This window comes from Acipenser ruthenus, chromosome 51, assembly GCF_902713425.1.
Source record: "Acipenser ruthenus chromosome 51, fAciRut3.2 maternal haplotype, whole genome shotgun sequence".
In the NCBI taxonomy this organism is placed as follows: Eukaryota; Metazoa; Chordata; class Actinopteri; order Acipenseriformes; family Acipenseridae; genus Acipenser; species Acipenser ruthenus.
The window spans coordinates 8,302,914-8,375,002 of NC_081239.1; the positions used below are offsets into that span (position 1 = coordinate 8,302,914).

The following is a 72,089-nucleotide window of genomic DNA, read 5'->3' on the forward strand; positions in this document are numbered from 1 at the left end:
TTCCAGCACTCCTATCTGAACCTGCTCATAACTGGAACTGGATATCTGCAGTAGTATTTTGTATAGCGGCTGCTCCTCTACTGCACTTCCAGCTCTCCTACCTGATCCTGCTCATAACTGGAACTGGATATCTGCAGTAGTATTTTGTATAGCTCTTTAATCAACAGATTTGGGGTCTGTGTGGAATGCAGGTCTCCTGTAGATTTAAACACTTTTAATGACGTACCTCTTCCCTCAGGCAGCACTGCGGGTTCATTGCCAGCTTCTCTTTTGCCTCTAAAATAATCTGCTATATTATAGCTCGGTAGCTTATTCGGAGCTACAAAAAAAAACGTCTCCACAGCTGAAACAAAGCAAGAAAACTTGTCAGCACTGTTCTGGAGAGTTCGACAACACATTCCTACAGGTCACACTCACACTAGTCACAAAAGTACAAATCAAAGGCCTTTTGGAGAAGAGAAACAGCAATACTAAACTACTATAGTGCTAAAACTATAGGTAAAGATATCATATTAACTGTAGTTTTTATACAGTAAACACTATAATGGAAACCACATTGAAATAGTACTACCATAGTAAAAGAAATAGGAACATGATGGTACAGTGTTGGATTACATTATAGATACCACGGTTGTGAAACTACTTTTAGAAATCAAATAAAGTCCCGTAGGATTCCCATGGTGGTGCTACAGTAGGCTGTTGCATTATAGTACCATTAATAGCGCATGATGGTACTGGAGCAATCTAGGTAAAGTCCCTGCTTGCTTGCTTGCTCAAGGGTACAGCAGCAGCAGAGCTACCCTGCAGAAACATCTTGGATCAATGTGCAATTCTTTGAAAGAATATAGAAAGAGATGGTAGGATTGTACTCACAGCTGCAGAGGAAAGCCAGGGCAGAAATTAGCACCAGAGTCTTCATCTTGTCTGCTGGTCTCGGGCTGTTCAAGTCGGTGAAGTCAGAGCAGAGAAGCAACCGTATTTATACAGGAATGGGGCTCTGAAGCGAACTCTGTTATCATAATTGTTTGCAAGAATTTGCATAAAAGACAAAATATCTGCAACATTGCATCAATGAGACAGGTGACCTCACCAGCATATCTCATCATGTAAATACTGTATACGAAGCGGGCTGATGTTTGTCATAGAATTGCCTGGGGTCTGACTTCATGTGACTTTATATTTGAATGTAGTTTATAATGTATACCAGCGAGAAGATGCCATTCGCTCAATATAATCTCTATTTCAATGCATTTTATAATTTACTCTTATTATTATTATTATTATTACTCATTTAATTGGCTTACTGGAAAAGAATTCCGTTGAGGGTTTCTGTGATGTCATAAACTACAAGTCCGTTTGCTTGAGTCGCTTAAAACAGTGTTTCTCAACCCTGGTCATGGGGACCCCACTGTCTGTCTGTCTGGGTCTCTGCTGGTTTTTGTACCAACTAAGGAACTGCTTTCAATGACTTAATTGAAGCATTAATTGAAAATAATTTGCATAATCAGAGCTTTTTAATAACTTTTTATTCAGCAAAATTATTTTAAAAATGTAAGCAAATTGTTTAGTCAAATGGAGTGTTTTTCAATGAAGTAATTGAGAACAGCTCCTCAGCTGGAACAAAAACCAGCAGAAACACAGACAGGCAGACAGGGGGGTTCCCACGACCAGGGTCAGGAAAATACTGCTTCTATACGTTATAAAATGCACTTCTCATAAGAGAATTCATTCATTCAGTGTTCAGACTCCTCACTGTTTAACTCTTTTCTCATTTCTTTCAACTGTTTTACTCATACCTGCACTGTAAAAATAGCACTAGGAAACAAATATTTTGTTAAAATAAGCCATACTTGTAAATTGTATAAAATCGAATACATTAGTAGTCTTTTTGATTTTTTCACTATGGCAAAAATAAATCTGTTAAGGGAAAGGTTTCATCTGGGTTCTTAAATACCTAGATTGGAAGGTAAAGTTTGGAGAACTTTCATTTAGAATTCTGTAAAGAACCAAAAAAGTCCTGTGTAGGGGACAAGCCAAAGAACTATAAAAAGTTCTGAGAGGAACTGATTGTTCTTAGAGTGACATTTGAAGTACATAGTAGTCATACAGTGTAGTAGCCCATTTATTATTATTATTATTATTTATTTCTTAGCAGACGCCCTTATCAACGGCGACTTACAATCGCATGCAAATACAAATACATTCAAGTGTTACAATATAAGTCATACAATAAGAACAAGAAATACAATAATTCTCAAGTGTGACAAACCACAATTCAATAATACAGCAGATAATAGTGAAAGTTACATCAGGATATGATTAAATAGTGATAGTTACATCAGGATATGATTAAGTACAAAATACTACAGATTAAACACTTGGCAGATTAAAATATTCTGAGGTACAGGATTAAATGCAGTAAAATAGGGGGCAGATAAGAGCAAAATAAAGCATATTTAAATGAAGGGTGATAGTGTCCCAGGATACAACAGAGGAGTTCTACAGGTGCTGTTTGAAGAGGTGAGTCTTAAGGAGGCGCCGGAATGTGGTCAGGGACTGGGCAGTCCTGACATCTGTAGGATTTATTAAACAGCTGCAATGCTTGTCAGTGTCGGGGCATTACAGCACTCTTTTGTTTAACTTTTGTCAACTTTTCAAATACGACCGGTTTCAAATCATCAGTGCTGCTATTTATTCTTAATAATGCCGTGGAACTCTCACAATGCTGTATTTAAATTAGTAGTATTGCGGCTCTCTTCATCAACATTTATTTTTTATACTTTGTGAATTGTTGTAATGAGAAAGCAGACTGCGCTTTCTTTGCACTGCGACTAAGCCAGTTTAGTACATCTACCCCTTAGAGCAATTTAGTTTTTGCATCTCTGCCTCAGGTCTGTTCAACTTTGGCAACCAAATGAGTCCTTCAGTGAGTCTGTGCTGCTGTCTGAGCAAATTAAGGGAGGCCACGTGAACCGGTCAGAGAAAAAATATCAATCCATGAGATGTGAGATAGTTTTATTAATTTATTTTAAATGAAGTAATAATTAGAATGTGGTGTGTTCCTAAGACAATATTGTGCTGGTGCTTTGTACGTTATCGCCTCTTTTTTTCCTGCAGTGTGAGACAGTTTATCTGATTGTCCAGCTGTAGAAAAGCTAGCTCTTCTATTAGTTCCAAGTAGATTCAGCCATTGAGCTCAAGCGATGAGAATGTGTGTTTTTTTAATTGCAGTTCCAGTACCTGAATAACACGACCTAGAAATGGCTGCAAAGCTCCCGGACAAGGCAAAGTCGTATGAAACTGAAAGGCAACTGTAAATCTACTTTTTATTTTTTTAATTGACGCTACTCAAGACTACTTGGTTCATTAAATGCAAACAGAAAATGAAGTTTTTAAACGCATTCCGAGACAGATTCCCTGGCGAGAATAAAACGCTGAGATAATTATAAAAAATATATAATGGTAAAAAATAAACTAGTTATGTTTGATTTATTATTGTTAATCAAAATAAATATATACTGTAAATTTAATTTCAGTGAAAGTGGTGCAGGTGCTTTTGCGCTGCTGTTAGCCATTGTGAGGACTCCAGGAGGTTAGAGGAGGATAAATACAGCTGTATCATTTACTAAAATGTTTCACAAAATAAGTATATAATAGAAGTAAACCAAAGAAAATATACCCTTAGTATGTTACTTATATTTGCTTCAAAATAATTTGTGGGATGGGGTCACCTTTTAAAATACCTTTTAATATAACTCGAAGAGTGTAACAACCAACAAGTTGCTTATGCACTGTATTTATTTGTGTTTTGTGCTAGGACAAAGAAAAAAAAAAACTTCTGAACTGCTAATTGTTCCTCTGCCCCCAACTAATCAACCGGTGCTACATCAAACAAAACTATCAAGGGAGGGGGGAGGGTGTGAAGAGGTCATTGCATTTTAGTAAATTAAATGGCTTCATCTACTTGGAACTAATAGAAGAGCTAGCTTTTCTACAGCTGGACAATCAGATAAACTATCTCACTCTGCAGGAAAAAAAGAGGCGATAACGTACAAAGCACCAGCACAATATTGCAATAAAACTATCTGACATCTCATGGATTGATATTTTTTCTCTGACCGGTTCACGTGGCCTCCCTTAATTTGCTCAGACAGCAGCAGAGACTCGCTGAAGGACTCATTTGGTTGCCAAAGTTGAACAGACCTGAGGCAGAGATGCAAAAACTCAATTGCTCTAAGGGGTAGATGTACTAAACTGGCTTAGTCGCTGTGCAAAGAAAGCACAGTCTGCTTTCTCATTACAACAATTCACAAAGTATAAAAAATAAATGTTGATGAAGAGAGCCGCAATACTACTAATTTAAATACAGCATTGTGAGAGTTCCACGGCATTATTAAGAATAAATAGCAGCACTGATGATTTGAAACCGGTCGTATTTGAAAAGTTGACAAAAATTAAACAAAAGAGTGCTGTAATGCCCCGACACTGACAAGCATTGCAGCTGTTTAATAAATCCTACAGATGTCAGGACTGCCCAGTGCCTGACCACATTCCGGCGCCTCCTTAAGACTCACCTCTTCAAACAGCACCTGTAGAACTCCTCTGTTGTATCCTGGGACACTATCACCCTTCATTTAAATATGCTTTATTTTGCTCTTATCTGCCCCCTATTTTATTGCATTTAATCCTGTACCTCAGAATATTTTAATCTGCCAAGTGTTTAATCTGTAGTATTTTGTACTTAATCATATCCTGATGTAACTATCACTATTTAATCATATCCTGATGTAACTTTCACTATTATCTGCTGTATTATTGAATTGTGGTTTGTCACACTTGAGAATTATTGTATTTCTTGTTCTTATTGTATGACTTATATTGTAACACTTGAATGTATTTGTATTTGCTTGCGATTGTAAGTCGCCCTGGATAAGGGCGTCTGCTAAGAAATAAATAATAATAATAATAATAATAATAAATGGGCTACTACACTGTATGACTACTATGTACTTCAAATGTCACTCTAAGAACAATCAGTTCCTCTCAGAACTTTTTATAGTTCTTTGGCTTGTCCCCTACACAGGACTTTTTTGGTTCTTTACAGAATTCTAAATGAAAGTTCTCCAAACTTTACCTTCCAATCGAGGTATTTAAGAACCCAGATGAAACCTCTCCCTTAACATATTTATTTTTGCCATAGGGAAAAAATCAAAAAGACTACTAATGTATTCGATTTTATACAATTTACAAGTATGGCTTATTTTAACAAAATATTTGTTTCCTAGTGCTATTTTTACAGTGCAGGTATGAGTAAAACAGTTGAAAGAAATGAGAAAAGAGTTAAACAGTGAGGAGTCTGAACACTGAATGAATGAATTCTCTGATGAGAAGTGCATTTTATAACGTATAGAAGCAGTATTTTCCTGACCCTGGTCGTGGGAACCCCCCTGTCTGCCTGTCTGTGTTTCTGCTGGTTTTTGTTCCAGCTGAGGAGCTGTTCTCAATTACTTCATTGAAAAACACTCCATTTGACTAAACGGTTTGCTTACATTTTTAAAATAATTTTTCTGAATAAAAAGTTATTAAAAAGCTCTGATTATGCAAATTGTTTTCAATTAATGCTTCGATAAGTCATTGAAAGCAGTTCCTTAGTTGGTACAAAAACCAGCAGAGACACAGACAGACAGACAGTGGGGTCCCCATGACCAGGGTTGAGAAACACTGTTTTAAGCTACTCAAGCAAACTGACTTGTAGTTTATGACATCACAGAAACCCTCAAAGGAATTATTTTCCAGTAAGCCAATTAAATGAGTAATAATAAGAATAAGAGTAAATTATAAAATGCATTGAAATAGAGATTATATTGAGCGAATGGCATCTTCTCGCTGGTATACATTATAAACTACATTCAAATATAAAGTCACATGAAGTCAGACCCCAGGCAATTCTATGACAAACATCAGCCCGCTTCGTCTACAGTATTTACATGATGAGATATGCTGGTGAGGTCACCTGTCTCATTGATGCAATGTTGCAGATATTTTGTCTTTTATGCAAATTCTTGCAAACAATTATGATAACAGAGTTCGCTTCAGAGCCCCATTCCTGTATAAATACGGTTGCTTCTCTGCTCTGACTTCACCGACTTGAACAGCCCGAGACCAGCAGACAAGATGAAGACTCTGGTGCTAATTTCCGCCCTGGCTTTCCTCTGCAGCTGTGAGTACAATCCTACCATCTCTTTCTATATTCTTTCAAAGAATTGCACATTGATCCAAGATGTTTCTGCAGGGTAGCTCTGCTGCTGCTGTACCCTTGAGCAAGCAAGCAAGCTGGGACTTTACCTAGATTGCTCCAGTACCATCATGCGCTATTAATGGTACTATAATGCAACAGCCTACTGTAGCACCACCATGGGAATCCTACGGGACTTTATTTGATTTCTAAAAGTAGTTTCACAACCGTGGTATCTATAATGTAATCCAACACTGTACCATCATGTTCCTATTTCTTTTACTATGGTAGTACTATTTCAATGCGGTTTCCATTATAGTGTTTACTGTATAAAAACTACAGTTAATATGATATCTTTACCTATAGTTTTAGCACTATAGTAGTTTAGTATTGCTGTTTCTCTTCTCCAAAAGGCCTTTGATTTGTACTTTTGTGACTTGTGAGTGTGACCTGTAGGAATGTGTTGTCGAACTCTCCAGAACAGTGCTGACAAGTTTTCTTGCTTTGTTTCAGCTGTGGAGACGTTTTTTTTTGTAGCTCCGAATAAGCTACCGAGCTATAATATAGCAGATTATTTTAGAGGCAAAAGAGAAGCTGGCAATGAACCCGCAGTGCTGCCTGAGGGAAGAGGTACGTCATTTAAAGTGTTTAAATCTACAGGAGACCTGCATTCCACACAGACCCCAAATCTGTTGATTAAAGAGCTATACAAAATACTACTGCAGATATCCAGTTCCAGTTATGAGCAGGATCAGATAGGAGTGCTGGAAGTGCAGTAGAGGAGCAGCCGCTATACAAAATACTACTGCAGATATCCAGTTCCAGTTATGAGCAGGATCAGATAGGAGTGCTGGAAGTGCAGTAGAGGAGCAGCCGCTATACAAAATACTACTGCAGATATCCAGTTCCAGTTATGAGCAGGATCAGATAGGAGTGCTGGAAGTGCAGTAGAGGAGCAGCCGCTATACAAAATACTACTGCAGATATCCAGTTCCAGTGCAGTTGAATTCAAATACAGGATTTATATTCAGATCTAACTAGGAGCAATAGCAGGGAGCAGCAAGGCAGGAGGCAGATAAGTGGGAGTTAATGAACATGCGAGTTTGGGTGTCATGTAGTCCAGAGAGGTAGAGCTGTGAGGTTTTACAGGTGCTGTCTGAACAGGTGTATAATTTAAACTTTATTTTTTACATATTCAAAGTGTTTAGTTTTTAAACACTTAATAGTGTTTAAATTGTGCCGTGTTTAGAAAATAAGCATCAAGATGTTTTTATTGACTGTTATTACTGTGTGTGTGTGTGTCTGTGTGTGTCTGTCTGTCTGTGTGTGTGTGTGTCTCTGTGTGTGTGGGTGTGTGTCTGTGTCTCTGTGTCTGTGTGTGTGTCTGTCTGTCTGTGTGTGTGTGTGTCTGTGTTTGTGTCTGTGTGTGTCTGTGTTTGTGTCTGTGTGTTTGTGTCTGTGTGTGTGTGTGTGTGTCTGTGTGTGTGTCTGTGTGTGTCTCTGTCTGTGTGTGTGTGTCTCTGTGTGTGTGTGTGTGTCTGTGTGTGTGTGTGTCTCTGTGTGTCTGTGTCTGTGTGTGTGTGTGTGTGTGTGTGTGTGTCTGTGTGTGTGTCTGTGTGTGTGTGTGTGTGTGTGTCTCTGTGTGTGTGTGTGTGTGTCTGTGTGTCTGTGTGTGTCTGTGTGTGTCTGTGTGTGTGTGTGTGTCTGTCTGGCAAATTAACAAATAAGGCAAGAACATTTGAAATAAATAAACTTTTAAGAATTTTTGTTTTGTTTGTTTAAGACTATCTTCGTTTGGTGGATTTTCCATTTTGAAAACACGAAAATAATTATAAAAAATATGCATATGAATTTGTAGTCCAGTTTTTCTCCACATAGCCCTCACAGCTCTTTGTATTTCTTTTGATCTGCATCAAAAGGTCCCTTTATCCTGATTCTTCCTCCATTCGCACAGGGTGAAGGTACGTCTTTTAAAGTGTCCGGGTTTTTGTTCTTTTTTTTAAATGCAGTTCTCAGTCCCCACATGTTACTCCAACTGTTTCAGTGACATCATCCCTGCAACTGTAACATTCTTCATTGTGAACATTTTGACAAACAGCAGCAACGTGGCTTCAGCGAGGCAGGCGACTCCATCAGTAGAAATGTAAATATTTTCTAGGAAGCGGGCAGATCCTTGTAACAGACTTGCCTGGGGTCTGACTTCATGTGACTTTGTATTTGAATGTAGTTTATAATGTATACGTTTATGCGTCTGCTAAGAAATAAATAATAATAATAATACCAGCCAGAAGAGGCCATTCGCTCCATATAATCTCCTCTACTTAAATGCATTTTATAATGTATCAGTGTTATTCTTCTATTTCAAGCTTGTGGTGTTTTTTTTTTTTCAGGAGAAGGCGTGCAGTAGATGAGGAGAATCGCTCGCCTGTTTAAAAGCAGAGGCTTCTTGTTGGAACTGCAATTCCTCTAATGTAGTCTAGAAACAAATAAAATAGGAAACATCTTCCCTCTCTGTGTCTCTGCTTCTTATTCTGTAGAATTCAGCAGGGCTGGGGGCGGGGCCTGTTCCATTGGTTATGCACACAGACACACAGCACAGACACACTGACACACATACAGTACAGACACACAGCACAGACACACTGACACACATACAGCACAGACACACAGCACAGACACACTGACACACATACAGTACAGACACACAGCACAGAAACACTGACACACATACAGTGCAGACACACAGCACAGACACACTGACACACACACAGTACAGACACACAGCACAGACACACTGACACACACACAGTACAGACACACAGCACAGACACACTGACACACATACAGTACAGACACACAGCACAGACACACTGACACACACACAGCACAGACACACAGCACAGACACACTGACACACATACAGTACAGATACACAGCACAGACACACTGACACACATACAGTACAGACACACAGCACAGACACACTGATGCACACACAGCACAGACACACAGCACAGACACACTGACGCACATACAGTACAGACACACAGCACAGACACACTGACACACATACAGTACAGACACACAGCACAGACACACTGACACACATACAGTACAGATACACAGAACAGACACACTGACACACATACAGTACAGACACACAGCACAGACACACTGACACACATACAGTGCAGACACACAGCACAGACACACTGACACACATACAGTACAGATACACAGCACAGACACACTGACACACACACAGCACAGATACAGCACAGACACACTGACACACATAGAGCACAGACACACAGCACAGACACACTGACACACATACAGCACAGACACACAGCACAGACACACTGACACACATACAGTACAGACGCACAGCACAGATACACAGCACAGACACACTGACACACATAGAGCACAGACACACAGCACAGACACACTGACACACATACAGTACAGATACACAGCACAGACACACTGACACACATACAGTACAGACACACAGCACAGACACACTGACACACATAGAGCACAGACACACAGCACAGACACACTGACACACTTACAGCACAGACACACTGACACACATACAGTACAGACACACAGCACAGACACACTGACACACATACAGTACAGACACACAGCACAGACACACTGACACACATACAGTACAGACACACAGCACAGACACACTGACACACATACAGTACAGATACACAGCACAGACACACTGACACACATACCGTACAGATACACAGCACTGACACACATACAGTACAGACACACAGCACAGACACACTGACACACATACAGTACAGACACACAGCACAGACACACTGACACACATACAGTACAGACACACAGCACAGACACACTGACACACATACAGTACAGACACACAGCACAGACACACTGACACACATACAGCACAGACACACAGCACAGACACACTGACACACATACCGTACAGATACACAGCACTGACACACATACAGTACAGACAGACAGCACAGACACACTGACACACATACAGTACAGACACACAGCACAGACACACTGACACACATACAGTACAGACACACAGCACAGACACACTGACACACATACAGTACAGACACACAGCACAGACACACTGACACACATACAGTACAGACACACAGCACAGACACACTGACACACATACAGTACAGACACACAGCACAGACACATGAATTAGCTTCTCAGCATCAGGCAATGATAAAAAGACCTAATCTTGGCAATGTTACATAAATAATAAAAGGACACTTTAGTGGTATTGTGAATATGACCCTCAAATCATAAATCAGAATCAATTACAAATCCCAGGTTTCTGGCTTTGGAATTTATATTTGAATTATATTTACCTAAATTAGTTTTTATAGAATTTACCAACTCCAATTTCTGCTCCAACTACAGTTACCTGAATTTAACTGCAAAAAATGTTGGGACATCCAGCTTTCCACCTCCAACAGACATGCAATTAGGGTGGAGACAACTGATATATCCCCAGGTTTCACAGAGATGTAAAGTTGTGTGTCGTCAGCATCACAGTGAAGATGTACATGGTGTTTATGGATAATCATGCCCAATGGTAGCATGTATAAGGAGAATAGTAAGGGGCCAAGAATGTAGCCCTGGGGTCACCACAGGAGATAGTGGATAATTGTGATACAGAGTCTGCTATTGAAACAAAATTCTGCCTGTCCATAAGATATGACCAGTCTAAAACAGTTCCTGAAAGCCCTATCCAACTTTCAAGGCGATCAGTTAAACTAGCATGATCAATAGTATCCGGGTTTCTGCTGACATTGGTAAAGTGAAGAAGAAACGCTTTTAATGTTTAATGTTCACTTTTAATATGCTTTGTCTCACACCATGGATCATGCTAGGGAAATGAGACCAAATTTGGGCAAGGAAATTACATAAGCTAGCTGTATATCTGTGCTGTATGAAGTCATTTATTTGCTTAGAAACTAACATCTCTGTGCCATGCCAGCTCAAAAAAAAACAAGATCTCCGATGCCATGAAAGCTCAGCTCAGCTCAGAAAATAATATCTACACTGATGCCAGCTCAGAACACCAACAGCTGAGACCTGTGTGTGAGATCACTGATGTGTGTGAGATCACTGATGTGTGTGAGGTCACTGATGTGTGTGAGATCACTGATGTGTGTGAGGTCACTGAGGTGTGTGAGGTCACTGAGGTGTGTGAGATCACTGAGGTGTGTGAGATCACTGAGGTGTGTGAGATCACGGAGGTGTGTGAGATCACTGAGGTGTGTGAGATCACGGAGGTGTGTGAGATCACGGAGGTGTGTGAGATCACTGAGGTGTGTGAGATCACTGAGGTGTGTGAGATCACGGAGGTGTGTGAGATCACGGAGGTGTGTGAGATCATTGAGGTGTGTGAGGTCACTGAGGTGTGTGAGGTCACTGAGGTGTGTGAGATCACCGATGTGTGTGAGATCACGGAGGTGTGTGAAGTCACTGATAGCTAAATATTTAAATAAATCTTAAATCTCTCTTAAGTAGATTTAACATTTAGCTAAATATTTAAATACATCTTAAATCTCTTAACTAGATTTAACATTTAGCTAAATATTTAAATACATAACATTTAGTTAAATATTTAACTTGCCTCTAACATAACATAATTGTACCTGTGTGTGTGTGTCTCAGTTTGTTTGTCTCAGTGTGTGTTTGTGTCTCAGTGTGTATTTTGTGTATCAGCCTCCACACAAAGCCGAGCGCAGTGCGGTATACTGTAATGATGCTCCAGTCAGTCTGACCGGACTGCACCTGAACCATCTTAAAAACACGAAGCCTCCAATAAGCTCATTTGTAAAAGTTAGTAAAGAATGGCGCTATATAATCTAAGGAAGCTGAATGTGAACTCCTAGCTGGAGCAACGAGAGAGGGAGAGAGGGGGCGGGGCAGAGAAGGAGGCGGAGACGCTGCTAGGCAACCGGCTCCTGAACATTCCACTCCGCTGAGCAGAGACCGTTAGGATTTAAAAATGCCAAAGTTCCGAGCGGCGTCAGGCGCTTCGTTTAATTAACACACCGTTGCTGATATTTTAATTTGGAAGAGAACCATATTTTAAATACTCAAATAGCACTGTATTAAAAAATACTTGCTTTGACCAACTAAAAGCTATGACCAGCAATTATAAGCGAGATTAAATATAAGTGCTTGACGCGCACTGACATTTAGGGACACACACACAAATAATAATAATAAACATGTTTTGCTTAAATGTATTGTTGAATGTCTACAGATCTTTTTGTTACTTCTTTCTTACATAACACGTGTGCAGTTTAATTCTTTTGCATCAACACAATTAAAATGGTTAACGTTTTATTTATTTATTTATTTATTTTAGCTGCCTGCTCGCATGTTCCTCAGAAGGCGCTGAGCTGCCTCTCCGCACACTGCGTGTCGTTTTGAAGCGCTGTGTTTAAGATATTTTCATGTTTGAACTCCTGGCTCCCTGTTAAAATGCAGTCTATCCTGCCATCAGTTCCCCTGCATCCTGATAAAACGGGCACAACATGGATTTTTTTAAAACATTGTCAAACTTAAACCAGGGGAAATCTTTTAGCCACGGTTGGTTGAACTTGTATTTTACAAAACTGTGAACACGCTGCAACTATGCTTTTGAAGCACTTGAGTTCAAGACTCACTTCATATCAAGGACAGAGGCTCATGGGAGTTGTAGTCTAATCCGTTGGCCAATGTGTTCAGCTTCGGGAGTTTAGAATGAAGACTACAGAGCGCGTCAGCGTCCACGAGAAGCGCCGCGCACAGCAGTGCGAATCTGGAAGAGAGACTTCAGCGTTAGTCTAGACGGGTCCGTGTAACGAGCGCGCTGCAGGGTATGCGCTAATCGTGTGAGGGGAAAGGAACAATTAAAATTAACCCTTTAAGGTACAGGTTACTACTACTACCCACCCCCCCAAACAGAATTATACCAAATCATTATTACAACGAAGTGCACCAATTCAAACGTACGGACAGGTTGGATGCGGGCGTTTAAGTTTGTCAGTTTTTCTCCTCTTGAGTCACTCTCCAATATTAATTGGATACCATTTGAACAACAAACAGCGAAGAAAAAAAAGTTAACTATTAGTTTGGTTAAGAAAGATATTAATAGGTTTTTAAAAGACATTATTTATTTCTTAGCAGACGCCCTTATCCAGGGCAACTTACAATCGCAAGCAAATACATTTCAAGTGTTACAATACAAGTAATACAATAAAAGCAAGAAATACAATAACTTTTGTTCAAGTGTGACAAACCACAATTCAATACAGCAGATAATAGTGAAAGTTACATCAGGATATGATTAAATAGTGATAGTTACATCAGGATGTGATTAAGTACAAAATACTACAGGTTAAACACTTGGCAGATTACAGTATTCTGAAGTACAGGATTAAATACAGTAAAATAGGGGGCAGATAAGAGCAAAATAAAGCACATTTACATGAAGGGTGATAGTGTCCCAGGATACAAACGGAGGAGTTCTACAGGTGCTGTTTGAAGAGGTGAGTCTTAAGGAGGCGCCGGAATGTGGTCAGGGACTGGGCAGTCCTGACATCTGTAGGAAGGTCATTCCACCACTGCGGGGCGAGGGTGGAGAAGGAGCGGGCTCTGGAGGCAGGGGAGCGTAGCGGAGGTGGAGCTAGTCTTCTAGTGCAGGCGGAGCGGAGAGGTCGAGTGGGGGTGTAGGGAGAGATGAGGGTCGGGAGGTAGCTGGGTGCAGTCTGGTCCAAGGCATCTGTAGGCTAGTACTTTTGAATGTTATTAATGTTTGAATGTTGTCACCGTTGGAAAATAATAAAGTTAAGCTTCCCAAACAAAGTGCTCGACACACAGTCACACACACAAAGGGGGAAGGAAAAAAAAAGTGTTTCTAGTTTACACACACACATATATATTTAATATATATTTAATATATATATATATATATATATATATATATCAACTACCTCCTAATTTAAATAAGATTTTTTTTAAAAAACATAAATAAGACTGCACTTACTGTAAAAAGAGCGCGATGGCTATTGTATCTGTCCTCCACGCTGATTGCCCGAATAACCACGACACCTCAACACCACCGACATCGTTTAACCGGACCCGACCCGAGTATATGTACTGGAGACGCTGGGTCTCGGCAGCGATAGCAGGTGGGATTGATCAAGCAATTCCGACCCATTGCGCGCTCTGGAGGATCAATTGAGGAAATCGACCCGCATTGCGTCATTAATTAAATTAAACTCAGAAAACAAAATACTGCTAATGATGATGATGATGATGATGATGATGATGATGATGATGATGGTAACTGGGGACTCCCGATCAGCAGTTAATCACGCGTGATTAAGACCACGTGTTGACTCTTCAGTTCAATCTCAGTCAGGTGCTGTGATCGGAAGCGGTGCGATTCTGAGGGCTTTATAAACCCCGGGGCGCGCCGCGTCCCACCAAGCGAGCGAGCGCAGCGGCTTCTTTCTGTGGTAGAGAAGCGAGGTTTTGTTAGTGATTGCTAATCTGTGGTGGACACGGCTGGAGAAATCGTATTGAGATGGGGTTCAGGCTGCTTTTAGGGTGAGTTTAATTTTTTTAAATTAGATTTTAAGATAGATATAGATATTGTCTCACTATTCGTGGATTGTGGTTATCACATTTTCAAACAATTCTACCAACCCCTATATCTGTGCACATTTAAAATAATTAACAATTTAGCATAGTCCTTGGTCTGTTTAAGTTAATTTGAATTTCAGCATTCTACTTCAGTTAACTGGCTCCTGCGGATGAGTGTGCCGGATGTCTATGAATTCACATGTATATGTGATTATTATTGTTCCAGAGTTGCCTGGTTATGCGCGGTGTTGCCGGCTGGCTTGGTCGCTCAGGACTTGTCGGGTAAGATCAATATTCACGCCGCAGAACAATCTCCAGTCTGCAGTGTAATATATCTGTATCACTTGGGTTCATGTGGTACTTGTGTGTCTTGGGTTCACAAACCCAGCTCTACACTAATGTTGGGGTATTTAATGTTATCCAGTTGGGCTAGTCCAGGACTCCCGCTAACTGGAATCTGTGTATTATGTCTATCACAGTATTAGCAGATATGTTTAATAAATTGATTGACCGCCCTTGTATACAGAATAAAAGGGTGATGGCTCTCGGGGCAGATCAGATAATTGAGTCACTCGGGATGCTTAATGAAGAGAATTAATTGAACTGGGAACTCGCCCTTGATGATTTGGCATGTAACGTTTAGACTTCCTGAACGCTGTAGTTGGTTCAAGTTATGAGTATTCTATTAATCGATTGAATTGGCAGCTTTGTTTAGGCTTATGAAACGCTATATAGCCAACTTACAAAACGTTTTATCTATTCTATTTAATATGGTGTGTGACTTTGTGTTGCCGGTGTTCTTAAATAACGGAGCGGCTCTGTGCGTTCATCTCTGACTTCAGGTAACTTTGTGACCGAGTGCCGGGATCGGTACTTCTGGATGTCAACCAATGGCAAGTTTGCCGGCAGTAACTTTCGCTTTGACGTCATCGGTAAGTTGGGTCGGTTTAAGAAACGGCAGCTGTGCGGGCATTCGGGTTTTGAGTATAGGGTAAAGCATTGGGTCTCTTTTTGTTAATAAAAACCTTGTGGGGTATCAGAATTAAAGTAATTTAAAGGAAACTCTTGTTGGCTGGTTAAGAGTGCCACAGATAAACGGAATCTCTGAAATGATTTCAATCCCTATGGGATTTGCTCGGTACCCCGTTGCGTTGTTCTCCTTCATTTTTATCCCCCCTCCAGATAGAAGCGGGGTTTACCCGCTGAATGACAGCTACGCAGCGGCGTGCGGGTTTACGTATTCCTTCAACCTTCCCGGAGACTTGATCTTCAGAGCGTCGTTCTTGGCCTGTCACGTGGAGAGCGTGGTGAGTACGTCACTGCAGTAAAAAAACCCACTTTACACTCTCGTACACAGCAACAGGGAACTGAAAAAAAAAACACATGCATCTATATAGTCCTGTTCCCTTTATCAATTACAATGTTCATCAAGTCTGCAATCAGCAGGTAAACATCTCGCAATGGCAACGCATTCATTTGAAGTCTGTTTGGTGCATTAAGTTCCTTTCAATTGAAAGAGGTGAACCATCTCAGAAATGGTCTCCAATTCCTTTTAGGGGTGCAATGGTCTTGTCATCCACCCTGTTTTTGGAAGTCCTAGCCCCGTATGCCACTTGTGAAGAAGTCTCCAGTACCAACCGGTTCTTTCTCCGTTCTCTCTAGAATGACGTCTCCTATGCGCTCCAGTACCGCTTTGTGAGATTGGACTCTCTGGGCAGAGACGGTCTACCCCTTCTCCCTGTCCTGCAGCACGGAGAGCCCCTGGAACCCCCGTGAGATCGTCTGTGAGGATAACTACATGGAGGTGAAGGGGACCCCCGAAACTAGGGTTCACAATTGAGCAATGTATCTGCTCCTATTAATAGATCAATCGCACCCTAGTGATTTAAGGATGAAAATGACTCCTATTGCATAGCAGTTTCACCCATTCCAGGTTTTATGATCAGCTTGATTTTACCCACAGTGTGTAGGTAACAACCTTGGGTGTCAATTGTAGTAAAACCAGGATTGGATCAAACTGCTTTGCATTGGGAGTCTTATTTTGCTCCCTGGGCAGCAGTGAAGTGGTGGTTAGGGCTTTGGACTCTTGACTGGAGGGTTGTGGGTTCAATCCCTAGTGGGGGACACTGCTGTTGTACCCTTGAGCAAGGTACTTTACCTAGTTTGCTCCAGTAAAAACCCAACTGTATAAATGGGTAAGTGTATATAAAAATAATGCGATATCTTGTAACAATTGTAAGTCGCCCTGGATAAGGGTGTCTGTTAAATTATTCTAACTAATGGAGTTACACTTCAGGGGTAAACGCGATTCCTGTTGCATAGCAGTTTCACTTCCGGTCCAGGTTTTACTGTGAGCTTGATTTTAGCCACAGTGTGCCTAGGTAACAAGCTTGTCACAAAACCAGGCACGTCTGTGCCTGCTATGCATGGGGAGTCTGGCTCCAATCCCTGCTGTTCAAACCTCCTGCCCCCAGGTGTCTGTCAGGAAGAATGTCCCGGTCATCGCTCAGGAAGGACTGGAGAAGGAGGACTGGGAAGCGGCTCTCTCCATAGTGAGTGAACTTTCAACTGGGATGGGGGGTGGGGGGGGGTACAGGGCTTCCCAGGTCCTGGAGGACCCCTTGTGTCTGTTTAATTCTGCCTGAGCACTCAATTGAACTATTGGCTTAAGACTTCTTTAATTGTTCAGCATCTAAATGGCTGGCAGTGTATTCAACTTTTAGAAGTAACTTAAGCTGAGGACAATTGCAGGTTTAAGCACGATTAGATGAGTGAAGGGTGTAAGCAATTGATAAACTGGTTGGAATGGGAATCTGCAGATGCAGGGGGTCCCCAGGATGGGGTGGGGGCGGGTGTAGAGCAGGGGTGTCAAACTGTTCCTGGATGGCCACAGTGTCTTCAACCCACAGCTCTGAAGCACTTGGTTTCATTTGATTAATCGGACACATTAACATCTCTCCCGGGCCTCTGTTTGTATAGGTAGTGTACCTCAAATTTTTTTTTTTTTGAAATCCACTAAGACAATGCAAAAATATTAACCCTATTCAATTGGCTCAAGTAAGTTCATTGAGAGAAGCTGGAATGGGCACTGTCCCTCGAGTGGAGTTTGATGCCTCTGGTGTAGAGGTTTCTTTCTGTAGTGCTTGCAGTGCCTCTTGTGGACACTCTCTGAACTGCACCTCTTGCAGCTTCCCGAATGGCTCTGGGTCTCGGCTGGCTTTTCGTTGTGTTGCTCTGCAGGCCCAGGGAGCGGTGATGTCCGTGTGGCAGGTGGTGTTCCACAAGACCGGGATGCCCCCCAAAACCATGACCGCAGCGGACGCCCGTACTGCAGGATACCTCGTCAACTCCACGTCCAGCCGCGTCATTTTCAGGTCGCCCTACGGCATGCCCATGTCCGAGGTGCTGCTGGTGCGTTCTTAAAATACTGTGATCCCAAACCAGCTTCCATTATTTAATAGCGTCCTTTTGTGTGCGAGCGTCCGAAGGCTCTTCAGAAATAGAGGCAAAAAATGGGATATTACGAGCTTGGCATTTTAATATTGATGGATTTAAAGTTAAATCTCTTGCAATCAACTTAATTTTCTGAATTTAATTTGACTATAGCTGCCTTCTCAATTTTGCATATGACTAGGAGTAAAATCTAGCCCAATTTAATCTTGTGAACAATTTAGATCTATGCAAGTGTTTTGTATTGCAGGATGTCATAATATTAGTCTAGGAATGACTTGCAGACTCCTTTTTATCCAAGGTGACTGACGGGTGTTAAAATGCAAGATTCATATTTGCACTTTCTGTAAACCACACTTCAAAATACTTGTAGGATGCTACAAGTGAAGATTACAGCAAGTTGTGTCTATAGTGGTGCAATAATGCATCAGCTGAGGATCCAGTAATGTGGTGCTGAGGTCAGGAGAGTCCAGAGCAGGAGGGGCGGATCGGGAGATCTACAAGCACAGTCTGAACAGGGGGGGTCTTGAGGGGGCAGTGAGGTGCGGGGCTCGTCGCGGTCTCTGCTCCAGTGAGGTGCGGGGCTTGTCGCGGTCTCTGCTCCAGTGAGGTGCGGGGCTCGTTGTGGGCTCTGCTCCAGTGAGGCGCAGTCTCTGCTCCAACGCGCTTCTCTATCCTCAGGTGTCGGGGATCCCTGTGGAAGTAGTCAGAGCCACTGTGTTCTACAAGCAGAGGTGGATGCTGCTATTGGTGGACACTTCAGCTGCCTGCGCCAAGAGTGAGTCACCGAGGAGCACAGCAATCCTAGGAGGGCTAATGGTCTGGAAGCATTACCTGAGCTGGGAACTGAAGTGGAACAGTCTAGTGCATTGTACACTTGACTTTGCATTGGCTGCAATAGCAACACTTTGACACCTGGTGGCACTGTGTGTTATGTAGAACTCATTCTTCCACAACCTATTAACCCATTAAGTGCCATTGTCCTCCTTTTTGAGGATGGGGTGTAACTTTTCATATTTGAACATGTGACTGACATAGCTCCATGTTAAATCTCTACCCTAACATATTAAGTCTAGTGTCAAACTGCATAAATTCTCCAAAGTTTACTAGTTCTGGTTCTAGTGTTTGGAAGTGCTTAATCTTCCATGCATTAAGACCATAAACATCTTGTCATCTGACTTTTAAGGGGAGGGGGGAGGGGGGGGGAATAGTATACCATGGCAAAATGCCTCCCGTTATCTCTTTCCAGACCCCTCTGTTTTCGATGGCACCTACCTGAGCTGGGTCACCCCGAGGCTCATCACCCCGCTGGTCTTGCATCCCACCAAGTTCCTGGATAAACGGATCACAATGGGGGTGGAGGGGAGGGGCCTGGATGAGGTCGCTGCTACCAGCAGGGGGTACCAGCTGCTAGTCAACCGCACTGCAGTGGAAATCCGCATTCCCTTCGGAGCTGTGGGGGGGTATCGCAAGGTAAGATAGCCAGGGACCCTCTGGTTGGGTCTCTGTCTGTGGAGGCTTGGTGATTTTTAGAGAAGGGCTTTTTCCTGGCTTGGCCGCTGACCCTGAGCGAGTCACTTCACCTTGTGCTCCGTCCTTCGGATGAGACGTAAAACAAACGAGGCCCTATTGGAAGTGACTCTGCAGCAGTTGTGAGGCATAGTTCACACCCCTAGTCTCGTCAAGTTGCTTTAGAGAAGCATCTTGCTAAACAATTAAAAGCCCCTTTCTCCCTGGAGAAGGGGGTGTAGTGGCAGCAGTATTGCTTGTCACTTCTCCCTGTATCTGGGGGAAATCCCTTGTTAACTACTTGGCATAAGTTATTGCATATGAGAATCTGGGGATATAGGGGGAAGTCTTGTTTCTTAACAGATGCTTTTATCCAAGGCGACTTGGACTAGGGGGTGTGAACTATGCATCAGCTGCAGAGTCGCTTGCAACAACGTCTCCCCCGAAAGACTGAGCACAAGGAGAAGTGACTTGCTCAGGGTCACAGTCAGATGTTGTACTGATTTGCATATCTAACTTTTTGTCTTTAGAGTCATGTGATTGATAACAAGTACAACCAGATGTATGAGATTGACCTTTTCCTGGAGCACCAATGGGCCGATGACCTGTGGGAGGTGACCCAGCACCGCTCCTTCAAGCCAGCCCGCTCCCCCTACCTCCCTGAGACCCCTTATGTGGTCAACAGTGAGTACTCTCCACAGCCCCGCACTGTTGGTGTAACCTTGGAGCATGCAATTTGGAGGTGAACAGGGTTAGAAATTAGTGCTGCTGCACCCAGTCCTGGGGTTCAGAGCTCCCCTCAATGAAGTCTGTTATTGAAATAATCAGGAGTTTGAGCAGGGTTACAAACTCGCACTAGCCCTGCTGCTGCACCCGGTCCTGGGGTTCAGAGCTCTGTTCAGTTATGTTTCTTGCTCTTCATCTCTCTCTATCCCTGTTCTCAGACACCGTCCCGAGTGAGAAGGGCTTCACGGTGACCCTTGGTAACTTCAAGCCGGACGTCGAGCTGAAGAACTTGACCCTCAACGGGGTTCCCCTGACCCTTCCTGAGGCCCAGAACAGAGGCGTGAAGATCAGCGAGGTCCAGCATCCCAACGGCACCAAGGACTTCGTCCTGAAGGTCCCCTTCAACAACCCGCTGGTCTCTGCAGAGGTGAGGATTAACCCCACTTGAATAAGGAGGTACCAAACCATTGAACACAACCATACCATTGGAAAAAGCCTCCTGTTCACTGTGAAAGATGGCTTAACTTGTATACACGTGACCATGATGTGTCACAGGGGAAGACTCTAGAACAAACCTGCAACATGAATTATACAGGAAACCTAATTGCACATGGACTGTATCATGCACTGCCTTGGAGAATGGCCTGTCTGCAGCAGGTGACAGTCCAGGATTTGGGGGGTGGTTCTGTCTAACCTTTGACCCAATTTTCTCCTGCAGTACATTGGGGCTCTCATCAGGAGGTACACCTTGAACATCAACTACACCTTGAACATTGTCCCCCAGAATGAGCCATATTTTCACCCGGCCGCTATTGTGTGCGATGTGAAGGATGTTAGTAAGTAAACTGGGGGGGGGGGGGGTCTTTGACTAGTTAGATCTGTAAGAGCTTTGCCAGGTTCCCCAACTTGCAACAACCCCATATCTGACATGGGCTACATTGTGGCATCGATTTTTCTGTTTTCAGCATTGTACCACCACTCTTGAATTGTATATCGCCAACTGTTTTTTTTCAAAGCCAGTTGGACACAGAATATGCCAAACTACAAAGTGGAGATTTTGAAAGCAACATTTGTTGACCGACCTACCAATCCCTTCCCTCTAGATCTTCCTGATGTCAAAGGCTTTTGTACGAACCGCAGCGTGGTTTTCGAAGTGACCCCGGGCAACATGGACTCCAGCTGGGAGCTCTGCATTGGGAGCCGCCCTCTACCCTACACCATCGTTGAGCCCAAGATCACCATCGAGTTGCCACTCTTTAGCATTGGCTACATCTATGAGGTGAGGATCTCCCAGGGGTTCAACGTTGAATCCAGGGCTAGCACTGTTTGGTCAACTGGTAGCCTCTACCGAGGGACTTCTCTGCCCAGCCATGCAGAGAATTGACCATTGGGTTGGTTAGTTTGAGTTTTAGTTGCCATTAATCTTGCTACACTCTGTAGGACTGATTTGTTACCGACTGAAATTCTCACACCAACGCAGGCTTTCCTGTAGGTAAATCTAAGTGACAAATCTTGTTGTTTTCTAATACATTTTGAACACTACTCCTAGATGCACCCCCAAACTGAGGCAGCATGCTTGGTTTCAGAGGTATCAAACTCCCCATGCTTGTTCACTTAAAGTACGTTGCTCCAAGGGTACTGCCAGCCTTGACGTGTCCCCTGCTTCCTCCCTCTCAGGACATCTCTGAGGGGCCTCACCGTTCGAGTGGAGCTGAACATGAGGAACGTCAAGACCTTGCAGGTTGAGAAGCAGTTTGTGCAACGCTGCCCAATCCCAACCAGGGAGCTGCTGGGTGAGGAGGACTCCTTCACTGTGGTGGACGCCTCGCAGTGTCCTGGCCACGCTTCTCACCAGAACTAGCCACTCCAAGGATCCTATTGCCATGCATTCTGAGCCTGTGGGACTTCTGTTCTTGAATGTCCTTCAGATTTTTGAAGTGGTCCCCAGTTTATGGCTGATCTAGTTGCAGAGTTCAGGGTCTTGAGTTTTCATGTCTGTTGGGAATCCTAGCTCTGATACAAGAACTCTAAGTAGCCTTTTGTTTTTGGAGACGACTTAATTGACAAGTTGAATTCACTTGTTGCCACTGTAAATATTTAGTTAATTGCAATCTTGATCAATGTGTTGGAATTCCTTTGGGGAACCCTGTTTTTAACTTGCATGCAAGTCCTAGCAAAAAATGGTTGCACTGTAGTCAATCTGGCTGCATGGAAGCTGGGTGTGAAGAGGTAGGGGTAGGACAAGGAGTTGAGGAGAATGACACTAGTCCAGCTTGAAGTGTAGACCTCTGACTTGCAGGATCTGGTGATGTTATTGGGGTAGCATGGTGTTGCCTTGATTCAGTCTGGTCTCTAATTCATTCTTCTCCTCCCCTGCCACAGTGTGCTTTCCTAACGGAGTGGTGACGGTGGTGGCTGTGACCATGGAGCCCATACCAGTAGTGGATCCCAGCAAGACCACCCTGCTGGACAAGACCTGCAAACCCAAAGAGTTTGACTCGACCAGGGCTCTCTTCACCTTTGGGGTGAACACCTGTGGGACCAGGAGCCAGGTGAGCTGGGGCTTCCTGCGTGGTGTTGTGGGTCAAGGCAATGGTCCTTCATACAGGTCTGGCACTGGTAGACCTGCACTGGATCATTTGGTTGTTTTTTTAGCATTTTTATCCAAAGCAACTGGGGAGTGGTTGACTATGCATTAACTGTCTGGTAGTCTTTAGATTTTGCTATTGGGAGGTCAGCTTTGTATTGCCAGCATGCTGTTCTGGCTTCTGTGTTTTTCAGATTGTGGGTAACTACCTGATCTACGAGAACGAGGTGCTGTATACCAGAGCGCTTTTCCCACCCAATGCTCCAGTCATCACCAGAGACTCTGAATACAGGTAAGCACAGGGAGTCCCGGTTCACAGGAAACTGTGGTGATGTCATAGGCTGTGACATCACACAGCCCATTTGCCCTGAACCGGACTACCCAGCTGGACCATGCAGTCCGTTTTACACACGACTCCAGCCCCTGATCTAAACCCGTGTGTCGTTACCTCGTAGGCTGACGATCCGCTGTCGTTACCCCCTCAACGACACCCTGACGCTGGCTGCTGAAAGGAAGGCGGTCCCTGCTCCAGCCCCCTACTCTGTGCGGGGGCTTGGGTCCCTGCAATTCTGGTCTTATGACCCTATGAGCAGAGGTACAGAGTATCTAGCAAGCTGAACCAGGCTTGTCTCCTGGGACTAAAGGATATAAAATCTCTTCAACAGTTTGCTTTGATCCATTGTTTGTGCTGCGTTTAGGAACCTGCCAGCTGATTTAACTGATTTAAATGTGTAGAGCGAGATGACTTCAAGGTCTTCATTGAACATTGGCTGCATCAAAAATCACTAAATGTTCTACTTGGCATTTACTGATTCAGCTGAGCATTTTAAATGGAACATTTCTTTAGAGATCTGTCCATTTTGAACTGGATGTGCTTTTCATGTTGTGTGGTAGCCCTCTCTGTCTTTTTTAAAGCCTTTTAGCATTTTACCAAATCCTTATTTTGTTTTGCAGCCAAGAGTCCCAGAGATGTTCTGAATCTGAAGGCTCGGCTAGCCAGGGGTGAGTTGAACTGTCTTCACTTCCACTTGTCAAATTCTGCTCTGTAGTCTTCATTCTAAACTCCCAGAGCTGGTCACATTGGCCCACTGTCCAGATTAGACTACAACTTCCATGAGCCCCTGTCCTTGCTATGAAGGGAGTCCTGAACTCCAGTGCTTCAAAAGCACGGCAGTGACTACAATTTTGTTTCTCCCCTCTAGATGTGAGCTACTCCCAGTTCTACTCTGCGTTCCCCGTGTCCCAGTCTCTGCTGGAGCCCGTGTTTCTGCAGGTTGAGCTCCAGCAGCCTCATAGCCAGACTGACCACCTCATCCTGCAGGACTGCTGGGCCACACTGACCCCTGAACTGGACTCCAGCCCTCAATGGGACCTGGTCACTGACCGGTGAGGGGTCTGCTAGTCCTCTAGCGCTACCCATTCAGCTGTGCTTTCAATGCCGGCTTGCCATGACTCCTGTTGTCTCTGCAGCTGCCTGGTCACTGGAGACTCGTACAGGACCCACTTCCACCCAGTGCCGGCCAGCACTCTCACCAGGAGCTCCCCCCAGCTCCAGAGGCTTGAGGTGCGGGCACAGCAGTCTAGCAAGGACTCTGCCTTCTGGAGACAGGTTAGTGCCCCCTCTCTGACTTGAACCTGGGACGATTCACTCCATGCAAAGTGCTTCAGTAGGAATGCTTTTATTAAACTTCAATAGAAAAGAGGGATTGATGCACTACTGACTTCAGCCACAGTGTGGCAGTGTTCTCCTGTTTAACGAGAGCTGCTTCTGTCCCTCCCCAGGTGTATTTCCATTGCATGGCTGTGGTTTGTGATCCCAACCTGGAGGATACCTGCAATAAGACTTGTGTGTCTGGAGCCCAGAGATCTGGTGAGCATCTGGAGATCAGTCCTGTAATACAAGCAAGCATGACCAGCTGCAGTACAGCATCAACGCTGCTGTATTGAAGCTGCTATCATTGAGTGACGGGAATACAAAGCCTAATCTATTTAAGATTTGAATATCCTGAAGGGTCCTTCTTCCTGTGTAATATATACAATTCTCTATTTGAGTGTTTGTAAGAGGAGATTCTTTGTATTGTGCTGGTAATGCTCTCTGCATTGAGTGAGTTTATAATGATGCCTTTTCATGCAATATCTGTTGCAATAATTTAATCCAAACCATTAAACCTGAACATTTCATTACAGTAAAATGAATCCAAAGAAATCTATATATCAAACCTCGGAGCTGGCAATAGTCCTTTTATCTGTACCCTGGTGAGTTGTTTCAATTTTGTCTTTCTCTCAGCCCGTAGTGTGTATCGATACAGCCAGATCAGAGGCTACATTTCTGCTGGGCCGGTCCAATTGGTACCAGAAGGACAAGTCCTGGACCTTCAAACAGCAGGTGAGACCTTGAGAGAGTTCTGTTGAATATCCTGGTCATTGAATTCTAACCCTCCTCATCTGATGCTCTGCCTCTGGAAGGGATGCAAACTAAAACCTCTCAATGTATATGAGGCTTGCTGCTCCAGAGCTTAAAGGGGGTCGATTAGCAGGAGGTTCAAATCCCGGCTCAGCCACTGACTCGCTGTGTGTGACCGTGAATAAGTCACTTCACCTCCTTGTAATCCGTCCTTTGGATGAGACGCCAAACAAACAAGGTCCTATTGGAAGTGACTCTGCAGCAGAGTTCACATCCCTAGTCTAAGTCGCTTTGGCGAAGTGTCTGCTAATCCACTAACTTCCAGTGTTTGCAGTAATAAACCACTAGATGGTGCTAAAGGAGCACTAAGCTTTTGATGGGGTGTATGTGGTTTTATTTATTTTTATTTTTTACTAGAAGCATGATCAGACTGTATAGGTAACCAGCTCGGGTATGTGTCTTATTAAAATATTAGTGTAAACAGGAATAGACAAAACTATCCAACTGGTCTTATTTCCATTCCTGTGATGCTAAATCGCTATCCTATAGCCGGTATGAAATATCAGTTCTGATAATTGTCCTTCAGAACTGGATGCAGCAATTTGTAGCCAAAACTAATTTATTTAAATTGAGGACTTCTCACGCCCCCCCCCCCCCCCCCCCCCAAACAAATAATAAAATTTATGAATTTGCATAAAGATGGTGTTCAAATGTTAGTTCACTTTTTAATGTTTAGGACCTCCATGCTTACTTGTAGAATTTCTTGAAGTTGCTAGGCAACGCTTACAGTAATTGGAGGCGTCTTGTGGCTCCCCTGGGTCCTAGTGCTCAGCTCTCATGTTTTGAATTTCAGGTGACTCCCCCTTGGTTCCGGCGCTGGGCGTGGCGTCCGCTCTCCTCGGAGTTCTGCTCGTCATTCTTGTTGCTGTCGGATTCAGGAGATGTTAATCTTGCTGTCTACCCCAATAAAGATTTTTGCATCTCGATTCTTGTGTCCTCCCATTGCTTTCTTGTACCCTGAAGGTACACCAGGAATCCAGCGCTGCTTGCTGTTCAGTCTTTTAAGATAGTGTTTGGCTTTCATTCCAATTGAGCTCTTCATTACTTGACTACACCCTTAATTGAAATTATTTGCTTAGTTAAATCTCTGCAGATTCTAAGTTATCTAGAAAAATCTTAAATCCTATATATAATTATAGCTCTGAAGTCTAGTAAGCGAATTTAGTTCAGTTGCGTAATTCGGCGCTCTGTTAGAAAGAAGTGACAGATTGAGGGGTCTCCCAGGACAGGGATTTGGGGAACCCTTTTTTGAAAGGGGTAAAAGCTGCTAGCGTCTGGTCTCAATTCAAACCGATGCGTAGAGCTCTGGAATGAATGGGTACCCGGTCAGAAACTCCACGCTATTGCTGTCAATAAACGTGACGCGTCCAGGTAAGGGAATGGCACGCAGAATTAAATCTCCTGCATTCTGTAAGCAAAGTGCTAAAGACTTACTTTGAAAGTTAATTTGCAAGGGAGGTCTGTCTGCGCTACTCCTGTTCATGGTACCTGCGCTCGGTCGGGTCACGCAGTGTAGGCGTGGCTAGGTGGGTGTCCGTTCTATACTCCCCCTCGCTCTGTGACGTGTCCCCCAAAATCGCCCCTGAATTCACAGCTGTGTCCCGTTTACTGCACTTAAACTACCAGTTAGTGTAAAGTAGATGTTTTTGGGTATCTATGGCTAAAATGCAGTAACACAGCATTCACAAAACTTCCTGTTTTAATAATTGGTTTTAAGTCTTGGCTTTGCATCTTCAGATATCATGGTAGAAATCTCTCTGTGTGTGTCTCTCTCTCTCTCTCTCTCTCTCATATAGATATAGATATAGATATAGATATAGATATATATATATATAGATATGAGAAATAGTTGATAGGTACACAATGTTTAAGGGATTTAAAATATATTTCTACTTTTGTGTTAGAGCTGTACCTTTTCTCTCGCCTGTAAAGTTTTCTCTGTATTTGAAGGGTAATCAGGTTAGCTGGCGCATCGTGTCCACCCCTCGCCTCTCCGTTCAGTTCAAGAGGGCTGAGGCGCCGTTTCATTACAATCCAGGGACCCTGCTGCTCCGATTGTGAGGGAGCGTTTCATTACAATCCAGGGACCCTGCTGCTCCGATTGTGAGGGAGCGTTTCATTACAATCCAGGGACCCTGCTGCTCCGATTGTGAGGGAGCGTTTCATTACAATCCAGGGACCCCGCTGCTCAGATTGTGAGGGCGCGTTTCATTACAATCCAGGGACCCCGCTGCTCCGATTGTGAGGGAGCGTTTCATTACAATCCAGGGACCCTGCTGCTCCGATTGTGAGGGAGCGTTTCATTACAATCCAGGGACCCTGCTGCTCAGATTGTGAGGGAGCGTTTCATTACAATCCAGGGACCCCGCTGCTCCGATTGTGAGGGAGCGTTTCATTACAATCCAGGGACCCTGCTGCTCCGATTGTGAGGGAGCGTTTCATTACAATCCAGGGACCCTGCTGCTCCGATTGTGAGGGAGCGTTTCATTACAATCCAGGGACCCCGCTGCTCCGATTGTGAGGGAGCGTTTCATGGCTGTTTCTTCCGCGGCAGCACCGTGGTGTGTACACGCTGTTGACATGCATCGTGTGTAGCCGTGGCAATGGGTGCACAGCCACAAAATAAATAAAGATATATGTATTTTGCATGACGTTTTTGACAAGTTAGCCCCTCAGTGCGTGAAAAGGTGACTTTGTTATTTTTCTATATAGGTGAGAGTCACTGGAGAGGAGTGACGTTAGCCTATTACGTAACAAATCATAAAAGATTAGTTTTTTTTTTTACATTCGTTAGAATCATACCCTGTGACGTCACGTGTGTTCGGGGGAGGGGGGGGGCGTGTCTGACGGCGTGGATTGACACACGGGGGCGGAGTGACGGAGCGGCGCGGTGTGTGTGTCATTGTATCTGAACGAAAAAAAAAACAAAATACAGCGGGGAAGTCCGACAGCTGATGTTGGGTTAAGAAGCGAAGAACCGCAATGAGCACCGCCCATGTAAGTGAGGAGATAAACGGGGCATCGATACCCTTAAAACAGATTGCAATTTAAACTGGTCTTGTAGAATATATATATATATACACACACACACTACCAGTCAAAAGTTTTAGAACACCTCCATTTTTCCAGTTTTTATTGAAATTTACGCAGTTTAATGTCTCAATGTACTCTGAAATTAAAGCATAGAACAAATAAACAATTGGAGATAAAAAAGAAATCATGGAATCGTTTTGTTTAACTAAATGTAATCTAAATTTTTGACTCATCGAAGTAGCGACCTTTTGCAGATATAACAGCCGAACACACTCGTGGCATTCTTTCTACAATGGAAATCAAATATTGTTCGGAAAGTTCTTCCCAACACTGTTGCAGAAGTTCCCACAAATGTGTTGCACTTGTAGGTTGCTTTGCTTTCACCCTTCTGTCCAGTTCATCTCAAACCAGCTCGATGGGGTTTAAGTCTGGAGACTGTGCTGGCCATTTCATGATTTGAAGCCTACCGTCTTGTTCTTTTCTTCTAAGGTAGTTCTGACATAGCCTGGAGGTATGTTTTGGGTCATTATCTTGCTGTAGGATGAACCCCTGACCAACGAGGCGTATACTAGAGGGTATTGCATGGCGCTGCAAAATGCTGTGGTAGCAGTTTTGGTTCAGGGTGCCACTCACTCTGTGCAAGTCGCCGACTCTGGATCCAGCAAAAGAGCCCCAGACCATCACGCTTCCTCCTCCATGTTTGACAGTTGGTGTCACACACCAAGGAACCATCCTTTCACCTACTCGACGGCGTACAAAAACCCTGCGTGATGAACCCAAGATTTTGATTCATCGGTCCATAAGACCTTCTTCTAGTCTTCAGTAGTCCACTGGCGGTGCTTCATGGCCCAGGCAAGCCTCTTTTTCTTATTTTGCCATCTTAGCAATGGCTTTCTTACTGCTACTCGACCTGTCAAACCTGCAGCTCGAAGTCTTCTCTTCACAGTTGAAACTGAGACTTGCTTACTTCGACCAGTGTTAAGCTGTGCTTGAAGCTGTTGTCCTGTGAGCCGCCTATCACGCAAGCTGTTGACTCTCAGAAACTTGTCTTCTGATTCTGTTGTGGCTTTGGGTCTGCCAGACCTCTTCCTGTCAGAGTTTCCTCCAGTTTCCAAGTGCCTTTTGATGGTGTAGGAAACTGTACTCACTGACACCTTGGCTTTCTTTGCAATTTCTCTAAAGGAAAGACCTACACTTTTAAGGGTTATAATGGTCTGTCTGTCTTCCTTTGTTAATTGCCTTTTTCTCGTCATTATGAGAGCAATATACTACTTCCTGCAGTACAATACTGTCCAAATAATGCTTAAGAGGGTGTAGTAACACAGTCTGTTCCAACACTGCTTTTATACAGACAGAGGGTTTGTAAGTAATCAATAGCTGTAAGTTGTTAACCCATTACTTGTTCCCTGAAAAAGGCCTTTTTGTATAACTCTGAAATGTACATTATTTTTCAGTTTTTGGTAACCTAAACTTTTTTTTTAACCTCTGGCAGTTCACCGCTTACCTTTGTACTATTTCAGGTTATTCACTGGACTTGAACTGCTTAAATTTCAATAAAAACTGGAAAAATGGGGGTTTTCTAAAACTTTTGACGGGTAGTGTGTATTCTGTTATATAACAGAATAAACAGGAATATAGAATGTTCTAACATACCTATAGGTTAATACAGAGCATATTATAACTTTTTGAATGAACAGTGTGTTTTAACAGTTTGCTTAGTATTTCTGCTGACTTTATATTCTTTAAAACACAGTACAGTTATTACACCATTTTAACACACATGCAGTTTCACAAATGTTCAATTTCCATCCCAAAGATCAGACTGCTTCCAGTAGCTGTCACTGTCTTGGGTCAGTTTCTGCTCTCCATGAGTCTGTCAAAGCCACCACAGGTGTGCCTTTAAAAGCCTGATAGCTGCAAAAACTTCAATCTTGTTAGCAGGGCTCCCATCTCTACATTCCCTTTCCTATCATCAGTTGGAAGACTTCAAATAAATTAAACTGTTTCTATCAAAGAGACATCTATCTCTGCCGCATACACCTTTCACTCAAAAAAGGTGATTGCACCTTGCACAAGGGAAGACAGTTTTCAGATTCATTCGTGACACTATGTATTTGATATTGGTTGTATTAAAGGTTTCATTTCTTTAATGAGGTTTCTCATTTAACTTGAGTTAGTGCGGTAACTCTTCTACTTGGTCTAAAGAGCTTGGTGGTTTAATTTAGTCCCTTATATCAGGACCCTCTAGGGGAAAGCACTCATCATCTGTAGTTCATTGCAATTGGAACATTTCTAATCCGCACCTGGGGACTGGCTGGAAGTTCTATGTGGAAGTTCTAGCTGGAAGTTCTCGGTTCGTTGCAGTTGGTGCTGACTAGCATACTAGTTTAGTCTAGTCTTGAAGTGCTAATCACTGGATCATCTGCAGCTTTTTGTTTGGTGCAGTTGACCCACACAGTTCTCACTATTTTCTGTAGGAGTTGAACCCTGATTGCAAGAGCCATACAAAACACAGGAGTGAGGAAGCTCATTAGTGCCACGAAGAATATTCGATGCGTTATTTCATAATAATTATTGTGTTATTTCATAATTATTGTGTTATTTCAGGGCAGTAGTGTGGAGGAGTGGTTAGGGCTCTGGACTCTTGACCGGAGGGTCGTGGGTTCAATCCCAGGTGGGGGACACTGCTGCTGTACCCTTGAGCAAGGTACTTTACCTAGATTGCTCCAGTAAAAACCCAACTGTATAAATTGTATGTAAGATAATGTGAAATAATGTCATATGTTGTAACAATTGTAAGTCACCCTGGATAAGGGCGTCTGCTAAGAAATAAATAATAATAATAATTTCATAATTATTGCGTTATTTCATAATTATTGTGTTATTTCATAATAATTATCGTGTTATTTCATAATAATTATTGTGTTATTTCATAATAATTGGTTATTTTGCAATGAATCGATTGTTTTGGTAATAGACACCGCTCATGTCACTATTCCCAATCTTCTCTTTGCTTTAAAGTGAGTTGTATGCTTGTATTTAATGACAGGCTGGTACACAGTATTGATAGGTGAGAGACTCCATCTCTGCAGGGGACAGTAATAAAAACAAGACATTTTAGTTTTGAAGTTGCTAACTTGCTTATTTTATTATTTTTTTTTTTTTTGCCATTTTTAAATATCCTTTACCAGACCTCTCTGTGCTTTACAATGCTTCCCTATGCTTTACCAGACCTCTCTGTGCTTTACAATGCTTCCCTGTGCTTTACCAGACCTCTCTGTGCTTTACAATGCTTCCCTATGCTTTACCAGACCTCTCCGTGCTTTACAATGCTTCCCTATGCTTTACCACACCTCTCTGTGCTTTACAATGCTTCCCTATGCTTTACCAGACCTCTCTGTGCTTTACAATGCTTCCCTATGCTTTACCACACCTCTCTGTGCTTTACAATGCTTCCCTATGCTTTACCACACCTCTCTGTGCTTTACAATGCTTCCCTATGCTTTACCACACCTCTCTGTGCTTTACAATGCTTCCCTATCCTTTACCACACCTCTCTGTGCTTTACAATGCTCCCCTATGCTTTACCACACCTCTCTGTGCTTTACAATGCTTCCCTATGCTTTACCACACCTCTCTGTGCTTTACAATGCTTCCCTATGCTTTACCACACCTCTCTGTGCTTTACAATGCTTCCCTATGCTTTACCACACCTCTCTGTGCTTTACAATGCTTCCCTATGCTTTACCACACCTCTCTGTGCTTTACAATGCTTCCCTATGCTTTACCACACCTCTCTGTGCTTTAGAATGCTTCCCTATGCTTTACCAGACCTCTCTGTGCTTTACAATGCTTCCCTATGCTTTACCAGACCTCTCTGTGCTTTACAATGCTTCCCTATGCTTTACCAGACCTCCCTGTGCTTTACAATGCTTCCCTATGCTTTACCAGACCCCTCTGAATCATAGAATTATAATGTGATTAAAATAAGTGATAATTAAACACAACCTCCAACAATGCATGAATTATGAGATGGAAATCTGAGAGTTAATATGTAGAGAATTTTGCCACGATGTAATCCCCATCGTACGGCTTATAATCACCAACTCCTGAAACGACAAAGAAAAAGAAAATTCATTATACTTTATTAATTGCAAATAACACAGATATATATATATATATATATATATATATATATATATATATATATATATATATATATATATATATATATATATATATATATTTAGAGTGCCTAATTAATAAGCATTTTTTTCATGTCTAAAATGAGTTTTTTTCAAGATATTTCACTATTAAATGTCATATTTATTAAAGCAGAAAACAATACCGTTGCCACATTCAAAACCATTCAAAATGTTCCTAAATATTTGAAAGGCTTTCTTGAAAAACAGCAAATGCTAAATTGTAGATCATTTCTTCTTTTAATGCCGAGTGTTTACAGACGTTCTATTTTTACCATCACTGAATTATCAATAAAACACAAAAAATAAATACAACACACATGTTAAAAATGTTCCCTATCTTATACTGGACAGAGCGATCTTGAGCAGAAATATATTTCCAATCTTTGACGCAGCTGGTGTCTTTTTCGATGAAGACGCTGTAAAGAAATGGTGCAGCTCTCTGCAGCGTGTGTTCAGTTGTTTACCGGGAAGGAAGCAAACGGAAGTGGCTGCCAGGTTCCTGAATGCAGTGCGACAGGCAGCGCAATCAGGCAATCGTTAGCTGTATTAATTTTACTAGTAGTCTTGTACCACAAGAGACAGGGAAACGGGGTCCACTGAACACTGCTATTAGTTTAGTAAGAAGACAGACACACAGACACACACACACAGAGTCCTCTAATTCAACTGAGATCTGTACCTTGATCCAAAGCGTTACTCCCAGTGAGAAATTGCCAGTATGTTCGCTCCTCCGTGTTCCCAGCTAAAACTTGGATACTGGTGACAAATGGACCCCAGCTGCTTTGCTCCACAGTGAACCTAGAACCAGTATGAAAATGTGATCATTATTTTATATGAGGTTTGCAAACATCCCAAGTGCTTCTTATTATTGCAGTCACTCAAGTACTGTGTTTATTATTGTTTTGCTCAGTCTGTGTTGCTTTGACTGTGAGTTCAGGAGCTGCTCTTCAGTTCTAGCTGCACTGATAGTTATTGTATTGTGAATCAGCCTTGGCTAGGACTACAACTCCCAGCATGCCTCTGCCCCCGTGGCAATGGCAATGGATGCTGGGAGCTGTAGTTTTTTAAACTACAATGCGCTGCGCTGTGCTGTATTACACTTTCTGCATTGACTGAGTTCAGGAGCTGCTCTTCAGTTCTAGTTGCACTGCCATAGACGTGTGTAACACAGACTAGATCAGCCAGTCTTTACAGAAGAGACAGCCACTGCTATCTTGTGATCTGAGACTTTGGAGTTTTAATTTGCTGGCAGTAAGCTAGCTGTGCACTAGATGGCGCTGTTGCTTTTTTTCTAATAGAACAGGGATGGTAATAAGACTCATGTTGTATAGCAGTGTCACCCATTCCAGGTTTTACTACCAGCTTGATTAGTCACAGTGTGTCTAGGTAACAAGCTTAGATGTGTCTTATTATTAAACTCATAGTGAAACCAGGAATGGATCAAACTGCTATGCAATGAGATTCTTATTTCCATCCTTGCATTGTAACTGCAATTTAATATCACTAAACTGGACTGGAATTATGTTGTAACTGCAGTTTAATATCACTAGACTGGACTGGAATTACATTGTAACTGCAGTTTAATATCACTAGACTGGACTGGAATTACATTGTAACTGCAGTTTAATATCACTAGACTGGACTGGAATTACATTGTAACTGCAGTTTAATATCACTAGACTGGACTGGAATTACATTGTAACTGCAGTTTAATATCTCTAGACTGGACTGGAATTACATTGTAACTGCAGTTTAATATCACTAGAATAGACTGGACTGGAATTACATTGTAACTGCAGTTTAATATCACTAGACTGGATTGGACTGGAATTACATTGCAGGGATGGTAATAAGACCCTACTGCACAGCAGTTTCTCCCATTCCAGGTTTTACTACCAGCTTGATCAGCCAGTGTGTCTAGGTAACAAGCCCAGTTGTGTCTTATTATTAAATGCCTAGTGAAACCACGGCTCTCAGATGTGCAGTTTTGAATGAAACACATAGTTAAAGCAAACATGGATTTTCATTGTAAGCCCATGGTATCTGGTACTGCTTTGGGTTAAAGGAACCTGTTTCTGAGCCTCCTGTCACACCCACACTTCCTAGGCAGCTCCTATGCAGTTTGGAAACAAAGACATAGTTACAGTGAATACTCATGCCTGAATTTTGCAGGTGATATCTTGGCCGCCTCCTCCATGACCTGCAGTAGCGAGGACCCCACAGGGACCGTCACCTCGATGCTGTCATTGAAGGAGTAGTGAATGCCGTCCTCCACTCTGTAGTGCACGGTGATTACACCCTCCGGGGCAGTGGGGGGTGCTAGAGGAAGCACCGACCCATCAAGTGTCTCTGTGTGGAGGAAAGAACAGTAAAGAAACTGGTTTTATTACTTGCACTGGTCTCAAGTTTCTCTCTCTCTCTCTCTCTCTCTCTCTCTCTCTCTCTCTCTCTCTCTCTCTATATATATATATATATATATATGGGGATTAGGAACCATTGGGACACAAATGCCACAGTTACTAATTTTTGCCACTAGGGGGCACCACTGTGGTTACTGCCGCATATTTCCATACTACAGGGTAGAAATAGTCCTGTCACTCGCAAGGCAGCTCAGTCAAGCAACATGAAGCTGACAAGTGTGCAGAGAGGTGAACTGGTCCTGTTCTTTTTTTTTTTTTTTTTTACAGCAAAGGAAACAATGCCGAGGCAGCTCTCTGGGAATACCATAGAGTGCATAACATCCGCAGCGGGCCTTGTTCAAGAGCTGCTGTTCACAAGTTAATCAAAACATTTGAGGAAACCGGTTGCACTTGTGATAAGCTTCATAGCGGCAGCCCACCGACACCAAGCAAAGTTGTCACTGAGATCAGCCACGCCGTAGCAGAACCAAACAGCACCAGCACACATGCTGTCACCCGCTGCCTGGATTTGCCCAATTCAACTGTTCCTAAGGCTCTTTGTTCAACTCGGATGTTTCCATAAAAGCTGATCCATGTTCAAGCATTGGAGGAGACGGATTTCATCAGACGTGGCGATTTTGTGTTGCAGTTCTTGGCACGACTGGAATTGGATGACCAGTGGCCTGCTAATATCCTGTGGACAGATGAAGGGCACTTCACCGTGTCTGGAAGTGTGTTATCTGCTCAGAGACTAATCCACATGCAGCATTTGTGAGCCCCCTACATGATGTTAAACTGACAGTGTGGGGTGGCTGTACGGCTGACTTTGTTATTGGACCGTTCTTTTTTGAAGAGCCCTCAGCAAGGAGACCTCAAACCTGCACAGTCACTGCTGCACGATACCAGCCCATGCTGACAGCCCATGTCAGTCCTGTGCTGCAGCAGCGAGATGTGATAAACACTACCATCTTCATGCAGGATGGGGCCCCTCCGCATACTGATAACCAGGTGAAACGCGTCTTGCAGGAGCACTTTCAACACAGAATCATTTCCCTTTCCTTGTGAATGGCCACCTCGCTCACTGCACCTTACACCAGTGGATTTCTGGTTATGGGGGTACCTGCAGTCACGAGTGTACCGAGGGAACCCTCGCACAATTCCGGGCCTCAAGGATGCCATTGTCCAGGAGGTGGCCGGCATACCTGATGAGATGCACAACGCTGCCGTAATGGCCATTATCACACGAATGCAATTCATTCTGGATCATGGAGGAGCACATATTGAACACTTATTATGTGATTATCAGAGGTAGGTCATAGTGGTGCCCCCCTGGTGACAACAATTAGTAACTGTTGCATTTGTGTCCCCTGGTTCCCTTAACAACGGTATGCAAGTTCACCTTCCCGTCCCCCTTGTCTGTTTCTGTTTGTAAACCTACTTTCTAATCGCCCTGTATGTGTGTGTGTGTGTGCTCAAGCTCATCCCACACATACTCAGAAGGACTGAGATATTCATTCATATATATACTCTGTCACCTTTCTTTCATTCTTTCTTTCCTTTTGCTCTGCGTGTCTGTGTCTGTCTCTCTCTCACTGTCTGTATGTCTCTCTCTCTCTCTCTCTCTCTCTCTCTCTCTCACTCTCAAAGTCCTTGCAGTCTAGCTTGTTCAGCTCCAGGTAGTTTCTGTTCTCCAGTGAGGGGGTGATCTGAGAAGCAGCCATGGGGTTCTCGAAGGATCCGGAACCAGCCCGCTCTAGAAGTGTCTGGATAGTTCTGGAACAGTCGTAGTTGGTGGAGGTGACTGACAGGGCCTGGGGAGAGACAGTGAGAGAGACGGTCGGTAGTGTCACAACATAGCCCCCCACCGATAACCAGGGAATGAATGTTCAAAACTTGCCTCATTAATAATAATAATATTATTATTATTATTATTATTATTATTATTATTATTATTATTATTATTATTATTATTATTCAGTCATTTAGCAGACACTTTTATCTAAATGACTTGCAGAGACTAGGGGGATGAACCATGCATCCTCTCTCTCCTCTCTCCTCTCTTTATTATAGATATGGAGTTTGACACAACTCTGTCAGCAGAGACAGGACCTGCACCTCCACCAACACATATGGCTCCTCTCTTCTCTCGCCTCTCCCCTCTCTCTACTCTCCCCTCTCTCTCCTCTCTTCTCTTTCTCCTCTGCCCTCTCTCTCCTCTTCTCTCTCCCCTCTATCTCCTTTCCCCTCTCTCTCTCCCCTCTCACCTTCTCTTCTCTCTCTCTCTCTCTCCTCTCTCTCACCTGCATGGCCAGTCCCGTGCTGTAAAGGTTCCCGATCAATCCGTCGCTCGTTGTCTCCTGGAGAATGTTCTTGATCAGACATTTTAGAGCATTCAGTATTTTCAGACGCAGAACCATACGATCAGGGGCCTTGATAGAGCGCTTCACGCAGGTCAGAGCCAGAACTGCAACCGAGGCTGTGTCTGAGAGGAGAGAGAGAGAGAGAGAGAGGTGTTTTATAATCTCCATAGTTTTATAAATTATTCAGCAGTGACACCAAACATGATTCAGACAGTCCCCCTGAGTTTCAGTCTCAATAGTTTTTATATACTATACAGCAGTGACACCAAACAAGCTTCAGACAGTCCCCCTGAGTTTCAATCCTAGCTCCAATCTCCGTAGGTCTCTTACCCACTGAATATTTCTCTCCATATGAAAATCCTCCGTTATCCGAAGCTTCAATCAGACTCTGCACGCTGTGTGATGTCACTGGTTTTCCCATCATGCACAGCGCCAGTATGTCAAGGCTCACCTGATAATAGTTGGTGAGGGGAACGTTCTTGGAATCTATAAAGGAAAGTGGGAGGGACTTTAATAAGGGTTAGTTTTAAAATGGTTTGTTTTTGTAATATGCTTTACCACACCTCTCTGTGCTTTTACAATGCTTCCCTATGCTTTACCAGACCTCTCTGTGCTTTTACAATGCTTCCCTATGCTTTACTATACCTCTCTGTGCTTTACAATGCTTCCCTGTGCTTTACCACACCTCTCTGTGCTTTACAGTGCTTCCCTGTGCTTTACCAGACCTCTCTGTGCTTTACAATGCTTCCCTATGCTTTACCAGACCTCTCTGTGCTTTACAATGCTTCCCTATGCTTTACCAGACCTCTCTGTGCTTTACAATGCTTCCCTATGCTTTACCAGACCTCTCTGTGCTTTACAATGCTTCCCTATGCTTTACCAGACCTCTCTGTGCTTTACAATGCTTCCCTATGCTTTACCAGACCTCTCTGTGCTTTACAATGCTTCCCTATGCTTTACCAGACCTCTCTGTGCTTTACAATGCTTCCCTATGCTTTACCAGACCTCTCTGTGCTTTACAATGCTTCCCTATGCTTTACCAGACCTCTCTGTGCTTTACAATGCTTCCCTATGCTTTACCAGACCTCTCTGTGCTTTACAATGCTTCCCTATGCTTTACCAGACCTCTCTGTGCTTTACAATGTATCCCTTTAACTGGTGTTCACTGCAGTTTAAACATTTTAAAACATCATAGCTGGTACCTATCCCATCTCCCCTCTCTCCTCTCCCATCTCCCCTCCTCTCTTCTCTCTCTCCCCTCTTCCCTCTCTCATCTCTCTTCTCTCTCCTATCCCCTCTCCTCCCTCTCTCCTCTCCTCTCCTCTCCCCTCTCTCATCTCTCTTCTCTCTCCTATCCCCTCTCCTCCCTCTCTCCTCTCCTCTCCTCTCCCCTCTCTCATCTCTCTTCTCTCTCCTATCCCCTCTCCTCCCTCTCTCCTCTCCTCTCCTCTCGCTCTCACCAATATTGTCAATCTCTTCCTTCAGTTTTTTTTTCCAGCAGTTTTCTGAGGTCCATGGCCTTCTTTCCCCCTTTAAGTCCTGGGGCTGGAGTTAGATACGGGTCCGCACAGGAGGCCTGCATAGCCAGACAGTAGAGAGCCACGGTGCCTGAGGAGAAGGGGAGGCCTGGATAGGAGATAGGGGAGAAAGAGGGGAGGAGAGAGAGGAGAGAGGAGAAAAGTGAAGGTGAGAGGAGTTAGTTGTTTGTATTTTAGTTTGTTGAATGTTAGTTGGTAGGTAGTTGGTATTTTAGCGTGATTTAGTAGTTTTTAGTTTGATACATTTTAGATTAGTTTTGTTCATTGTTAGTTGGTAGTTTAGTTGGTTAGTTGGTAGTTAATTAGTAGTTTGGTTAATAGTATAGTTGGTTCATTGTTAGTTAGTAGCTAGTTTAGGTAGTTGGTAGTTAATTGGTAGTTGAATGTTAATTATAGTAGCTAATCTGTAGTTCAGTTATTTAGTTAGTAATTCCATTGGTTAGTTGTGAGTTTAGTTGGTAGTTTAGTTAGTAGTATCATTGGTTAGTTGGTAGTTAGTTGGTAGCTAGTTTGTAGTATAGTTGGTTGTTAGTTTAGTTGGTAGTTAGTTGTTAATTCAGTTGGTTGGTTGTTGAGTCGCTTTCTTTACCTTCTTGGACTCTCTTCACTGCATCAACCTGCAGTCTAGCCAGCATGCCTCTCTCTGTGTCACTGTCATGATGGCTGGCCAGACGCAGAGCCAGGAGGATGCTGGGATTGGGGGTGGAGCCACTGGCAGCACTGCTGTTCTCTGATTGGGCCATTATATTGAGGAGCCGAATCACCTGACCTGTCTGAATCTCTGAGACAGCTGAGAGAGAGAGAGAGAGAGAGAGAGAGAGAGAGAGAGGAGAGAGGGAGAGAGGAGGAGAGAGGGAGGCAGAAATAGAGGAGGCAGGGAGGAGAGAGGGAGGGGAGAGATAGAGGAGGAACAGTACATTAATGAAAGATACAGGGGCTGAAGCAAAAACTAATTGAAACTGCATTGAGAGATTTCTATTAAGAACTATAAATGATAATAATGAGACACACACTCGCAGTTACACACACACACACACACAGACATGCACACACAGACATGCACACACATGTTTGCATTTCTATATTTGTGGGGACTTCTCATAATAATAATAATAATAATAATTTATTTTTATATAGTGTCTTTCATAGTGGTCCATCATCACAAAGTGGTGTGTGAGCTATGCATCAGCTGCAGTCACTTACAACAACGTCTCACCCAAAAGACGGAGCACAAGGAGGTGAAGTGACTTGCTCAGGGTCACATAATGAGTCAGTGGCTGAGCTGGGATTTGAACCAGGGACCTCCCTCATTGACTCTCACTATAGTCAAACTCCAGTAAAACAAAACTCCACGCAGGGTGAATGTGGACATCAAACTTTTTTTTTTTTTTTTTTAAGGCAAATTTTGTTCTTAAAAAGGTGTTTTACAAAGTGGGGACGTCCCCACAACGGCATTTTTTCAGCAATTACTATCTTTGTGGGGACATTTTCTCAAATTGTGTCCGCACATTGATAGTAATACCTGCCCTCATAGAGACACAGTCACACACACACAAAGACACACATACATATACAAACACACACACACACACACACACACACACAGACAGACAGCCACACACACACACACATACTGAGACACACAGACACACATAGACACAGACAGATAGACATACACACACACATAGACACAGACAGATAGACATACACACAACACATAGACACAGACAGCTACACACACACACACACAAACACACTCTCTGGTCTAGTTAATACAAAGGCATCATTATTCAGCTATTAATAGCAAGCGGTTCATTGTGTACTCACAGCACTGCAGAGCGACCGGGAGCCAAACAGAGAGCTGCAGCAACACAGCCAGAGCCACCCTCACACAACCCACTGCCATTCTGTCTATCTCCTGTCTTTATCGCCTCCTTTCTTTTTCTTTCTTTCTCTCTTCCTTTCTTATTTTGTAGCTAATGATCCTCTTTCTTTCTTTCTGTCTTTAATTCTGTACTGTCACCAAGTCGAGGGAGTCTTTCCCCTTGGGAATGACGATACTGGAACTTCGCTCTCTCACTCCCTCTCTCTTATATAGTCACCTCCAGGAAGTCTTTTGCTCCTGAAGGTTTTCTCCCTCCCACTATTGTTGCCTTTCCTAGTCAATGCTGGTTTTGAATCACCTGATGCTAATCACACTCGCCCCCTCCCCGCATCGCTCACCCCTCCCTCACCCCCAGTCATTATATCACCAACCTTCAAGAAAGAACAATAGAAACTCTAAACTGGGGGTCGGCATGGGTACCCGAAAACCCAGGTAAAACACGGGTTGTAAATTACCCGACACTACCCGGGTCACTTTTATTAATTTGAGAATTTAAAGAAAATTTAGAAAACATGGCAATGCAGCGCGGGTCTCTGGCCGGTGTAACAGACAACGTTAAAACAAGATTTTTCATGAAGCCTTTTCTTAACTGACAAGATATCAATGCTTTACAGAACACAATAACACACAGCGAGTGCAAGTACAGCTCAGTAATAATAACTGCGCCACTATTCAATCAGAAACAAAACATCATGTGCGAACGTAACCTTTAATTTAGGTGCAAGCACTGCCACTAGAAATTCCTAAAGGTTGGCTATAAAAAATAAACGTGATTTTCTTTTAGCTGACAGTATAAAACATAAAAACCACAGATCTAAAATCTCACAGCTCATCATAATGTACTCGGGGATGTAGTTTATTGGTGTCCACTGGCCACTGTTAATCACACATTCAGATATTCAAATCCCACACCCCACCAATTTCTCTGATCCATGAGTGCGATGGCTGCTCGTTACCTGACAGGTAGCAGAGGAAGTGCTTGTGGATAGAGTGGACAAACTAACAGGAAGCAGCCGAGGCAGGGAGTGTGGAAACAGTGCACACAGTCAGAAAAGCCAGAGAGTATAGGTAGAAAAGAGCCTGTATTTTGTGAAGAGTTTGAAATAGGCAGTATGTGAACACAGTAGCAATTCACACAGGTCTCAGTAGCAGCTGGGGCAATCTAAGACAGTTTAGCAAACAATTAGTGTGCTAATTTAGTTTAACAGGTACAATATTTTGGCATGATCCATGCATTGGTAAACCTTAACTGCAGAAAATCCAAACACATTCCAGTATAATTGCACTTTCTATTTCCAATAGAGTAAGATCTGCATGTTTTACTGCAATCCTGTTATACTAGATGTCAGACCTAGTAGATAAGATATAATTGATTGTTTTACTTTGTTAGAATTATAATTGTAGTGCAACAGGTTCAACAAGGCTTCTGGCATGTGTCACAACTGATACTTCACTTTGAGGCCCCCTTGTGCCATGTGGAAAGATGCAACCTATTTTATTAGATAATATTTTTCCTTCTGAAAAAAAGAACTCATAATGTTCATGTGTAGTCAGCGCTCCAGAGAAGGGTTTGGGTCACTGAGTAATTTAGACACTGTTTTCCTATGTTGGTAAATTACTCAGAGAAGGGTTTGGGTCACTGAGTAATTTAGACACTGTTTTCCTATGTTGGTAAATTACTCAGAGAAGGGTTTGGGTCACTGAGTAATTTAGACACTGTTTTCCTATGTTGATAAATTACTCAGAGAAGGGTTTGGATCACTGAGTAATTTAGACACTGTTTTCCTATGTTGGTAAATTACTCAGAGAAGGGTTTGGGTCACTGAGTAATTTAGACACTGTTTTCCTATGTTGGTAAATTACTCAGAGTAAGGGTTAGTAAACTATGTTTGAAGTTCCTATATTCTTTACGTTGCAATTTTCCATCATTGGCCCGACCTATAGCACTAAATATAATGTCGGCTCAACGTTGTCCCATCTGATGATAACAACTACATGCCAACGTTGTACCAACGTTGTCCCAATGAGCAAAATGATGGGCCTGCCATCAGTTGCCAATGTAAACTCTGGATGTAAGCTCAATGTTGGCCCAACTAAAAATTGCTGTCTGGGTCGACGTCCTCTGCTTTTGATCAACTCCGAGGACACCTGGTTTATAGACCCATGCGAATCATGCTTTAAACGCCTGCTGTAAAGCTGAGACAAGTTTGCAATGAAAAACAGGAGGATGAACTTGGGGATCTAAACAGCAGGTAAGGTAGTTTATTCTTTCTGTTATTTAATTTGTATGTTTTATAACTGCGGTAGTGATTCTAAATGTGATTGTGAGGCGAAACAGCACGGTTCTTAATAGGGAGATTTCAAGTTCATTGCAAGTTTGGAGTGTAGTTAATTTTTACTGACAGAAACATTTTTATAAATTATTACCCATCCTAAACAAATTCCTGGCTATGCAACTGGTCCCTGCTGGAAACACTGGTACTTGAGATGAAAGGGTTAAAAACCACTGGTTTAAAGGCAGCAGGACAAATGAAAAAATCACTGATTTTTTAGTTCTTTTTTTCGTTTTCCGGTAATGCTAGTGAAGTAATAAAAACAAAAGGGTAGGGAAAGAAAAGTGCTGTGACAATTGTCTTTCCCTCTAACAGATGTAAGTAGTTATGGATGAGCGTTACAGCAGGCTGTGGGTTTGCCATGTGTTCTGTTCTGATAAATACACACAATGAGAACACAATGGCGGCGCGCATAGTCGCAGCGGCTCACGGCTCTCCTTTTCAGTGCTCTTTTTTGTTGTTTTCGTATTATTTTTTTATTACTTGTTTGTGCATTATCAGTTCTGCGAACATCCGCTACACAAGCCAGAACCTTATGGACATTGGTAATCAGCACCAGATACCTATTTCGAGAGTCTTTCATCATACGCACAATATCCCAAACGACATAGCGAGACTGCCGGGCTCTCCGTGGATTGTTGTCGGGTCTAGGAGGCGGCGCAGACGGAGGAGGGAGAGGAAGCAGAAGCGGGGACGCAGGTCCGGTGTTATGTTAAGGCTAAGAAAACAACCACACAAGCCACCTCTACCGAGCCTGTATCTCTCCAATGCCAGATCCTTAGTGCATAAAACGGATGACTTGGAATTACAACTAGCTGGAAATCGCTACGTTCGTGATTGTTGTGTTTTGATTATCACTGAAACCTGGCTTCATCCGAGGATACCCGATGCTAGCATACAGCTAGCAGGTCGTACTTTACTCCGCTGGGACAGGACTGAGGACTCCGGTAAGAGCAGAGGAGGGGGGCTCTGTATGTATGTGCATGAGAACTGGTGTAATAACGGAACAATGACAGATAAACACTGTTCCCCTGACCTCGAGTACATGTCTGTAAGATGTCGGCCCTTTTTTCTACCTAGAGAGCTAACAGTAGTGATCATTACGGCTGTGTATATTCCACCTGACGCCAATGTGAACATGGCGCTCTCTCTCCTGTTGAACACCATAAATGAACAGCAGCGGGCCCATCCCGACGGTGTTCACATAATCGCAGGAGACTTTAATAAGGCGAACTTGAAGACTGTACTCCCGAAATTTTATCAACATGTCAAGTGTTCTACTAGAGGGGAGAACACTCTGGATCATGTTTACTCCAACATTAAGCATGCGTACAGAGCTACACCTCTCCCCCACCTCGGCCAATCAGACCATCTCTCCCTCCTGCTCTCCCCAGCCTACACCCCCCTCAGACGCAGTGCCACGCCCATCACAAAGACCGTTACCATCTGGCCTGACGATGCACTCTCCAAATTACAGGACTGCTTCAGACAGACAGACTGGGATTTATTTGAACACCAGGAGCTAGAAACATTCACAGGAACGGTACTGGACTATATCAAGTTCTGTATCGGAAATGTGACTGTGGACAAAAACATTCGGGTTTTCCCAAACCAGAAACCCTGGATGACCAACCAGGTCCGTACACTCCTCAGAGCCCGCGATGCTGCCTTCAGGTTTGGTGATAGAGCTCTGTATAGAGCCGCTCGTGCCAACCTGAAAAGTGGTATTAAGGAAGCCAAGGCGGACCATAAGAGGAGCATAGAGTCCCATCTGTCTAGCAACAATACACGGGAGGTGTGGCAGGGCATACAAGACATCACAAACTACAGAGGCCGTGATATGACAACAGGAGACCTGAGTGCGCCACTGGCAGAGGAGCTAAATTGCTTCTTTGCTCGCTTTGAAACATCACAACAGCAGCACTCATCTGCTCCAGCCCTGCCTCCACCCCCATCTGGCTCTTGCACCAGTCCAGCCCTGTCCTCATCCCCTCCTGGTTCCTGCACCACTCTACTCTCTGTGAGGGAGCACGATGTCAGACGGATGCTCCTGGCAGTGAACCCCAAGAAGGCTGCCGGCCCAGACGGAGTACCTGGTAAGGTGCTCAGAGCGTGTGCCCACCAGCTCGCCCACATCTTTACCAGAATCTTCAACCTTTCCCTGGCCCAAGCAGTCATCCCGTCCTGCCTAAAATCAGCCATAATTATCCCAGTGCCGAAGAAGTCTCCCACCACCAGCCTAAATGATTATCGTCCTGTGGCCCTCACTCCGGTTATCATGAAGTGCTTTGAGAGATTGGTTCTTCGGCACATCAAGGATTATCTCCCCCCAGACTTCGACCCCTATCAGTTTGCATATCGCGCAAACAGATCCACAGAGGATGCCATCGCCGTAGCTCTCCACTCTGCGCTGAGCCATCTAGAGCAGCAACAGAGCTACGTCCGGATGCTTTTTGTGGATTATAGCTCGGCTTTTAACACAATTATTCCGGATATTCTTATCACCAAATTGGTCACTCTTGGCCTTCCCCCCCTCACATGTGCTTGGATAAAGGATTTTCTCACTAACCGGCCCCAGACGGTGAGACTCGGACCCTACCTCTCCTCCACTCGCACGCTGAGCACCGGCTCCCCACAGGGCTGTGTGCTGAGCCCCCTCCTGTACTGTCTCTACACCCACGACTGTTGTCCGGCCCACAACAACAACCTTATCGTCAAGTTTGCTGACGACACCACAGTGGTCGGACTCATCTCAAAGGGAGATGAGGTAGCTTACAGAGAGGACGTCCTGAACTTGGCAGCCTGGTGTTCAGAGAATAACTTGGCTCTAAACACTAAGAAAACCAAGGAGATCATTGTAGACTTCAGGAAGAATAACATCGACCTAGCTCCCCTTTTCATCAATGGTGAGTGTGTGGAGAGGGTCCACACCTTCCGGTTTCTTGGCGTCCTTATCTCCGCTGACATCTCCTGGACAGACAACATCACAGCGATTATCAAGAAGGCTCAACAGCGGCTACACTTCCTGAGGGTCCTCAGGAAGTACAACCTGGATTCCAATCTGCTGCTGACCTTCTACCGCTCGTCCGTTGAGAGCCTGTTGACATACTGTATCACAGTATAGTACGGCAGCTGCACCGTGGCAGACAGGGAGAGGCTTCAGAGAGTAATAAGAGCAGCACAGAAGATCATTGGCTGCCCTCTCCCCTCCCTGATGGATATTTACATCTCCCGCTGCCTCAGCAGAGGAAAAACCATCATTAAGGACAGCTCCCATCCTGGTTCTGATCTGTTTAACCTGTTGCCCTCAGGGAGACGTTACAGGTGCATCAGAACAAGGACTAACAGATTCAAGAACAGTTTTTTCCCAAAAGTCATAACCACTTTAAACTTACACATGCATTGACTTACAGTATAGGTATATAGCGTCTCAGAACTGTGCACTTTACAGCCCCCCTCACTTCCCCCCCTGGGCACTACTTATTTTATTTTATGTTGTTATATTTATTTATTTATTTTATTTTATTTATCTTATTTATCTTATGTACATGTTGGCACTGAAAATAGGAGTGGTTTTTAATCTCATTGTACATGTGTATAGTGACAATAAAGGCATTCAATTCAATTCAATTCAATTCACAGCAGCCCGCAGCATCACACAGCCTGTTTGCAGCTTGCAGAGTCCCATCCATGGCAGTGCAGTCTTCTGAGGTCAGAGAAATCACACACCTTCTGAAGTCTGAAGTCAAAAGACTACAGAGGCATTTTTAATTACATGGTTTGTCCATCTTAGTTTATTCTGTACCTGTGGGAAGGCCTTACACCAAGCACAGTGATTTCTTCATGGTTTAAAGTTACATGTTGCATTTTATACACATGAGGATCCATTCCTGAGCACACCCCCCTGTCCTCCCCTCCAGCTAAAAGGTGTATGTTAATCAGTGTCACCGCAGACCTTATGGCTGTGCCCTGGGGGTCCGTGAACCAATCTCTTGATCTCTGTGGCATCAAATGGCCGTTCTTTGTTTTATTCAAGATAACAACACTATCTGGTTTTTGGAAGATCTGCATTGACCTCTGCCCTAAAACTGGTCTCCTGTTCCCGGGTGGGGGAAAGGTTATAATCCATTGTCCCTTGTATTTGTAAAACACAACTTGTTCGCACCAGCAATGGAATGTGTTACGATCCAGAGCCAATTCTAATTTCATGTAGTAAAATAAACTGGTTTCTGCCATGTGTGTGTGTCCCTTTGTGTTTATTCATTAATTTATCTTTGAGATGTTTGAGCGCAGAGTTTTCCTAATGGCCCTCCAGCAAGATGGGATTGTGTTTGTTTCAGAGTTGGTCTCTGTCATTGGAATTTCAATGCATTCTTAGAATCCCGTCTCTTATGAGTCAAAAGACCAACAAAGTGTACGAGCCTGAAAAAGAAGACATATATCTTACATTGCATTAAAACGTTCAAGTTCCATGTTTTCCAACAGCTAGTATTAGCTGAGCCCATCATTTCTATATTAATCTTCAAAGTCTCATCACACGTCCCTTTTAACAGTACGTGCACACGCGTTGTCCAATGAAAGGAGTGGCAGCCTGAATCTGGTGTAACAGTGACAGGGCTTGGAAGAGTCACGTGATGCACAGAGGTGGGAGGCAGCAGAAGTAGGGAGCTCTGAGGTGAAACTGTTATATATTATAATAAATGATATCATGTTTTTAATTTCTAACAAAACAAAGAATCTACAAGATGTCAGGAAAACAGCAGAAACAACAACAGAAGAAAACATCAAATAAAGAAAACAAAACCTCGCCTCCGGCTTCTAGGCAGAGTACAGCCGCAGCAACTTCAGTAACTATTAACGGCGAGTCAGTGATGGAGGAGCTACGCAGCATCAAAACAGCACTAGAAGTACTATTAAAATCCAACACTGAGGTGAAAGATGTGGTGGAGAAGCTAACTAACAAGCTGTCAGAGGCAGAGAAGTTAGAGGATACAGTGACAGTGTTCAGTGCTAATCACAATACAGTGTTCATTCACTGCGTTTTATACTCTGGATGTTTTGCTGCTATTTTTGTATTCAGCACTTCTATTAATGTTAGTTTGCAAACCGCAGCCCTATAAAAAAAATATTAAAAACTGTGATGATTAATTATGTGTTTGCATTATAAGAGGACTACTTAAAATGCAGAGCAATTCATTTTATTCCACCGCCTTCCTTCTGCACGTTCAGGTTATTCGCTGGAGTAGATAGAAGTCTTAGTTAATCATCTCGTATCAGTTTTTAATAAAAATGGAGTCGTGTCACTGTAGTCTGCAATGACAGTAACGATTTTGAAGAGCCCAGAGATATCAGCGAGACTTGGGAATTAATGTGCACACACAACGAGGGATGAAATGTGTTTTTATTCACGCCATAGCAACATGCAAAAGACATAAATAAATGATTATTAGTATGATTTTAACCGAACCCCGTCCTCGGGTGCCTCACAGCTGACTACGGCCTTAACAACCTCTTTTAGACTATTAGGATATTTGTCAATACACTTTTGGCATGATTCTTTAGTGATTTTTGACCATTCTGCAAAATTGTTCCAGCTCATTCAAATTCCGAGGACTTCTCTTGTGCACAGCCTTCTTCAACTCATACCAAAGATTCTCAATTGGATTTAGATCAGGACTTTGACCGGGCCATTCCAAAACCTTGATTTTATTCTTCTTTAACCGTTCTGAAGTAGATTTTGATGTGTGCCTTAGGTCATTGTTGTGTTGAAACGTCCAGTTGAGCTTTAAACCAAGTTCTGTAGCAGAGGGTTTCAGATGATTGGCCAGTATCCTTTGGTATGCTATGGAATCAATTTTACCATGTACTGGAACTAAATTTCCTGTGCCATCTGAGGAAAAACAGCCCCATCGAAGGATATTACCACCTCCATGCTTGACAGTAGGTATGGTGTTCTTTTCTTTGTACCCCTCATCAGACTTTCTCCAAACTTAAGGATTATCAGCGTGACCAAATAGCTTGATTTTTTTTGTTTCATCACTCCACAAAACTTTTGACCAGAACTCATATTCATCATTCAAATGCAGTTCTACAAACATTAAGCGACTGTCCTTGTGATGTTTTCCTGAGTGTCTTTTTCCTTGGCCTGTGACCATTGAGACCTTCACCATGCAATACTCGACCTGTGGTTGAAATGAAAACCCCAGTCCCACTTGTAGCCAAATCACTTTGAATATCTTTGGCAGTCAATCTCGGATTGTTATTAACCTTCCTCACAATTCTTCTACGTGTTCTTGGTGAAAGAACCTTCTTTCTTCCAGACAGATGTAACGGGCCGGGGAACTACTGTTTGGGATTCTAACTTTTGAAGTGTAATACTGAGGCGCTGTGAATTGAAGCGCTAGAAGTTCATGGTAAACTACTACTGTTCATATTGAATAGTTTGGTCCGCTCTATATTAGAGAGGTTTCAATGAAGTATCCCTCGTGCTCTCAGACTTCGGTAGCAATTGTATGGGTTTGATTACAAAAGAGAATGTGCACTGCCAGTATCCTGAGTTTGTAATTACCATCGTGTGAATTTCGTTGTAATAGCTCTGTATAAGAATTCCTTTCCTGTGTTAGTGGTGGTTTTAGACTTTTAGAGTAGCGTCTTTGTCCTGATTATTCCAGCTGTAACTGTGTTTACAATACACATTTACAAGCGGCCTGTTAACTCTCGATTGCACTCTGGCACTTTATCAACATGTGTATTAACTACAATAGCGGCTATTGGAGTCATTAGGCATTTTTAGGTTGCATGAAGCTTTTTGTCGTTCTTTTTATATGAAAGTCACTGTCTATTACTAGTTTTTAAAGTGTTATTTAAGTGTTTAAGATTTTACTTTTGGAATTGTGATGTGAAAATCATTCTTTTTCTTAGAAGTGTTGGTGTGACGTTACCTAGTTTAAAGTATCCTGAGACTTGGGGTCTGGTGGGATCGCTCTTGGTTAAACCTGCTGTTCTAGTTAAAGGTTGCTGCTATCGATTCCGCTGCTATAGGTAAAAGCTGTAACATTCTGTCTGAATAAAATCCTTGTTGTTTTTATTCCTTGTTGTCCTCGCTTCACACACTGAGCTTTCTTGATTTTTAAAGAACCTGTTATTTATTTGGAGTTATATTAGCTCCAAATTGGTGTAGTCTTTAACTCTACTTAATTGGTCATTTAAAATAGTCAATTTAATTATAGTGATAGCTGAGGGGGTTTATCCCAGGGTTAGACCATCAGGGTGTTTTGGGGGGTGTTACACAGAGGGAGCATTGTGACAGTACCATGAAACTTGCACTTCTTGATAATAGAAATAATAGTTGAAATTGAGATATTCAAATGCTTGGAAATCTTCTTGTATTCTTCTCCAGCTTTATGACAATTCATTAATAATTTTCTGCCTAAGGTCTTCAGATAGCTCTTTACTTTTTCAGATATTTACTTATTGGTAATGACAGCAGTCATCCTATGCCTAACCCTTTTATACTCTCTAAGAATGTTCACCTACATTCCAGCATTTTCTAGACTTTTCTAGAATTAGGTTCTGCATTATCATATTGAAATTGCTAGTATCTTGTACATAATACTATCATAGCATCAAAGGGTATTTTTAGTTTTGCAAAATAAATGCTGAAATAATTGTAGACAACTATCTCTTGTAGCTTTTTTTCCTCATCCACAAAGCAGGCGGTCCAGAAGCATTTAAACTAGAAAGGAAGGGGGGAGAAAACAAAAAAACAGAAGGGAGACCACATCAAAACAAGGGCAACAACTCAGGTAAGACCACTATTAAATGTATTTATCTTAATGCTAGAAGTCTCAGAAACAAAATGTTAGAACTTGAAGCTACTGCACTAACAAGTAACTACGATGTGATAGGTGTTACAGAAACTTGGTTGTCTGAGAGTGATGGAGACGAATATAATATTAGTGGGTACACACTATATAGGAAAGACAGGCAGGACAGACGAGGCGGAGGGGTAGAGCTATACATAAGAAATAGCCTTGAAGCCCAGGTGTTAAATCAGGACAAAGAAAACAATGCAGAATCAATATGGGTCAGAATAATGGACACAAATTCAAAGGGCATAATAATAGGAGCGTGCTATAGACCGCCAAATTCAGACGCTGAGCAAAATAATCTGTTATACAATGACATTCGAAATGCGTGTAGAAAAGAAGAAGCCATACTAATGGGGGATTTCAACGTCCCCTGTATAAAATGGGAAAACCCGATGGGGGGCTGTCACAAAGACGGCCGGAGTGGGTGGCGTCAGACCAGATGGAGGAAATAAATAAACAGAGAGATGGGGTTTTGGTAAAGCTGAGCGCGTGATTGCGCTCAGCATTTAATAACAGACAGAAAATAAAAGGTTTGAAACAACAAAAACACAGGACACGGCACTATACGCCAAAGTAAAAAGACAAACAAAACGCACTAAACACAAACGGTGCACGGAGACAAACAAACACGGTGAGTACAAACAAAACACTTATTATATTTATAATTACGCTTTTAACTCTCCTTCTCTCTCACCCGTTCTCCACTCTCTGAACACCTAACCACGACTGCATGAAAATGTGCGTCTATATATACTATTGTGCTGGGATTCAATTGCTAATTAATTATTCACTTGAATCCCAGCACGTGAATTAATTCTGTGCAACCCCGTGCTCACATATTACATTTTAAATGCACGTGCGTGATGTGCAATCCCGTGCCTAAATACAAATATACACTTTTTAAATACACGTGAAACACAGACCCGTTTATATCCCGTGTACCAATCTATACACCAACATTTACACACGCACGCAACATACAACACATAAATGCACACAGGGGTGGGGCGCATTGCCACATATACCCCCCCTTGTGCGCAGCACACATGGCCTCAACGGCCACCTCCCCCCTTAAAAACCCAGCAGTCCAGAACAAAGTCTCGGGCTGGGAAGGGAGGCTTCAGTGGGCCCTTGGCTGGCAATGCTGTCAGCACCCCTGCCGGTAGTGGCACGGCTGACAGCCTGTTGGTCCCGTCCAGCAGCGAAAAAGCTGCGGGGGCAGGTGGTCCCCCGACCTCCCCCTTCTTCGTAGCCGGCAGCTCCCTCCTGTGGGGCTCCGGCCACAAGAACTCCTGCAGCGAAACTGCTGCTGGGGAAAGTGGTCTCCAGACCTCCTCCCCCTTCTTCGTGGCCGGCAGCTCCCCTTTCTGGGGCTCCGGCCACCGTACTCCCTGCGGAGGTACGGGCAGCAGAGGCAGCTCCTGCTCCTCTGCTCCGGGCGGTGGTGGAGGCAGAGGCAGCTCCTGCTCCTCTGCTCCTGGAGGCAGAGGCAGCTCCTGCTCCTCTGCTCCTTGCGGTGGTGGTGGCGGAGGCAGAGGCAGCTCCTGCTCCTCTGCTCCTGGAGGTGGTGGAGGCAGAGGCAGCTCCTGCTCCTCTGCTCTTGGAGGTGGTGGAGGTAGAGGCAGCTCCAGCTCCTCTGCTCCTGGCGGTGCTGGCTCCCTCTGCTGTGGCGGCTGGGCATGTGCACGCCGTGCTGCCTTCAGCAGCATAGCGAGAGGCTGCTGGGGGACACCAGCATCCTGCCCTTCTCCCCCCAAAAAATTTTCAGGGGGTCGAGCCTGTAACTCCTCCCCTTCTGGCTCTTGGGGCTGAACCAGCAGGCATTTTCCCTCTGCTGGTGGCTTGGGTCCCAGGGCTGTGGAAGCCCCGACTTGCCTCCCTTTGGGCTGTGGACGCACCGACTCCTCCCTTTTGGGCTGTGGACGCACCGACTCCTCCCTTTTGGGCTGTGGACGCACCGACTCCTCCCTTTTGGGCTGTGGACGCACCGACTCCTCCCTTTTGGGCTGTGGACGCACCGACTCCCCCCTCTTGGGCTGTGGACGTTCGGGCTCCCCCCACTCAGGCGTAGGACGTTCGGGCTCCTCCCACTCAGGCGTAGGACATTCGGGCTCCTCCCACTCAGGCGTAGGACGTTCGGGCTCCTCCCACTCAGGCGTAGGACGTTCAGGCTCCTCCCATTTGGGCTGTGGACGCTCAGGCTCCTCCCGCTTGGGCTGTGGACGCTCAGGCTCCTCCCCATAGCTGCGGAAGGGACAGTGGGCGAACAGGTGATCCTGGTCGCAGAGGAGGCACCCCGGCGATGGCTTGTTACATCGCCGTGGATGCCTGGCCCTTAGGCGGCACTCCTCCTCCCTGTCCTTCACCTCTTTATCCGTCTCTGCCTCCCGCTTGGGCTGTGAAGGCAAAACCAGCAGGCATTCACCCTCTGCTGGTGGAGATGGGGACAGCAGGTACTCACCCTCTGCTGGTGGAGATGGGGACAGCAGGTACTCCTCTGCTGGTGGAGATGGGGACAGCAGGTACTCACCCTCTGCTGGTGGAGATGGGGACAGCAGGTACTCCTCTGCTGGTGGAGATGGGGACAGCAGGTACTCACCCTCTGCTGGTGGAGATGGGGACAGCAGGTACTCCTCTGCTGGTGGAGATGGGGACAGCAGGTACTCACCCTCTGCTGGTGGAGATGGGGACAGCAGGTACTCACCCTCTGCTGGTGGAGATGGGGACAGCAGGTACTCCTCTGCTGGTGGTCCTGCTACCTGGGCTGCGGTTCCATTTATGGTTGCCTCCAGGTAGCTGAGGACAAACTCCACACCTTCCTCCAAGGTGTTTGGGGTGTGTTCCTGCTGATAGGCCTCCCATCTCTCACTGTCCATCATCCACAGGGCCTGGACGACTATGGGCAGAGACTGGGCCTCCAGCCCAGCATTCTCCAGCAACCAGCCCCGCAGTTTGATGGCGTCTTCTGCCATTGATTTTTTTTTTTTTTTTTTTTTTTTTTTTTTTTTTTAAATCGAGACCCCTCCTGGTCTGACGCTTGGAGGCGCGGCTATCCCACGATGACACCACGTGTCACAAAGACGGCCAGAGTGGGTGGCGTCAGACCAGATGGAGGAAATAAATAAACAGAGAGATGGGGTTTTGGTAAAGCTGAGCGCGTGATTGCGCTCAGCATTTAATAACAGACAGAAAATAAAAGGTTTGAAACAACAAAAACACAGGACACGGCACTATACGCCAAAGTAAAAAGACAAACAAAACGCACTAAACACAAACGGTGCACGGAGACAAACAAACACGGTGAGTACAAACAAAACACTTATTATATTTATAATTACGCTTTTAACTCTCCTTCTCTCTCACCCGTTCTCCACTCTCTGAACACCTAACCACGACTGCATGAAAATGTGCATCTATATATACTGTTGTGCTGGGATTCAATTGCTAATTAATTATTCACTTGAATCCCAGCACGTGAATTAATTCTGTGCAACCCCGTGCTCACATATTACATTTTAAATGCACGTGCGTGATGTGCAATCCCGTGCCTAAATACAAATATACACTTTTTAAATACACGTGAAACACAGACCCGTTTATATCCCGTGTACCAATCTATACACCAACATTTACACACGCACGCAACATATAACACATAAATGCACACAGGGGTGGGGCGCATTGCCACAGGGGCACAACGGACGAAATTGAAATGGTGGAAATGACAAATGACTGCTTCCTAACGCAATTTGTCAAGGCACCGACTAGAGGGGAGGCATGCCTTGATTTAGTCTTTTCAAATAATGAAGACAGAATAACTAAAACAGAGGTCAGAGAGTCATTGGTAAACAGACCACAGCATGGTCTCATTTGAAATATTTTTTAAAACCCCAAAAGTAATGACTAAAGCTAAGGTTTACAATTTTAGAAAAGCAAACTATGAAGGTATGAAACAGAGACTAATAGAAGTAGATTGGAGTAAAATAGAGAAAACATCCACAGAAAAAGGGTGGCTGTTTTTTAAAAATGTAGTACTAGAGGCACAAAACAATTACATCCCAAAAGTAGACAAATCTAAATCTAAAACAAAATGGCCAAAATGGTTTAATAGATCAATTAAAAAAAAAATATTCAGTGAAAAAAGGCACTTTACAGAGCGTTTAAAAGGGACCAAAAACAAAGTACACAGAAAGAGTACAAAGGTCATTCAAAATGATCTCGACAGCATTCAGAACTGGGCAGACACATGGCAAATGACATTTAATAGAGGAAAGTGGAAGGTACTGCATGCAGGCAATACAAATGTGCATTATAAATATATGGGAGATACTGAAATTGAAGAAGGGAACTATGAAAAAGACCTAGGAGTTTATGTTGACTCAGAAATGTCTTCATCTACACAATGTGGGGAAGCTACATAAAAGGCCAACAAGATGCTCGGATATATTGTGAGAAGTGTTTAATTTAAATCAAGGGAAGTAATGTTAAAACTTTACAATGCATTAGTAAGACCTCACCTAGAATATTGTGTTCAGTTCTGGTCACCTCGTTACAAAAAGGATATTGCTGCTCTAGAAAGAGTGCAAAGAAGAGCAACCAGAATTATCCCGGGTTTAAAAGGCATGTCGTATGCAGACAGGCTAAAAGAATTGAATCTATTCAATCTTGAACAAAGAAGACTACGCGGCGATCTGATTCAAGCATTCAAAATCCTAAAAGGTATTGACAATGTCGACCCAGGGGACTTTTTCGACCTGAAAAAAGAAAAAAGGACCAGGTGTCACAAATGGAGATTAGATAAAGGGGCATTCAGAACAGAAAATAGGAGGCACTTTTTTACACAGAGAATTGTGAGGGTCTGGAACCAACTCCCCAGTAATGTTGTTGAAGCTGACACCCTGGGATCCTTCAAGAAGCTGCTTGATGAGATTCTGGGATCAATAAGCTACTAACAACCAAACGAGCAAGATGGGTGAATGGCCTCCTCTCGTTTGTAAACTTCCTTACCGGTTCATGATGCTGAGTAAGTTCAGTGGCCTAGACAACTCCTTGTGCAACTTGTCACCTGACTGAGCCTGGCTCATCACCGTTACAAAACTGCACATCGTTACATTAATTAAGAATTTAAAAAAACACCTTGCATTCTTTCTCTGATCCTTCCTTCCATGCTGAGTCACTCCTGGAGAGTAGGAACCTCCCCTCCCCTCCCCTCTCTCTCTCCCTCCCCTCCCCTCTCTTCCTCCCCTCTTCTCTCTCCCTTCCCCCCTCTCTCCCCTCTCCCTCCCTCTCTCTCCCCTCCCCTCCTCTCTTCTCCTCTCTCCCCTCCCCCTCTCTCTCTCCCTCCCCTCCTCTCTCTTCTCCTCTCTCTCTCCCCCCTCTCCCCCCTCTCCCCTCTCCCTCTCTCTTCCCTCCCCCTCTCTCTCCTTCACCCTCCCCTCTCTTTCTCCCTCCCCTCCTCTCCCTTCCCCTCTCCCTCTCCCCCCTCTCCCTGTCTCCCTCCCCTCTCTTCTCCTCTCCTCTCCCTTCCCCCTCTCCCTCTCTCCCCTCTCCCTCCTCTCTCCCCTCTCCCTCCTCTCTCCCCTCCCCTCCTCTCTCCTCTCCTCTATCTCTCCCCATCCCTCTCTCCCCCCCTTTTCCCTCTGCTCTCTCTCCCTCCCTCTCCCTCTCCCTCCCTCCTCTCCCCTCCCCTCCCCTCTCTCTCTCTCCCCTCCCCTCCTCTCTCCTCTCCTCTATCTCTCCCCATCCCTCTCTCCCCCCCTTTTCCCTCTGCTCTCTCTCCCTCCCTCTCCCTCCCTCCTCTCCCCTCCCCTCCCCTCTCTCTCTCTCCCCTCTCCCCTGTCCCTCTCTCTCCCTCCCCTCCTCTCTATTCTCCTCTCTCTTCTCCCCTCTCTCTCTCCCTCCTCTCTTCTCCTCTCCCTCTCCCTCCCCTCCACTCTCTCCCTTCTCCTCTCTCTCTTTCCCCCCTCTCCCCTCCTCTCTCATAATCTCTGTGGTTAAGTGTCTGTGAATCCAAGGCAGATGGGCGCTTGTCTCTGGTGTTACTAAGAGGCAGAGAGGAGCACTGCGGTCAGCCAGCGTGAAATTCAATTTGCGAGCCGTGTTAATAACAGGGGAGAGACTGCCAGCCCCGTCTCGCTTCATTTTCAATCACATGCGTTTCCCTCCCAGTCCCTCCTCAGCTCCGCTAGAGCCACACTGCTTCCCTCCCAGTCCCTCCTCAGCTCCACTACAGCCACACTGCTTCCCTCCCAGTCCCTCCTCAGCTCCACTACAGCCACACCGCTTCCCTCCCAGTCCCTCCTCAGCTCCGCTAGAGCCACACCGCTTCCCTCCCAGTCCCTCCTCAGCTCCGCTAGAGCCACGCTGCTTCCCTCCCAGTCCCTCCTCAGCTCCGCTAGAGCCACGCCGCTTCCCTCCCAGTCCCTCCTCAGCTCCGCTAGAGCCACGCTGCTTCCCTCCCAGTCCCTCCTCAGCTCCGCTAGAGCCACGCCGCTTCCCTCCCAGTCCCTCCTCAGCTCCGCTAGAACCACACTGCTTCCCTCCCAGTCCCTCCTCAGCTCCTCTAGAACCACACCGCTTCCCTCCCAGTCCCTCCTCAGCTCCGCTAGAGCCACACCGCTTCCCTCCCAGTCCCTCCTCAGCTCCGCTAGAGCCACGCTGCTTCCCTCCCAGTCCCTCCTCAGCTCCGCTAGAGCCACGCTGCTTCCCTCCCAGTCCCTCCTCAGCTCCGCTAGAGCCACGCCGCTTCCCTCCCAGTCCCTCCTCAGCTCCGCTAGAGCCACACTGCCTCCCTCCCTACATTAGCAGCTGGACGAAATATTGGAAACACCCGCCATAGCACTGTCAATAGCACAGCATGGGACTGATTCACCTGCCATAGCAATGTCAATAGCACAGCATGGGACTGATTCACCTGCCATAGCAATGTCAATAGCACAGCATGGGACTGATTCACCTGCCTTAGCACTGTCAATAGCACAGCATGGGACTGATTCACCTGCCTTAGCACTGTCAATAGCACAGCATGGGACTGATTCACCTGCCATAGCACTGTCAATAGCACAGCATGGGACTGATTCACCTGCCATAGCACTGTCAATAGCACAGCATGGGACTGATTCACCTGCCATAGCACTGTCAATAGCACAGCATGGGGCTGATTCACCTGCTATAGCACTGTCAATAGCACAGCATGGGGCTGATTCACCTGCTATAGCACTGTCAATAGCACAGCATGGGACTGATTCACCTGCCATAGCACTGTCAATAGCACAGCATGGGACTGATTCACCTGCCATAGCACTGTCAATAGCACAGCATGGGGCTGATTCACCTGCTACAGCACTGTCAATAGCACAGCATGGGACTGATTCACCTGCTATAGCACTGTCAATAGCACAGCATGGGGCTGATTCACCTGCTATAGCACTGTCAATAGCACAGCATGGGACTGATTCACCTGCCATAGCACTGTCAATAGCACAGCATGGGGCTGATTCACCTGCCATAGCACTGTCAATAGCACAGCATGGGGCTGATTCACCTGCCATAGCACTGTCAATAGCACAGCATGGGGCTGATTCACCTGCTACAGCACTGTCAATAGCACAGCATGGGACTGATTCACCTGCCATAGCACTGTCAATAGCACAGCATGGGACTGATTCACCTGCCATAGCACTGTCAATAGCACAGCATGGGACTGATTCACCTGCCATAGCAATGTCAATAGCACAGCATGGGACTGATTCATCTGCCATAGCACTGTCAATAGCACAGCATGGGACTGATTCACCTGCTATAGCACTGTCAATAGCACAGCATGGGACTGATTCACCTGCCATAGCACTGTCAATAGCACAGCATGGGACTGATTCACCTGCCATAGCACTGTCAATAGCACAGCAGGGGACTGATTCACCTGCTATAGCACTGAGTCCGTAAATCTGAAAAGGTATTTTATTATTGACAGAAACAGCTATATAAAGTCACCTCTTGTCTAAATCTCAGGTTTCTTTCATGTTTGGTTCACGGTCCAGCTTACCACCTGGCTCCTGACCAAGCCCGCGCCCTGAGAGCCGTCCCCCAGGTGCAGCGCAGCGGTAAGGGGACACCCCGACCAGGAAAGTCCCAGGGTCGGTTTAAAGAAAGGAAAAGGCCTCTTTCTGTTTGAAACAATAAAAGCAGGGAGTCAAAAAAAAACAAAACCAAAACACAGCGTTTATTTATTCATCCATTTATTTATTTATTAAAAAGACCACAGCTGTCCTGGAGTGCATATAATATATATACAGCTGTCTCTCTCCCCTATTCAAAAAAGCAGAACACGGCAGAGTTCAGACACACACACACACACAGACACACACACACACACACACTGACACACACACACACTGACACACACACACTGACACACACACACTGACACACACACACACACACACACACACACTGACACACACACACACACACACACACACACTGACACACACACACACACACACACACTGACACACACACACAAAGAGACACACTGACACACACACACACAGATACACACTGACACACACACACACTGACACACACACACTGACACACACACTGACACACACACACACACACACACACTGACACACACACACACACACACACACTGACACACACACACAAAGAGACACACTGACACACACACACACAGATACACACTGACACACACACACACTGACACACACACACACACACACACACTGACACACACACACAAAGAGACACACTGACACACACACACACTGACACACACACACTGACACACACACACACACACACACACACAAACACACTGACACACTGACACACACACACTGACACACACACACACTGACACACACACACTGACACACACACACACACACACACACACACTGACACACACACACACACACACACACACACAAGCCACAGAGAAAGGGGAACGAGAGAGAAAGAGAGGAACGAGAGAAAAAGAGGGGAATGAGAGAGAAAGAGAGGAATGAGACAGAAAGAGGGGAATGAGAGAGAAAGAGGGGAGTTATAGAGAAAGAGGGGAACGAGAGAGAAAGAGGGGAACGAGAGAGAAAGAGAGGAACGAGAGAGAAAGAGGGGAACGAGAGAGAAAGAGGGGAACGAGAGAGAAAGAGGGGAACGAGAGAGAAAGAGAGGAACGAGAGAGAAAGAGGGGAACGAGAGAGAAAGAGAGGAACGAGAAAGAAAGAGGGGAACGAGAAAGAAAGTGGGGAAAGAGAGAGAAAGAGAGTGATAGAGAAAGAGAGGAATGAGAGAGAAAGAGGGGAATGAGACAGAAAGAGGGGAACGAGAGAGAAAGAGGGGAGTGATAGAGAAAGAGTGGAACGAGAGAGAAAGAGGGGAACGAGAGAGAAAGAGGAGAGTGTTAGAGAAAGAGAGGAACGAGAAAGAAAGAGGGGAACGAGAGAGAAAGTGGGGAACGAGAGAGAAAGAGAGGAGTAATAGAGAAAGAGAGGAATGAGAGAGAAAGAGGGGAATGAGACAGAAAGAGGGGAACGAGAGAGAAAGAGGGGAACGAGAGAGAAAGCGGGGAGTGATAGAGAAAGAGGGGAACGAGAGAGAAAGTGGGGTGATAGAGAAAGAGAGGAATGAGAGAGAAAGAGGGGAACGAGAGAGAAAAGGGGTGAACGAGAGAGAAAGTGGGTTGATAGAGAAAGAGAGGAATGAGAGAGAAACAGGGGAATGATAGAGAAAGAGAGGAACGAGAGAGAGGAATGAGAGAGAAAGAGGGGAACGAGAGAGAAAGAGGAACGAGAGAGAAAGAGGAACGAGAGAGAGGAATGAGAGAGAAAGAGGGGAACGAGAGAGAAAGTGGGGAACGAGAGAGAAAGTGGGGAATGAGAGAGAAAGAGGGGAACGAGAGAGAAAGAGGGGAACGAGAGAGAAATAGAGGAATGAGAGAGAAAGAGGGGAATGAGAGAAAGAGGATCGAGAGAGAAAGAGGGGAACGAGAGAGAAAGTGGGGTGATAGAGAAAGAGAGGAATGAGAGAGAAAGAGGGGAACGAGAGAGAAAGTGGGGAACGAGAGAAAAAGAGGGGAATGAGAGAGAAAGAGAGGAACGAGAGAGAAAGAGGGTAATGACAGAGAAAGAGAGGAACAAGTGAGAAAGAGAGGAACGATAGAGAAATAGGGGAGTGATAGAGAAAGAGGGGAACGAGAGAGAAAGTGGGGAACGAGAGAAAAAGAGGGGAGTGATAGAGAAAGAGGGGAGTGATAGAGAAAGAGGGGAACGAGAGAGAAAGTGGGGAATGAGAGAGAAAGAGAGGAACGAGAGAGAAAGAGGGGAGTGATAGAGAAAGAGAGGAATGAGAGAGAAAGAGGGGAACAAGAGAGAAAGAGGGGAGTGATAGAGAAAGAGGGGAGTGATAGAGAAAGAGGGGAACGAGAGAGAAAGTGGGGAATGAGAGTGAAAGAGGGGAATGAGAGAGAAAGAGGGGAGTGATAGAGAAAGAGAGGAACGAGAAAGAGGGGAACGAGAGAGAAAGAAAGGACTGAGAGAGATAGAGAAGAATGAGAGAGAAAGAGGGGAACGAGAGAGAAAGAGAGGAACGAGAGAGAAAGAGGGGAGTGATAAAGAAAGAGAGGAATGAGAGAGAAAGAGAGGAACGAGAAAGAGGGGAGTTATAGAGAAAGAGAGGAATGAGAGAGAAAGAGGGGAACGAGAGAGAAAGAGGGGAACGAGAGAGAAACAGGGGAGTGATAAAGAAAGAGAGGAATGAGAGAGAAAGAGAGGAACGAGAAAGAGGGGAGTGATAGAGAAAGAGAGGAATGAGAGAGAAAGAGGGGAACGAGAGAGAAAGAGGGGAACGAGAGAGAAAGAGAGGAATGAGAGAGAAAGAGAGGAATGAGAGAGAAAGAGGGGAGTGATAGAGAAAGAGGGGAGTGATAAAGAAAGAGAGGAATGAGAGAGAAAGAGAGGAACGAGAAAGAGGGGAGTGATAGAGAAAGAGAGGAATGAGAGAGAAAGAGGGGAACGAGAGAGAAAGAGGGGAACGAGAGAGAAAGAGGAATGAGAGAGAAAGAGAGGAATGAGAGAGAAAGAGGGGAGTGATAGAGAAAGAGGGGAGTGATAAAGAAAGAGAGGAATGAGAGAGAAAGAGAGGAACGAGAAAGAGGGGAGTGATAGAGAAAGAGAGGAATGAGAGAGAAAGAGGGGAACGAGAGAGAAAGAGGGGAACGAGAGAGAAAGAGGAATGAGAGAGAAAGAGAGGAATGAGAGAGAAAGAGGGGAACGAGAGAGAAAGAGGGGAGTGATAGAGAAAGAGGGGAACGAGAGAGAAAGTGGGGAACGAGAGAAAAAGAGGGGAATGAGAGAGAAAGAGGGGAATGAGAGAGAAAGAGGGGAGTGATAGAGAAAGAGGGGAACGAGAGAGAAAGAGGAGAGTGATAGAAAGAGGGGAACGAGAGAGAAAGAGGAGAGTGATAGAGAAAGAGAGGAACGAGAGAGAAAGAGGAGAGTGATAGAGAAAGAGGGGAACGAGAGAGAAAGAGGGGAACGAGAAAGAAAGAGAGGAACGAGAGAGAAAGAGAGGAACGAGAGAGAAAGAGGGGAGTGATAGAGAAAGAGAGGAACGAGAGAGAAAGAGTAGAGTGATAGAGAAAGAGAGGAACGAGAGAGAAAGAGGAGAGTGATAGAAAGAGGGGAACGAGAGAGAAAGAGGGGAACGAGAGAGAAAGAGAGGAACGAGAGAGAAAGAGAGGAACGAGAGAGAAAGAGCGAAGTGATAGAGAAAGAAAGGAACGAGAGAGAAAGGGGAAGGAGAGAGAAAGAGGGAAGTGATAGAGAAAGAGGGGAACGAGAGAGAAAGAGGAGAGTGATAGAAAGAGGGGAACGAGAGAGAAAGAGGAGAGTGATAGAGAAGGAGAGGAACGAGAGAGAAAGAGGAGAGTGATAGAGAAAGAAGGGAACGAGAGAGAAAGAGGGGAACGGGAGAGAAAGAGAGGAACGAGGGAGAAAGAGGAATGAGAGAGAAAGAGGGGAACGAGAGAGAAAGAGGAGAGTGATAGAGAAAGAGGGGAACGAGAGAGAAAGAGTAGAGTGATAGAGAAAGAGGGGAACGAGAGAGAAAGAGTAGAGTGATAGAGAAAGAGAGGAACGAGAGAGAAAGAGGAGAGTGATAGAAAGAGGGGAACGAGAGAGAAAGAGGAGAGTGATAGAGAAGGAGAGGAACGAGAGAGAAAGAGGAGAGTGATAGAGAAAGAAGGGAACGAGAGAGAAAGAGGGGAACGGGAGAGAAAGAGAGGAACGAGGGAGAAAGAGGAATGAGAGAGAAAGAGGGGAACGAGAGAGAAAGAGGAGAGTGATAGAGAAAGAGGGGAACGAGAGAGAAAGAGTAGAGTGATAGAGAAAGAGGGGAACGAGAGAGAAAGAGTAGAGTGATAGAGAAAGAGAGGAACGAGAGAGAAAGAGGAGAGTGATAGAAAGAGGGGAACGAGAGAGAAAGAGGAGAGTGATAGAGAAAGAGAGGAACGATAGAGAAAGAGGAGAGTGATAGAGAAAGAGAGGAACGAGAGAGAAAGAGGAGAGTGATAGAGAAAGAGGGGAACGAGAGAGAAAGAGTAGAGTGATAGAGAAAGAGGGGAACGAGAGAGAAAGAGTAGAGTGATAGAGAAAGAGGAACGAGAGAGAAAGAGGAGAGTGATAGAGAAAGAGGGGAACGAGAGAGAAAGAGTAGAGTGATAGAGAAAGAGAGGAACGAGAGAGAAAGAGGAGAGTGATAGAAAGAGGGGAACGAGAGAGAAAGAGGGGAGTGATAGAGAAAGAGAGGAACGAGAGAGAAAGAGGGGAACGAGAGAGAAAGAGGGGAACGAGAGAGAAAGTGGGGAATACGAGAGAAAGATGGGAACGAGAGAGAAAGAGAGGAACGAGAGAGAAAGTGGGGAACAAGAGAAAGAGAGGAGTGATAGAGAAAGAGAGGAACGAGAGAGAAAGAGGGGAACGAGAGAGAAAGTGGGGAATGAGAGAGAAAGATGGGAACGAGAGAGAAAGAGAGGAACGAGAGAGAAAGAGGGGAACGAGAGAGAAAGTGGGGAATGATAGAGAGAGGTGAACGAGAGAGAAAGAGGGGAACGAGAGAGAGAGAGGAACGAGAGAGAGAGAGGGGAGTGATAGAGAAAGAGGGGAACGATAAAGAGGGGAACGAGAGAGAAAGAGAGGAACGAGAGAGAAAGAGAGGAACGAGAGAGAAAGAGAGGAACGAGAACGAAAGAGGGGAACGAGAGAGAAAGAGAGGAACAAGAGAGAAAGGGGAGTGATAGAGAAAGAGGGGAACGAGAGAGAAAGAGGGGAGTGATATTAAGAGGGGAACGAGAGAGAAAGAGGGGAACGAGTGAGAGAGAGAGGAAAGAGAGAGAGAGAGGAGAGTGATAGAGAAAGAGGGGAACGAGAGAGAAAGAGAGGAACGAGAGAGAAAGAGAGGAACGAGAAAGAAAGAGGGGAACGAGAGAGAAAGTGGGGAACGAGAGAGAAAGAGAGGAGTGATTGAGAAAGAGAGGAATGAGACAGAAAGAGGGGAATGAGAGAGAAAGAGGGGAGTTATAGAGAAAGGGGAACGAGAGAGAAAGAGGGGAACGAGAGAGAAAGAGGGGAACGAGAGAGAAAGAGAGGAACGAGAGAGAAAGAGGGGAACGAGAGAGAAAGAGGGGAACGAGAGAGAAAGAGAGGAACGAGAAAGAAAGAGGGGAACGAGAAAGAAAGTGGGGAAAGAGAGAGAAAGAGAGTGATAGAGAAAGAGAGGAATGAGAGAGAAAGAGGGGAATGAGACAGAAAGAGGGGAACGAGAGAGAAAGAGGGGAGTGATAGAGAAAGAGTGGAACGAGAGAGAAAGAGGGGAACGAGAGAGAAAGAGGAGAGTGTTAGAGAAAGAGAGGAACGAGAAAGAAAGAGGGGAACGAGAGAGAAAGTGGGGAACGAGAGAGAAAGAGAGGAGTAATAGAGAAAGAGAGGAATGAGAGAGAAAGAGGGGAATGAGACAGAAAGAGGGGAACGAGAGAGAAAGAGGGGAACGAGAGAGAAAGCGGGGAGTGATAGAGAAAGAGGGGAACGAGAGAGAAAGTGGGGTGATAGAGAAAGAGAGGAATGAGAGAGAAAGAGGGGAACGAGAGAGAAAAGGGGTGAACGAGAGAGAAAGTGGGTTGATAGAGAAAGAGAGGAATGAGAAAGAAAGAGAGGAACGAGAGAGAAAGAGGGGAACGAGAGAGAAAGAGAGGAACGAGAGAGAAAGTGGGGAACGAGAGAAAGAGAGGAGTGATAGAGAAAGAGAGGAACGAGAGAGAAAGAGGGGAACGAGAGAGAAAGTGGGGAATGAGAGAGAAAGATGGGAACGAGAGAGAAAGAGAGGAACGAGAGAGAAAGAGGGGAACGAGAGAGAAAGTGGGGAATGATAGAGAGAGGTGAACGAGAGAGAAAGAGGGGAACGAGTGAGAGAGAGAGGAACGAGAGAGAGAGAGGGGAGTGATAGAGAAAGAGGGGAACGATAAAGAGGGGAACGAGAGAGAAAGAGAGGAACGAGAGAGAAAGAGAGGAACGAGAGAGAAAGAGAGGAACGAGAACGAAAGAGGGGAACGAGAGAGAAAGAGAGGAACAAGAGAGAAAGGGGAGTGATAGAGAAAGAGGGGAACGAGAGAGAAAGAGGGGAGTGATATTAAGAGGGGAACGAGAGAGAAAGAGGGGAACGAGTGAGAGAGAGAGGAAAGAGAGAGAGAGAGGAGAGTGATAGAGAAAGAGGGGAACGAGAGAGAAAGAGAGGAACGAGAGAGAAAGAGAGGAACGAGAAAGAAAGAGGGGAACGAGAGAGAAAGTGGGGAACGAGAGAGAAAGAGAGGAGTGATTGAGAAAGAGAGGAATGAGACAGAAAGAGGGGAATGAGAGAGAAAGAGGGGAGTTATAGAGAAAGGGGAACGAGAGAGAAAGAGGGGAACGAGAGAGAAAGAGGGGAACGAGAGAGAAAGAGAGGAACGAGAGAGAAAGAGGGGAACGAGAGAGAAAGAGGGGAACGAGAGAGAAAGAGAGGAACGAGAAAGAAAGAGGGGAACGAGAAAGAAAGTGGAGAAAGAGAGTGATAGAGAAAGAGAGGAATGAGAGAGAAAGAGGGGAATGAGACAGAAAGAGGGGAACGAGAGAGAAAGAGGGGAGTGATAGAGAAAGAGTGGAACGAGAGAGAAAGAGGGGAACGAGAGAGAAAGAGGAGAGTGTTAGAGAAAGAGAGGAACGAGAAAGAAAGAGGGGAACGAGAGAGAAAGTGGGGAACGAGAGAGAAAGAGAGGAGTAATAGAGAAAGAGAGGAATGAGAGAGAAAGAGGGGAATGAGACAGAAAGAGGGGAACGAGAGAGAAAGAGGGGAACGAGAGAGAAAGCGGGGAGTGATAGAGAAAGAGGGGAACGAGAGAGAAAGTGGGGTGATAGAGAAAGAGAGGAATGAGAGAGAAAGAGGGGAACGAGAGAGAAAAGGGGTGAACGAGAGAGAAAGTGGGTTGATAGAGAAAGAGAGGAATGAGAAAGAAAGAGAGGAACGAGAGAGAAAGAGGGGAACGAGAGAGAAAGAGAGGAACGAGAGAGAAAGAGAGGAATGAGAGAGAAACAGGGGAATGATAGAGAAAGAGAGGAACGAGAGAGAGGAATGAGAGAGAAAGAGGGGAACGAGAGAGAAAGAGGAACGAGAGAGAAAGAGGAACGAGAGAGAGGAATGAGAGAGAAAGAGGGGAACGAGAGAGAAAGTGGGGAACGAGAGAGAAAGTGGGGAACGAGAGAGAAAGTGGGGAACGAGAGAGAAAGTGGGGAATGAGAGAGAAAGAGGGGAACGAGAGAGAAAGAGGGGAACGAGAGAGAAATAGAGGAATGAGAGAGAAAGAGGGGAATGAGAGAAAGAGGATCGAGAGAGAAAGAGGGGAACGAGAGAGAAAGTGGGGTGATAGAGAAAGAGAGGAATGAGAGAGAAAGAGGGGAACGAGAGAGAAAGAGAGGAACGAGAGAGAAAGAGGGTAATGACAGAGAAAGAGAGGAACAAGTGAGAAAGAGGGGAACGATAGAGAAATAGGGGAGTGATAGAGAAAGAGGGGAACGAGAGAGAAAGTGGGGAACGAGAGAAAAAGAGGGGAGTGATAGAGAAAGAGGGGAGTGATAGAGAAAGAGGGGAACGAGAGAGAAAGTGGGGAATGAGAGAGAAAGAGAGGAACGAGAGAGAAAGAGGGGAGTGATAGAGAAAGAGAGGAATGAGAGAGAAAGAGGGGAACAAGAGAGAAAGAGGGGAGTGATAGAGAAAGAGGGGAGTGATAGAGAAAGAGGGGAACGAGAGAGAAAGTGGGGAATGAGAGTGAAAGAGGGGAATGAGAGAGAAAGAGGGGAGTGATAGAGAAAGAGAGGAACGAGAAAGAGGGGAACGAGAGAGAAAGAAAGGACTGAGAGAGAAAGAGAAGAATGAGAGAGAAAGAGGGGAACGAGAGAGAAAGAGAGGAACGAGAGAGAAAGAGGGGAGTGATAAAGAGAGAGGAATGAGAGAGAAAGAGAGGAACGAGAAAGAGGGAAGTGATAGAGAAAGAGGGGAACGAGAGAGAAAGAGGGGAACGAGAGAGAAAGAGGAGAGTGATAGAGAAAGAAAGGAACGAGAGAGAAAGAGGGGAAGGAGAGAGAAAGAGGGAAGTGATAGAGAAAGAGAGGAACGATAGAGAAAGAGGAGAGTGATAGAGAAAGAGGGGAACGAGAGAGAAAGAGGAGAGTGATAGAGAAAGAGAGGAACGAGAGAGAAAGAGGGGAACGAGAAAGAAAGAGAGGAACGAGAGAGAAAGAGGGGAATGAGAGAGAAAGAGGGGAGTGATAGAGAAAGAGAGGAACGAGAAAGAGGGGAACGAGAGAGAAAGAAAGGACTGAGAGAGAAAGAGAAGAATGAGAGAGAAAGAGGGGAACGAGAGAGAAAGAGAGGAACGAGAGAGAAAGAGGGGAGTGATAAAGAAAGAGAGGAATGAGAGAGAAAGAGAGGAACGAGAAAGAGGGGAGTTATAGAGAAAGAGAGGAATGAGAGAGAAAGAGGGGAACGAGAGAGAAAGAGGGGAACGAGAGAGAAACAGGGGAGTGATAAAGAAAGAGAGGAATGAGAGAGAAAGAGAGGAACGAGAAAGAGGGGAGTGATAGAGAAAGAGAGGAATGAGAGAGAAAGAGGGGAACGAGAGAGAAAGACGGGAACGAGAGAGAAAGAGAGGAATGAGACAGAAAGAGAGGAATGAGAGAGAAAGAGGGGAGTGATAGAGAAAGAGGGGAGTGATAAAGAAAGAGAGGAATGAGAGAGAAAGAGAGGAACGAGAAAGAGGGGAGTGATAGAGAAAGAGGGGAGTGATAGAGAAAGAGAGGAATGAGAGAGAAAGAGGGGAACGAGAGAGAAAGAGGGGAACGAGAGAGAAAGAGGAATGAGAGAGAAAGAGAGGAATGAGAGAGAAAGAGGGGAACGAGAGAGAAAGAGGGGAGTGATAGAGAAAGAGGGGAACGAGAGAGAAAGTGGGGAACGAGAGAAAAAGAGGGGAATGAGAGAGAAAGAGGGGAATGAGAGAGAAAGAGGAGAGTGATAGAGAAAGAGAGGAACGAGAGAGAAAGAGGGGAACGAGAAAGAAAGAGAGGAACGAGAGAGAAAGAGGGGAATGAGAGAGAAAGAGGGGAGTGATAGAGAAAGAGAGGAACGAGAAAGAGGGGAACGAGAGAGAAAGAAAGGACTGAGAGAGAAAGAGAAGAATGAGAGAGAAAGAGGGGAACGAGAGAGAAAGAGAGGAACGAGAGAGAAAGAGGGGAGTGATAAAGAAAGAGAGGAATGAGAGAGAAAGAGAGGAACGAGAAAGAGGGGAGTTATAGAGAAAGAGAGGAATGAGAGAGAAAGAGGGGAACGAGAGAGAAAGAGGGGAACGAGAGAGAAACAGGGGAGTGATAAAGAAAGAGAGGAATGAGAGAGAAAGAGAGGAACGAGAAAGAGGGGAGTGATAGAGAAAGAGAGGAATGAGAGAGAAAGAGGGGAACGAGAGAGAAAGACGGGAACGAGAGAGAAAGAGAGGAATGAGACAGAAAGAGAGGAATGAGAGAGAAAGAGGGGAGTGATAGAGAAAGAGGGGAGTGATAAAGAAAGAGAGGAATGAGAGAGAAAGAGAGGAACGAGAAAGAGGGGAGTGATAGAGAAAGAGGGGAGTGATAGAGAAAGAGAGGAATGAGAGAGAAAGAGGGGAACGAGAGAGAAAGAGGGGAACGAGAGAGAAAGAGGAATGAGAGAGAAAGAGAGGAATGAGAGAGAAAGAGGGGAACGAGAGAGAAAGAGGGGAGTGATAGAGAAAGAGGGGAACGAGAGAGAAAGTGGGGAACGAGAGAAAAAGAGGGGAATGAGAGAGAAAGAGGGGAATGAGAGAGAAAGAGGGGAGTGATAGAGAAAGAGGGGAACGAGAGAGAAAGAGGAGAGTGATAGAAAGAGGGGAACGAGAGAGAAAGAGGAGAGTGATAGAGAAAGAGAGGAACGAGAGAGAAAGAGGAGAGTGATAGAGAAAGAGGGGAACGAGAGAGAAAGAGGGGAACGAGAAAGAAAGAGAGGAACGAGAGAGAAAGAGAGGAACGAGAGAGAAAGAGGGGAGTGATAGAGAAAGAGAGGAACGAGAGAGAAAGAGTAGTGATAGAGAAAGAGAGGAACGAGAGAGAAAGAGGAGAGTGATAGAAAGAGGGGAACGAGAGAGAAAGAGGGGAACGAGAGAGAAAGAGAGGAACGAGGGAGAAAGAGGAATGAGAGAGAAAGAGGGGAACGAGAGAGAAAGAGGAGAGTGATAGAGAAAGAGGGGAACGAGAGAGAAAGAGGGGAACGAGAGAGAAAGAGAGGAACGAGAGAGAAAGAGCGAAGTGATAGAGAAAGAAAGGAACGAGAGAGAAAGAGGGGAAGGAGAGAGAAAGAGGGGAACGAGAGAGAAAGAGTAGAGTGATAGAGAAAGAGAGGAACGAGAGAGAAAGAGGAGAGTGATAGAAAGAGGGGAACGAGAGAGAAAGAGGAGAGTGATAGAGAAAGAGAGGAACGAGAGAGAAAGAGGAGAGTGATAGAGAAAGAAGGGAACGAGAGAGAAAGAGGGGAACGGGAGAGAAAGAGAGGAACGAGGGAGAAAGAGGAATGAGAGAGAAAGAGGGGAACGAGAGAGAAAGAGGAGAGTGATAGAGAAAGAGGGGAACGAGAGAGAAAGAGTAGAGTGATAGAGAAAGAGGGGAACGAGAGAGAAAGAGTAGAGTGATAGAGAAAGAGAGGAACGAGAGAGAAAGAGGAGAGTGATAGAAAGAGGGGAACGAGAGAGAAAGAGGAGAGTGATAGAGAAAGAGAGGAACGATAGAGAAAGAGGAGAGTGATAGAGAAAGAGAGGAACGAGAGAGAAAGAGGAGAGTGATAGAGAAAGAGGGGAACGAGAGAGAAAGAGTAGAGTGATAGAGAAAGAGGGGAACGAGAGAGAAAGAGTAGAGTGATAGAGAAAGAGAGGAACGAGAGAGAAAGAGGAGAGTGATAGAGAAAGAGGGGAACGAGAGAGAAAGAGTAGAGTGATAGAGAAAGAGAGGAACGAGAGAGAAAGAGGAGAGTGATAGAAAGAGGGGAACGAGAGAGAAAGAGGGGAGTGATAGAGAAAGAGAGGAACGAGAGAGAAAGAGGGGAACGAGAGAGAAAGAGGGGAACGAGAGAGAAAGTGGGGAATACGAGAGAAAGATGGGAACGAGAGAGAAAGAGAGGAACGAGAGAGAAAGTGGGGAACGAGAGAAAGAGAGGAGTGATAGAGAAAGAGAGGAACGAGAGAGAAAGAGGGGAACGAGAGAGAAAGTGGGGAATGAGAGAGAAAGATGGGAACGAGAGAGAAAGAGAGGAACGAGAGAGAGAGGGGAACGAGAGAGAAAGTGGGGAATGATAGAGAGAGGTGAACGAGAGAGAAAGAGGGGAACGAGTGAGAGAGAGAGGAACGAGAGAGAGAGAGGGGAGTGATAGAGAAAGAGGGGAACGATAAAGAGGGGAACGAGAGAGAAAGAGAGGAACGAGAGAGAAAGAGAGGAACGAGAGAGAAAGAGAGGAACGAGAACGAAAGAGGGGAACGAGAGAGAAAGAGAGGAACAAGAGAGAAAGGGGAGTGATAGAGAAAGAGGGGAACGAGAGAGAAAGAGGGGAGTGATATTAAGAGGGGAACGAGAGAGAAAGAGGGGAACGAGTGAGAGAGAGAGGAAAGAGAGAGAGAGAGGAGAGTGATAGAGAAAGAGGGGAACGATAAAGAGGGGAACGAGAGAGAAAGAGAGGAACGAGAGAGAAAGAGAGGAACGAGAAAGAAAGAGGGGAACGAGAGAGAAAGTGGGGAACGAGAGAGAAAGAGAGGAGTGATTGAGAAAGAGAGGAATGAGACAGAAAGAGGGGAATGAGAGAGAAAGAGGGGAGTTATAGAGAAAGAGGGGAACGAGAGAGAAAGAGGGGAACGAGAGAGAAAGAGGGGAACGAGAGAGAAAGAGAGGAACGAGAGAGAAAGAGGGGAACGAGAGAGAAAGAGGGGAACGAGAGAGAAAGAGAGGAACGAGAAAGAAAGAGGGGAACGAGAAAGAAAGTGGGGAAAGAGAGAGAAAGAGAGTGATAGAGAAAGAGAGGAATGAGAGAGAAAGAGGGGAATGAGACAGAAAGAGGGGAACGAGAGAGAAAGAGGGGAGTGATAGAGAAAGAGTGGAACGAGAGAGAAAGAGGGGAACGAGAGAGAAAGAGGAGAGTGTTAGAGAAAGAGAGGAACGAGAAAGAA

General features: G+C 44.7%; 1 protein-coding gene, 1 long non-coding RNA gene and 1 pseudogene across 2 annotated transcripts; 2 read left to right on the forward strand and 1 right to left on the reverse strand.

Moving 5' to 3' along the window:
• The first annotated feature begins 6,086 nt into the window (after window positions 1-6,086).
• LOC117965843 (uncharacterized) lies at window positions 6,087-8,741 on the forward strand. Its single transcript, XR_009320036.1, has 4 exons — window positions 6,087-6,220; window positions 6,749-6,865; window positions 8,155-8,196; window positions 8,626-8,741. It is a non-coding gene; the product is annotated as an uncharacterized LOC117965843 (long non-coding RNA).
• Window positions 8,742-14,741: 6,000 nt separating this feature from the next.
• Window positions 14,742-26,573, forward strand: LOC117404732 (uncharacterized; annotated as a pseudogene).
• A 5,144-nt stretch (window positions 26,574-31,717) lies between these two features.
• On the reverse strand, window positions 31,718-41,225 carry LOC117404709 (cobalamin binding intrinsic factor-like). Its single transcript, XM_059015887.1, has 9 exons — window positions 41,010-41,225; window positions 39,772-39,972; window positions 39,105-39,270; window positions 37,975-38,130; window positions 37,585-37,766; window positions 36,924-37,095; window positions 35,045-35,234; window positions 33,565-33,683; window positions 31,718-32,789 (listed from the first exon to the last, which is right to left on the reverse strand). The coding sequence occupies exons 4-9, from the start codon at window positions 38,066-38,068 to the stop codon at window positions 32,728-32,730; spliced, it is 819 nt and encodes a 272-aa protein (XP_058871870.1). The 5' UTR covers window positions 38,069-38,130; window positions 39,105-39,270; window positions 39,772-39,972; window positions 41,010-41,225; the 3' UTR covers window positions 31,718-32,727.
• Window positions 41,226-72,089: the final 30,864 nt, after the last annotated feature.

Bases quoted from the DNA above. Each gene is read 5' to 3' on its own strand.
- LOC117404709 (XM_059015887.1), bottom strand. From the start codon at position 38,068: ATGATGGGAAAACCAGTGACATCACACAGCGTGCAGAGTCTGATTGAA. The intron at 37,096-37,584 runs GTGAGAGAGAGG...GTCTCTCCCCAG, and splicing joins GCACGGGACTGGCCATGCAG to GCCCTGTCAGTCACCTCCAC. The intron at 33,684-35,044 runs GCATGAGTATTC...TACTGGTTCTAG, and splicing joins ATATCACCTGCAAAATTCAG to GTTCACTGTGGAGCAAAGCA.